Source organism: Musca vetustissima, unplaced genomic scaffold (genome assembly GCF_032173495.1).
Source record: "Musca vetustissima isolate MV318-11 ecotype Yass unplaced genomic scaffold, APGP_CSIRO_Mvet_v1 utg19172, whole genome shotgun sequence".
In the NCBI taxonomy this organism is placed as follows: Eukaryota; Metazoa; Arthropoda; class Insecta; order Diptera; family Muscidae; genus Musca; species Musca vetustissima.
This window is the reverse complement of record NW_026879216.1, coordinates 200,713-269,989: the sequence shown is the minus strand read 5'-3', so window position 1 is coordinate 269,989 and position 69,277 is coordinate 200,713. Positions and strand designations below refer to the sequence as shown.

At 35.5% G+C, this 69,277-nt stretch overlaps 1 protein-coding gene across 1 annotated transcript; it reads left to right on the top strand.

Moving 5' to 3' along the window:
• Positions 1 to 9,062: 9,062 nt before the first annotated feature.
• Positions 9,063 to 49,629, top strand: LOC133324021 (homeobox protein caupolican-like; the record flags this gene model as incomplete). The annotated part of the gene is made up of 3 exons (XM_061532911.1): positions 9,063 to 9,172; positions 49,079 to 49,515; positions 49,565 to 49,629. Coding segments are annotated over 3 exons (612 nt in total), but the record flags the coding sequence as incomplete, so codon positions are not given.
• Between the last annotated feature and the right edge of the window lie 19,648 nt (positions 49,630 to 69,277).

The following is a 69,277-nucleotide window of genomic DNA, read 5'->3' as shown; positions in this document are numbered from 1 at the left end:
ATGAAACGTCTTTTTTCTAGTGTTGGAAGATTAATTAACAATAAGCGACTTTTATAAGGTGGAAGTAATTCCGATGGGTTCCAATTTAGGACACGCAAGGCAAAAATTAAGAACTGAACTTGAACTGACTCAATTTTATCACAGTGACATTTATAAAACGGACTCCAAAGAATGCAACCATATTCTAGGACTGGGCGGACAATACTAACAAATAATCTTTTAGTAACATAAGGGTCATCAAACTCTTTAGACCAGCGTTTAATGAATCCTAATAAAGACTTGGCTTTATTAACACAATAATCGATATGAAGATGAAACCTTAGTTTAGGATCTAAGATGACGCCAAGATCAGAGAAAGAATCAACATTGTCCAGTTTGTATGACCCTATAAAGTAATCGGATTGTATTGGATGTGATCTGAATAAGGAAAATTTCTTACATTTTTTTAAATTAATTAATTCCATTTGCACTGCACCAGTTAAAGAGTGAGTGTAAATCGTACTGTAAATAAACTGAATTACGTGTATTTATATGCGAAAACAGCTTGACATCATCTGCATACATTAGTATTTTGGAATAAAGAATGGAATTCGGAAGATCATTTAGATAAAGAACAAACAATAACGGACCCAAATGACTTCCTTGCGGAACTCCAGAGGAAACAACAATATCTTTAGAAAAGGAATCACTGAACAAGACTTTTTGGGTACGATCCTCTAAATATGATGAAATTCAGCTTAAAACAATTGACGGGAACCCCATAACATTAAGTTTATGGAGCAATAGCTTATGAACTACAGTATCGAAAGCTTTACTGAAGTCTGTATAAATAACATCAGTCTGTTGTTTATTTGCGAAGCCATTATGAACATGACAAACAAATTCAAGAAGATTGGAAATTCAAGAAGATTGGGAAAATAATACTTTTTATAAAATGTGATATTCTTCGTGAAACTAATAGTTCTAAAACGTAAATTTTTTGGTAAATAGTGTATGAAATATATTTTCGATGAATTCGTTAATTTGTACCAATTTGATGCAATTCTCATAAGGCAAAACAACATAAATATAAATGTCATGTTGAATTTTCGGTAAGTTTAATTTGGAATTTTCCATTCCACAATAACATTGTCCTCATATAAAGGTCCCAACCGATTTATGGAATTTTCAATGCACACAACATGAAGCTCGACCTGGTCAAATTTAAGGACGTTTTTTATTTTTATGTTATATACATATCATATACATATGTATGTAGTAGTGTATAAACCGTTCGACAAGATTACAAGAAAATATTTTTTTTTTTCGAATTAAAACATTTACGGGACGCAAAAACTAAACATGCACACACAACACTTCGCTTCAGTCAGCTCCACAATACTCGTAAGTGAAAAACTTAAAACGCGATTGTAAAATGTTCATTAAAAAATAGTTTATTGCAATTATAGCGCGATTAAAAACTCACAAAATACCAAATGGAAAATTATATGAACAATGGCAGCGTATCAGAAGCAACAAAAAATCGTTTGCCAAATGGAATTGTAAGTAGCTGGGCAGTCAGTAACCCTCTAAAGTCATTAAATACAAAAAGGTGTAAGAAATACCTCATTTTGTTGTGCGGCACTTCTGACAAACGAATAGCAAAACTTATTTGCGTTAGTGGCGAAGACATACATACATACACACATTTAGACCAAACAAAAATAATTCTAGACATTTAGAAATTCCAATGGAATGAATTTCGTTGTGGCATGACATTCTTGGATAATTTCTTCATTTGCCAGCAAAGAATTGCTGCTCAGGGGATGAAAATACGCATTTAATGTTAACTGAATTCGTCTTGTTAACCTGTAAAGAAGCGAAAAAGTTTCTACCATTCAACAAATATAATAATAGTTATGTATGTATGTATGTATGAATGTCGTTATTTCACATTTCAAGTGGCAGTTTGCCTTTGCACTTTTAATTGTTTATTTACATTTGCTGGCGCGTAATTATTTGCATCGCATTAACCGTAGAATTTTATTACATGCCGCCTTTACTACTTCGGTTAAAAAAAAAGTGAAAAAGCTTCAAGTCGTTATGTTCGATTGTGTGAAACATGTTGTTCGATGTTCAAGTTAGAACAACTATATTACTCTTCCCAAAGTAGACGTCTTATCCACCTTTTTATTTTATTCTAATGTGAATATGATTTATTATTGCATGGCAAACATGAGTAGGAATTTTGATTTTAGCATATATATACATATATTTTTTTGGTTTCATTGAATGAATGATGTGGTCTGAGTAGTTACATCCCGAGCTGACCAATTATGTTGCAGTGCAAGTCGGAGTCGAACAATTAAAATAGATGGTGGGTATATATCCCTATCTCAAACCTAAATGATAACTCCTCACTGGAATATCGGAATTTAATCAACAAATAAAGTTCAATTTTTTATAATCGAGATTATTGTATTAAGATTTAGATATAGCTCCCATATATATTTTCGTCCGATTTAAGGTAAATGGTGCACCAAATTCCCTACATATTCATGAATTTGCACGAAATTTGGCATATCAACAGAATTGATTCTAGTATAATGTGCGCTATAGCACAGCGTACGTATAGCTTCCATATATATTTCCGTCCGATTTAAGGTACAGGGTTGCCCATGTTCGACGGACCCATGTTTTTTTGTTTTTTTTAAATCTAAGAAAAAAAATAAAAAATTGGCGGTTGGCAATGTTAATCATTTAATTTTTTCCAAGTAGATTTGTTTACATCAGTTTTTGAATATGATATCTCTCAAATGGCCATCTCTGGCGTTGATGACGTATTGTGCCCTTTTTGCTGCATTTTCCATCGTTTTTGCCAACATTTCGGCCGGAATATCGGCTATTTCTTCACGAATGTTGCCCTTGTGCCCTTCTACGGTCCTTGGCTTGTTAACGTAAAACTTTGACTTCAAATATCCCCGCAAGAAGAAGTCAGGTGGCGTCAAATCGGGCGAACGCGGTGGCCAGTCCAATCACCACTTTTCGACATCAAACGGCCCGGAAACAAATTCTTCAGAAAATCGATTGTTATGCGACTTGTGTGCGGTGGAGCGCCGTGTTGTTGAAACCAGAACTGCCTCATACGCTTTCGACGAATAATTGGCATCACAAAATTGGTTATCGCGCGTTATCGCGACAAATTGGTCACCATGTCGCGATAACGCTCCTGATTGATGGTAACATCATGGCCATTTTAATTTTGGAAGAAAAACGGCCCAATGATCGTTTTCGCACTAACGCCGCACCAAACTGTGACTTTCTCGTCATGAAGAGGCACTTCTTGAATCTCCTGAGAATTTTCAGTGGCGTAAAAACGACAATTTTGCTTATTTATGGTCCCATTCAATGTGAAATGGGCTTCATCGGACATGATAATTTTGTTCCAAAATTGCTCGTCATCTTCGGCCATTTCGATGACTCTTTGGGCCCATTCCAATCGACGAGGCTTGTCTGCAGGCAACATTCTTTGCATCAATTGAATTTTGTACGGGAACAAATGCAAATCAATGCGAATAATCCGTTGTAAAGTGGACTGAGCCATGCCCAACTGCTGAGAACGGCGTTTTTGGAATGTTCTTGGGGACCTCTCAACACTGGCTCTTACGGCAGCGATATTCTCGGCCGATCGCCTTGGTCGATTTTTATATGGCCTCTTCGGATTAGAAAGATCCTTACCAGTCGAAAATTTTTCGTATAAACGCTTAATGGTGTTGCCTTCGCGTTGCCAGATGGGTCCGTCGAATATGGACAACCCTGTAAATGGTGCACCAAAGTCCCTAAATATATTTCAATATGCACGAAGTTTCGCACTGCGCACTGAATTGTGCTTAGAACGATGTGTGCTAAGTTTTATGAAGATCCGTTCAGATTTAGATATAGCTCTTATATATTTTCGTCCGAATTTACATAAATGTACCAAACTCCTAATGTTTGTCCGATTAACACGAAATTTTGCACAACGTATCAAATATTCACTTCCGACCCTTGATCAGGGTAAAATTGCCATGACCATCGATGAATGACATGGCATCGATGAAGGTGCTGTAATTTGTCTGCAGGCAGATCAAGTCCGAAGATATGCTATATCGGTTCACGTTTAGGCATAGCCCCCTTTTTTAACCGAATTCACTGAAATTCGGCACATTGTGTTCTTATTATGTACCAAATTTCTCCACTAAAAATTTAAAATATTGGTCCACTTTTCCTGGTAGACCCCATATAACGGCTAAAAAGTATGGAATTCTAGGACGATATAGTCTCTTTGGTCATTTGTTGTAATCATTCTACCTTCGGAGGATATTGAGATAATAATGTAGAACGTCAGGTTGGAGAATAAGATATATCGGACCGCATTAAGGTCTAGACCCTATATAAAAATACCTACAGGTCTAATAATTATGGTGAAGGAAGATATTGTGATACATACTTTGCCCTGTAAATTGCAGTATTTTGTGGATTTCATACACCTTCTCCACTCCAAATATTCACAAAATTATGAAATGTTGACTTTGACATCATGTTATTTGTAAACCGCGACCCACAATGATAAAAAAATGTTACTGGTGCAATGCTCTATGTCCCCAGATTTTCCTCTCTACCTGAAATGAACTTTTGTATCGATTCAAATGAAGATTTCACGAACGATTGAATTGAGTTATTATTTTTATGAATGTATGTTTATAATACACTACAACTTCTATACTAAAATAACATTTATTTCATATCATTCAGTTTATACAACATATTTTAATTCCAAACAAATACAAACAAAAAAATTCACTTACCGTTTGCACGCTAGACATCCATTCGTTCATGTTTAAACGAAATAAAATCAATTTACAACAACAACAATTTGAACACGACCAGCGGCTATAGTTATTGAAGATCAAAACCTATGATTTTTTTATAAATTCACTAATTTCCATCATTTAAAAAGTAATCAACTTTACGGCAACCGATTTGCAAATCACATTCAATAATAAATACAAAAAAAAAAAAAAACAAAGTAGTAATAAATATGCATGCAGACGAATTGCAAGCGCCGACGCTTCATGTCAGTGTTATGTATATACATATCTACCTATATTTCAACTAATTGCAATTTTATGCAAATTTAAAAAAGTCTACCTTTAATCTTGATGGAGATAGGCGGTGGAATGAAGGGTAATGCAATGTAGTGACTGAAAACTAGCATCAAGACAATTAAATAATTACACGTGTCTTTATTCGTGATGATTTCTTTGGCCAGGTAAATTGTATTTGTAATTGTACAAACAGTGTATTTACATATTTCTTCCCAAGATATATTTTGGCATGCAAATATGGTTAATCATTATATTCTGGTTTTCGTTTTTCTTTTTTTAGGAATCGGTGTTGCCGGCAGATATATAAAAGCTTATGGTTTGCGAAGGTCTTCGGAATTACACACTGATTTTATATTAGCTTTATATAAAAACCAGTGAGCGGAGCAGTATAGTCGGACGGGGCCGACCATACGATACCCTACACAACTACCACGGAACTCAAATTTTCTGCGGATGTTTATTCCAAGACTGGGCAATATTTCGTGATATTTGCACCCTCTTGCCCGATTAGAGGTAAACAGCACCTCTTCCTCACACTGACATATCTTCCGAATATTACGAGTATTCAGTACAGCTATTGTCCAGATTCCCTTCACCGTGGGTTGTGTTGTGATGTTCGGCTTTCATTTGAGGTCTATAGATCGACTCGAAAATAACACAAAAAATTAAGTTTTCGGTCCACTTCATTCCAAAATTATTATCTAATCATCACCGAAAATTATAGGCGTTGTCCTTGACCATAACTGGAACCTCATGGAACACTTCAAAGCGATCAGCGCTATAATTCCGCTCTCCAGAGTGATAATGGGTTACTAAATAATATACGAATACGGAGATACCTGTAAATATTTAGGTGCAACTCCCACATCCGAGCACATACAACAATATAATTGGTCTTAATTTAAAGGTCAACCACTCCTCCTGGATATAATATCAACTTCTCGGGTATATGTCCTTCAGGGGTAAATATATGCGCCATAGAATACAAATTTTGTAATTTTTCACACAAAAGTCAGGGTCCATTTGACCCGCTAAATATTGACCGATCTTTCTCCAAACAGGCATGCTTATTCTTTGGCCCGATCCGCTTCTCCATGCAAAATTTCACGATGTTCGGACCATTGTTGCGGCCTCTGAAGCGACCAGAAAAACCGACAAAAATTTAGTATTTCGTCCATTTCATCCCTAAATATTAACCGATCTTTCCCAAAAACAATAGGGGTCTTGATTGGCCAGAACCCATCCTACATGCAAAATTTCGTGAAGATTGGTCCATAACTGTGGCCTGTATCGTGTTTACAAATTATAATGGACAGACGGACGGACACACATGTCTAGATCGACTCAGCTAGTCGAGATATGACGATCGGTATACCTAAAGGTGGGTCTAGGACCAATATTTCGCGGCGTTACAAACTTTTGGGGCTGCACTAAGCTATAATACCCTGACAACATAGTTGTGTAGGGTATAAATATGTTTTCATCAAAGAGGTTTCGGATTTGATGTTGATAAAATTTTATGAAATATTGAAAATGTTGGCCCTCTGTGGGAGAGGTACCAAGATGAGTGGACCATTGGGTCCCATCTTCAAACTTGATCTAGGCTTGGTAAAGATAATAGGTTGTGTAAAATTTTGTTCAAATCAGACATTCAATTCGCCATATATTGGATTTACTAATATTAACAAATTTTGACCATTTGTGGGGGAGGTACCAGAAGGAGTGGACCAATGGGTTCCATCTTCGGACGTAATATAAACTAATTAAAGATAATAGGTTGTGCAAAGTTCGGTTCACATCGAACATTTCATTCGCATGATATTGGATTAACAAATATTGAAATTGTTGACCATTTGTGGGGGAGGTACTAGATGTAGTGGACCAATGGGTCCCATAGGTTGTACAATTTCAGTTTCATTAAAATCGGATAGGCCGTTTGCATGTTTTTATAAAATTAAATTTTAGCACAATTTTCACAATTTTGTGGGGGAGGTACCAGAAGGAGTGGACCAATGGGTCCCATATTCAAACTTAATCTAGGCTTGTTAAAGGTAATAGTTGTGCAAAGTTTGGTTCAAAAGGGACATTCCACTAGCTTGATATTAGTATTATAAATATGGAAAATTTTTACCCTCTGTGTGGGGGTAGGTACTAGAAAGAGTGAACCAATGGGTTCCATCTTGGTAAAGATAATAGGTGGTACAAAGTTTCGTTAAAATCGGATAGTCCGTTTGAATGTTATTATAAAATTAATTTTAAGAACAATTTTGGCCATTTTGTGGGGAGGTACTTGAAGGAGTGGACCGATATTTCCCATCTTCGAACTTAAACTAAGTTTGGAAGAAATATTAATTGAATGAAATCGGCTGCAGACGGACAACGGACGGACATGTGTAAATCGACTTCTGAAACGGATTTGGTCCAAAGAAAAATGGGGTCTAAAACCAATATTTCGATGAGGCACATTTTCACCGTATCGAAGTGTATATACCCTCATTAGCAATAAGCCTGGGGATATAACTAAATACAATTTTTTATACACAATAAGGTCACAAAAAGATATAACTTCATTACTCATAAAGTATTGCGTATAAATTAAATGTTTTGCAAATCATAAACATAAGAGCGGGGGCTATGCATTTGATTTCTACGTTTTTACTCGAAGTAGGGTAGAAAAACGTCTTTCAGCTGATGCTGTGGTTACCGGTATGGTTTTTTAGATTTGTAACAATGTATTCTACAATCGCATCAAGTGCATTGGATTGTCAGGCATCTTTCGCTTTCCACATAGTAATCCACAGATTCACTTTCAATTTTTTTTTTCATAAAAATATGGTTTCTTGAAAATCTTTACAAATAAAATTTTGTAATTTTCGATAGTGTTTTACAATTTTTTTTTTTCAATTTACAGAAATGGTCTTGTCATATTTACAATAAGTTCGTCCATACATGGGACAAATAATGTAGTTCTATAAAAATATTCGGAGTTGGAACTCATTACATTTGACCTGTACTTTTGCGTACCAAACATTCTTGGCACTGAATCTTCTACTTCTTAGAAATAAATCCGAAATAAATCTTACCCTTTTCGCCTATTTCTTCCAACTATTCTACTATCTCTTGTATAGCTTCGTGAAATATTTGTACGCAATCATGGTGTTCAAAACCCACCGTGTGTAACCATATTCTACAATATTCTACATAAAGTAGTAGACCTTTTTGGATTTTCTAAAGAATGAGCAAATTTCCCCGAATTGTAGAAAATATACATCGAATTTCTTGAATATTCGAAGCTGTATTTAAAATTAATTTTAAAATGTGAAAAGTATACCGCAGAAATAAATTTGGATTTAATAAGAATCTGCATTCTATTATAATTTCGTGACATATTAGATGCGTAGCCATAGCCTTGACCTCTCAAAAATGTTGCATCCGCACCCAATCTGATTCTTTTCCTGTTAATCCTTCTAATTCCACGTAGCAAAGGAAACACTCGTACTCGTCACACGTACGTCCCTGCCTTTTCTACCCAATAAGAACACAAAATACTATACTAGAGCCGATTACGTTAAAAATCTGCTCCCTAAAATATCAAATACTGGAGGTGAAATTCCGAACATCCTAGGAGAGAGCTTTATGGTAATTACGCCATCGAGTTTTTTTCCGATCCAAATACAGCCTTAAAAATTTCGTGATTAAGTAAAATTGTTTCCATGGTAAGTTTATTTATTTTGTTTATTAACAGTTCAATTTACATTGGAAAATATTAAATCATTATCGTAGTGTCCAACCACAATCGTAGACAGACAAGGACAGTGCTACTAATAAGTTTATGAAAATGTGTTCTATAACAACACAGACAATTTACCGTACATATTTTTGTAGTTATGTAAATAATTTGGTATTATAATTCTTATTTTCCCTGTTTCTTTATAGAATACCCCGTATGCCTTAAAAGATACTGCAAGCAGTACAGCGGCTTGGACATCAACGGCGTTACAACCCTCCAGTTATTATGCCTACGATCCAACGTTTGGTGCGTGCGGGTAAGTGAAAATGTAAGTTTAAATGGTGCAAAAAATTGTCAAGTGCAACAAAGCGAGAATGAGTGTAAATTTTCTGGGAGATGGGTGGATATATAGTTAAAAGTTTAATTGAGATTACCACTGTAAAGTAAAGTAAACAATTTTTTAATGAGAGGACAATACATCAGGGGAGGGACCAGCTATTTATAAATACAGCTGGACATCATGTATAGATTTCTCATTTACTCTCTCTGAGAGATTTTTATATTTTTGGATATAATACTTAAAATAGCTGTACAGGAACATTACTATACTATAACAAGTGAAAAAGCATTAAGTTCAGCCGGGCCGAACTTTGGATACCCTCCACCATAGGTATACTGACAGATACTTGAAATGAAAATATAGGGAACATACCAAAAAGTAAACCTATACCGATAATTCTACAAACCGGTTTATGTAAACCATTGTGTACACCAAATACAAATTTCAGCAATCCTCAAACTTCTTCAATTTCGATCACGAAGTTAGCATACATACTGTAGGAATAAGGGAATATTTGGCGTTATAGTTATATGAGGGCTATGCCTAATTAATGACCGACATATGTTATATGTTTCGAACCCAATATATTTGTTTTGTGTGTCCGTCCGTCTGTCCATTATAAATTGTAAACACGATACAGGCCACAGTTATGGACCAATCTTCACGAAATTTTGCATGTAGGATGGGTTCTGGCCAATGAAGACCCCTATTGTTTTTGATAAAGGTCGGTTAAAATTTAGGGGATGAAATAGACCAAATACTTTATTTTTGTAGATTTTTCTGGCCGCTCCAGAGGCCGCAATTATGGCCCGAACTTAGCGAATTTTCATATGGAGAAGGGTGTCGGACCAAAGAATAAGCATGCCTGTTTTTATAAAGATCGGTTAATATTAAGCGGGTCAAATGAACCCTGATTTTTGTGTGAAAAATTACAAAATTTGTATTCTATGGTGTATATATTTACTCCTGAAGGACATAGACCCGAGAAGTTAATAGTATATCCAAGAAGAGTGGTTGACCTTTAAATTGATATCAATCATATTGTCGTAGGTACTCGGATGCGGGAGTTACACTTAAATATTTACAGGTGTTTACGTATTCATATATTATTTAGTAATCTATTACCACACTTTAGGGCGGGTATATAGCCTGATCGCTTTGAAATGTTCCATGAGGTTCCAGTTATAGTCAAGGACAACGCCTAAAATGTTAGGGGATGATCAGATAATAATTTTTCGGATGAAGTGGACCTAAAACTTAATTATTTGTACTTTTCGAGTCTAAAGCCGAACATCACAACATAATCTACGGTGAAGGGAATCTGGACAAGTAATTAGGCGGGCTGTACTGATTATTAGTAACATTTTCTGACCTCTAGCCAGTCAAAAGTGTGCACATATCGCGAAATATTGCCCAATCTCAGAATATAGAACCACAGAAAGTTAGATTTTCATGGAAGTTATGTAGGGTATCATATGGTCGGCCCCGACCGAATATACTGCTCCGCTCACAGGTTTTATGATGATTTCCAGCGAAATCGGTTGAAAAACGCGCTCAAGAATTCCAAAATATCGAAAATTGAGGGATTCTTATATGGGGGCTACCCGAAAAAATGGGCCTATATTTATTATTTTTAGTGAAGAAATTTGGTACCCAATAAGAACCCATTGTACCAAATTGAACTTGACCTGCCTGCAGACAAAGGACTCTATGCAAAATTTTTGGCTATATATCTAAATTCCTTCAGAAGATATAAATACTTTATAGGGTCGGAAATGAATATTTCGATGAGTTACAAACGGAAGGACAAAATTAATATACCCTCCATACGATCTGGCAGTCGACGTGAAATTTCTTTCCCCTGTTCTTCAATGAAGAGCCATCATTCGATCTGACTAAAATGTGTCGATTTAGGATTCCATTGCACTACACTTTTGTGCGACGTATTTCGCCCTGTATCGATCCACATATACATAGGTTTAAGTTTTCAGGCTGCGATGGCCGCTTCAAATTTTATTTGGATATAAATTGAATAATCTAGTCTTCAAGGCCCCAGCTCCCTGGACTTTCTGTAGTGTTGTTACTTTTATCCAATGCTGTTCCCCAAATTGCAGAATCAAATGGTAGAATTGCTCTAATTTCGCTTTTATAGATCCAATGTATTATCCTTCGAATCCATTTTAATGCACATCGCTATTTGGTAAAAAGCAATGCATTTGTAGATGACTCACAAATATTTAAGGTTATTTTTCCTAGTTTAAAATTTCTGATAAAAAGTACGTATGTATCTCCATTTTGTCCGGAAGGCTCCTCGGCATCTCTTAATTACATTTTGTCCGGATTTACAGCCTCCCTGCCTAGTATAGTCCGCATAACAGACTGATTATAATCCCTAATTGGTTGTGGTGCCGACATTTTTTGAAAAATCCCTCGATATCAATGCAAACAGCTCATGTGTACATTTATTATCAAAAATATTCTCAATATGGTGCACTGCCTAGTGTAGAATCTGATCCATATTAGTATATGCCAAATTAGAAATGTTATGGATTTTTTAAATTAAAATATTGTTCAAACTGGTTTAATTACGGCACACCTGTCATTTGGCAAGAGTAAATCCGAATTATATGATAAATTAAAAAAATAATATAATGCAAATTCGTATTTAATTATACACAATACTTTTGAAAAAAAAAGCCGCCGAATCATTTTTCAAAATTATTATTAACTTGTTAGGCAATAATTAAATTGAAGACAATAAAAAAGTCTTGTTATTCTTCACTTGTGATCTTGTTGGGTGTCACCTGTGACATATCATAAAGTATACAAAATATTGTTATTAACTTAGAAAGAGTCCGAAAAAAACGTAACGATTTATGTGCCATTGTATTGTACCGCCAAAGGAAAGCCGAATACATAAATTAAAATAAATCATAAATTACACCTTTTTGGGGGAGAACCGAACCGTATTTAAAGTTTTGCAAATCAAATTCATTGATGACGTATGGCATGATTTTTTTACTCTTCAATTCAGTTTTTTTTGTCTTTTCGACTCATATGCAAATAATTTTAAAAATCGATTTATGTAAATTTTTATTTATTGTACTTAATACACACATACTGCCAGACACTGAAATAAAATGCAAAATAATACAAACATTAAACACTCACACGCACGCGGCTGTCTGCATTGAAAATCAGTCAAGCCAGCCGAAAAAAAACAGAATCCAATTGCATCTGATGCGTCAATTGTTGAAAAATAAAACTTCAGGCAAAAAAAGAACAGAATACAACAACAACAACAACAGACGAGATCAACTCATTGCAATACCGACCGTCTGCCAACTTCGCATTGCCAGAGGCTAGGGTTTGGTGGGAATATTCGAAAAATCCCTTTAAAACACAATGTTAAAAGAGAATTTAACAATATTATTAAAACCAAATGTCCAATAGCGAACAAAACAATGAAGGCTTTCCATACAATGGCAATAACCTTAAAAATAAAGTGCACAGAAGCAGTGATGGTGACAACAACTGCTACCAGCCAACTGGCCAAAAGTAACATGAACTTTAGCCATGTTTATAAATTCACTTTATATTGGGGTTGCACTTACCGATGTTAAGGGTCATGATTGTGGTTGTTTGCCAACAATAAAAGATTTTTACATGTACATATGTATTTATATATTGTATGCTATTTATTTATGTATATATTGGTTAAGACACAAACTACTTTAATATGAAGATTTAATATTTGTGAAGTAGAATTTCATCCTTCAAACGAGGAGAGTTATCCAACTGCTTCCCTAATATAATGTTTGTATACATTCAGTTGATATATTTAATGTGTATGCTATTTTATTATACTTATGACCATTCAATATGATTTGGGGCACATTCGCTAGAGTTGTGTATCAAGTGACACCGTCTTTTTGAGACCAGTGTTCTTAAATAGCAAGCAACAAAGTCGGTTATCATATGAACAAAATGGTCCGAATCGACGAAACATTGCAATCATACCCTCGGAACAAAAAGCACACCAAACAGTGACTCTTCCTAGAGTTGGTGTCATCTTTTTAATTACTTGAGGATCCCAGAAGCCCAAGTAATTAAAAAGATGGTTGGACGATTGGACGATTTTATAAAACATTATACCATCTTAAAGCACGATATATTGTTGTGGCAGTACCATCACTTTTATACCATTAGTGTTATGGCATTGCAGAAATGTTCCGCATCGAAATATTCGGTTTATTCCAAGGAAACGTATGGTCTAACCATCTTTCTTTGGACTAAATTCGTATCAGACAATTTGGAGTCGATTTAAAATGTTGGTCTGCACTATGGGCCAGGCAAAAAGACAATTTCAGGTAGAGTGGACTTTGAGCTTTACACCAGTGAACTTTTATATCATTGTGGGTCACAGTTTACAAATGACATGAAGTCAAAGTCAAAATTTCATATTTTTGTGAATATAATTAGTCTGTTCCTGTACTTTTTTAATAGTAAAGCTAGTAAAATATAAACATTTCAAAATCGCTCTCAAAATACAAAATAATTTGAAAAGTTTGGGAACGCAAATCTGGTAAATATGCCAAAATTAGTTGGCAATACTTCAAAATCAACATAACCGCCAATCAGAAGTAGGCATTCCTATTTACCATATTTTCTCGACCATACTTCTCGGGTAAAAAGTTTACAAAGAGAACGCCATTTTCTTTTGTGCTATCTTAAATTTGATTCAATGTTTTACAAGTTGTGTGGCTTAAGGAACGTTTTTTGAGTAAAAAGTTGCAAAACATGTAAAATTAGTCGATTTATTTAGGTTCTGGAACGGAACTAATTTATATTTGAATCTGTAAGGAAAGTTTAAAAGCCAGACGGGGCCGACTATATGATAACCTTCACCACTTTGTGTACACACAAGAGATGCTCATACGTACAATATCCTTTGCATAGAATGTACATAGCATCATTGGAGGACCATTGAAATTGAATCGGACGAAATTAACTGCGTGAAGTTATAGATATTTGAACTAAATATCTAAATCATAACCGATTTCAACAAAACTTGGCATATGTCAATTTAGGACCTAATTCAAAAATGTGGACTTAATTCAGTACGCTGTACAGAAGTTTGTGCCAATTGGCCTAAATTTAACCTTTTGGTGTTCCATTGTCATAAAATCGGACGAAAATACATATGGGAGCTATATCTAAATCATAACCGATTTCAACAAAACTTGGCATATGTCAATTTAGGCCTAATTCAGTACTCTGTGAAACTGGTAGTTTGGTGCACCATTTACCTAAAATCGGACGAAACTATATGTGGGAGCTATACATAAATCTGATCCGATTTCAACCAAACTTGGCATATATCAATCTAGACCTAATTAAATGCTCTGTGAAAAATTTTGTCTCAATCGGACCAATATTGGGAGTTTGGTGCACCATTTACCTAAAATCGGACGAAACTATATATGGGAGCTATATCTAAATCTAAACCGATTTCAACCAAACTAAACATATATCAGTCTATATCCAATTCAGTACTCTGTGAAAAATTTGGTCTCAATCAGACCAATATTGGGGGATTGGTGCACCATTTACCTAAAATCGGACTAAACTATATATGGGAGCCAGAGATGTATGCAGAGGGGGCTCGAACCGATTTCAATCAATATTGGCATATATCAATCTAGACCTAATTCAGTATTGTGTGCAATATTTTGTCTCAATCGGATCAATATTGGGAGTTTGTTGCACCATTTACAAAAATATAGTTTTCGGTTCATTGCACTCCACAAATATCATCTCAGCATTACCCTCGGCCATAACGGGAACGGACGCACACGGACACACATGTTTAGATCGTCTCAGCTTATCAAGATATGAAAATCGGTAGGACCAATATTTTACGGTGTTACAAACTCGTGAGGCCGCACAAAACTTTAACACTAGAACGCCGAAGGCGGTCATTTTGACCGCTTTCCAATTTCAAGTACAAAAGCAACTGTGCATTTAATGACACTTTTTTTTTAAAAAAAATATGGTGAATTTTTGTACCTCATAGAATTACGTTTATTATAAAAAATTCACCAAATTTTAAAAAAAAGTGTCATTAAATGCACAGTTGCTTTTGTACTTGAAATTGGAAAGCGGTCAAAATGACCGCCTTCGGCGTTATAGTGTTAAAGCTTTTTGCGGCCTCACGAGTTTGTAACACCGTAAAATATTGGTCCTACCGATTTTCATATCTCGGGCATATTATACATATGTATCCTAAAAGATGCCACCTTTTCGAAGAAACATTGACAAGAAATTGAGCGAAATAAAATTTAATCTCAATCAAACACCGATTTATTGTTTGGTGTACAATAAACATGAATTAGTCGAAATTATATATGGAAGCTATGCTATATCTATATCTATGTACCGATTTCAATTTCAGTACGTTGTGTCAATTGGCCTAGCTAGTGGCCATTAAAATCGGACGAAAATATATATATAGAAAACGTTTGTAAATCTGATCCGATTTTCACGAAACTTTGTACATATCATTCTAGACGTAATTCAGTACGCCATACCCAAAATCGAAAGATATAGGGGGCTTTGGTGCAACATTTACATAAAATGTGATGAAAATATATATGAGTGCTATACCTAAATCTGAACCGATTTTCATGGAACTTTGCACACATTATTCTAGACTTAATTTAAAACGCTATACCAAAATTCGTGCAAATCAAAAGATCTGCAAGGACATTGGCGCACCATTTACCTAAAATCGGGTAACTTAGCACATGTCATTCTAAACTTAATTCAGTACGCTATTCGTGCAAATCTAATGATTTTCAAGGACTTTGGTTCACCATTTACTTAAAATCTAAATCTGAACCGATTTTCACTAAACTTAGCACACGTAATTCTAAACTTAATGTAATACGCTATGCCAAAATTCGTTCAAATCAAAAGATTTGCAGGGACTTAGATGCACCATTACCTAAAATCGGGCGAAACTATATATGGGAGCTATATCTAAATCTCAACCGATTTTCCCGGAATTTAGCACACATAATTGTCGACTTAATTCAGTACGCTTTACCAAAATTCGGGCAAATCTAATGATTCTCAGGGACTTTGGTGCACCATTACCTAAAATCGGGCGAAACTATATATGGGAGCTATATCTAAATCTCAACCGATTTTCCCGGAATTTAGCACACATAATTGTCGACTTAATTCAGTACGCTTTGCCAAAATTCGGGCAAATCTAATGATTTTCAGGGACTTTGGTGCACAATTACCTAAAATCGGGCGAAACTATATATGCGAGCTATATCTAAATCTGAACCGATTTTCCCGAAATTTAGCGCACATCATTGTCGACTTAATTCTGTACGCTATGCCAAAATTCGTGCAAATCTAATGATTTTCAGGGACTTTGGTGCACCATTTACCTAAAATCGGGCGAAACTATATATGGGAGCTATATCTAAATCTGAACCGATTTTTTCCAATTTCAATAGGGTTCGTCCTTGGGCCAAACCAATAGGCTGTGCCAAATTTCATCCAATTCGGATCATAAATGCGACCTGTACTTTGCTCACAAAAATACATGGACGGACGGACAAACGGACGGACATGCATGACTCAGAAAGTGATTCTATGCATATTCTCAAAAGGAACCATGGGTCTATCTCGATATTTCTTGTTACAAACATATGCACAAAGACATAATACCCTGTACCACAGTGTGGTGAAGAGTATAAAAGTGGTAAATTTTGGTGCGCGTTCTTCCACCAAATTGCCTGTAATTTAGTATTTTGGGTGCGAAATCTTCCTACCAAAAACTATCAATCTTGACATGGGACTCTGGTACCTCCCGCACAAAATTCATTAATCCAATATCTAGCGCATGGAATGTTCGATTTAATCCATATTTTCAAAACTAAACAAAGTTTGAAGATGAAGAAAGTGGTCAAAATATGTGGTTGAAAATTAATTGTGTAAATATACTGTCCGATTTGAACCAAATCGAATATTTGGATCAACCCCTATATTATTCTTGAGAGGGGACTCATCGGTCCACTCCTTCTGGTACATCTCCCACGAAGTGTCAAAATCAAATTTGAAGATGAATGTCCGATTCGATCCAAAAATTGCAAATAGAAATCTTTCATATAAAACTATCCCTTATATAAAGCAATTTCGTAGGGTATATATCTGTCGGCAACACTTTTATTTGTTACAGTAGGTTTAAATATGTAATATTTTAAAATAGCAATAATGTGCTTATCATTGCTTGCTCTGTGGTTTCGATAATTTCTCCTTAGAAAGCATTTGTATACTATCCCGAAAAAATTTATTTCACTTTACTATTATTTCTAGAGTTACAGCTTCTTAAAAAATAATCACCGATTGTTGTAAAGTTAAGAAGATAATCTTCAAACAAATGCAACCTTTTGCTTTCACATACAAATCCGAAAAGTGCGGAAAAAGTTTTGATTTAAATGTTAACTGATGCTGCAAACAAAAGAAAATGGAAATTGTTAATTGAATTTAATTAAGAAACATTTTTCATAAAACATTTAAATAGAAGAACAAAATGGAACGAACGGACGAGCGAAGTATAGACAAAGTAACCATTTGTCATTTGCTAGGGAAAATGTAAGTCAAAGTTGTTAAAAAGCTAACTCCATACAGACAAAGTTGAGAGGGGCGTCCAAGACAAAAAGTCAAAAGTTTAAAGAACTTTACCGTCTGTCACAGAACCCAAACATAAGGCTACTACTATACCATAGCATTTTGTGGTACTTGGAGACGTTTACAGCTTGGCGGTGAAAAACGTTTCGATGGTAGGTGGTAGTGGTGGCCACAAAGTGAAGTTGAGTGTGAAGGCGAATGACAACAACAATGACAACTTTTAGATTATGTTGTTGTTGTGTTGCCAAACAATTTAAAACAACTTTAAAATGGGCACTTTTGCTTTCTGACTTTTTACGTCATTTTGTTTTGCAGTTGTGTTGATGTGGATGTTTAAGGTTATTGTAGTCATGTGCCTGTGTATGTGTGTTTGAAAATATCCTTTGGTTGCTTAATTTCCACCCCCACCCCACAATTGTGCACAAATTTGTTGTTTCTTCTGAAGAAATTTTTGTAATGTCTGGCAAAGTTTCTTTTGTTACTTGCTCGTACTTTTAGTTTGCACTTTCTTTTACGAGAGATTTTATTTGCAATTGTTGGCAGTTACAACCACTTAAAATGTTCTACTGTATGTATAAATAAATGTTATATGATTTACATGGGGTTTATTTAATATTTGGTCAAACAATATAAAAATAAGGTATTTACAAAACTGAAATTGTATAAAATAATATCCAAGTATTACATAATTGTATTAACATAGTTGCATTAACTATTAATGGACAAACTGTTCCTGTAATAAAAGTATTTTTAGGATATTTCGTAATCTTGAAAGTCGAACAAAATTTTTGCAGAAAATTATCAATATAGTAGGTCCATGTTTTGAAGCCATCATATAAAGTTGGGTAGCCACCTGAAGTATTTTCATGGTACTAGGTCCATGTTTTGACCTAGCCATAATATAAAGTTGAGTAGCCACCTGAAGTATTTTCATGGTCCTAGGATTATTTTCCAATGAAGTGTCAGAAATTTGTTATATAGAGTTCATGGTGGAGAAAAACATTATCACGTAATTTTTTTCATATCGAACCGATGTTCATGTAAATTAACTTTTTGGCGTTTATTAGGGTTTTGGTGGCTGACAATTAACAATGAAGGTTTATATTACGAGATTGCCAGCATATAAGAGGTCATAAATGGAGGGTATAAAAAGTTCGACGCAGAAGTAGAATTTAACGAAGGTTTTACCCAAATTTTGGAACGATCGTTGCACAATTTTGCAATATCTCGCATTTCAGACAGAAGCGACACATAAAATATTTAGATATAGTTAAATAATATTTAGGGACCAAACCCTTAGTTTATATATACACATTGAACCCACGAAAGTTTACATGGAGAAGAACCTATGAGCAAAGAATTATAAATTTTTGCGTATTTAATTTTTGTGTATTTGATTTTAGAATGGTGGAAGTAGAAAATGCAAAATTTAAAGTGAAATCTTTCTACGTTTCAATATTCCTTGTTTATGTATTCAGTATATCAAGCCAACACACTGATACCCATACCTTAATACGAGTGAGTGTCTGACGTATATTGCAATGTAAAAAGACATACACCATGCATTGTAATAAATGCAACGTTCTTTGAGCAAACACCACTTAAGAACTGAATATTTAAAAATTCGTTTAAAATTTGTTACTCAAAATATTAAACCTTTGTTTATAAATATAGCAGAAAGTATTTACACATTCGCACAAGTTATCTATCCAAATTTGTTAATAGTATTCCATTCATAAACGAGTTTTGTCATTCCCTCTATAACTACTCGAAATAATCCTCATATATTCTTAATCAGGATAAAAAAAATCTTATATGATGTTGAGCTGCCCGTCTGTCTGTTGTAATCACCATATCCTGCAATGGAATCGAGATTGTACACATGTGTATTTTGTCTGCAGTCATGTTTGCAAGTGAACAATATGGGTTCACGTTTATGCATACCTCGAAGATGTAGATATATCGGAGAGGACCTTCTGGTCAAAATTTTAATGAAATTTTAAATATCTTACGAACGGACTAACCGATTTGAACCAAACTTTGCACAACCTTTTATTTTTACCAAGCCTAAATCAAGTCCGAAAATGGGAATAATTCCCCAACATTTTCAATATTTTTGAATTTAACTCTTTGAGGCCCGATTTTCCCCCTAATCATAGAACAATTTTCTATTTGGCTACATCCTTCTATTCGGGATATGCAGTACATTCTTTCTGAAAAATGGCTTTTATTTTTCAGAAAGAATGTACTGTGAAGAAACCCAATAGAAAAACCAGTAAGGAAAGTAGTAAAGTCGGACTGGGCCGACTATATGATACCTTCCACTACTTTGGGTATATTCTACATATGTATTCTAACAGACGTCGCGTGTTTGTTATATATCTATACCTGAACCGATTTCAGAGAAACTTGCCAGAGACTAATTTATATTACTTCAGTACGTTGTGTGAATCGGCCGAAGCTTAGCAACATCATTCTAGACTCAATTCAGTACCCTATACCAAAATTCGTGCAAATCGAAAGATATGTAGGGACTTTGGTGCACCAATTACATAAAATCGGAGGAAGCTACATCCAAATCTGGACCGATTTTCATGAAACTTAGCACACGTTATTCTAGACTTAATTCTGTAGCTATGACAAATTTCGTGCAAATCGAACGATTTTCAGAGACTTTAGTGCATCAATTTCTTAATATATATATATATATATATATATATATGGGAGCTATATCTAAATCTGAATCGATTTTCATGAAACTTTGCACACAACATTCTAGACTTAATTCAGTACGCTATGTTAAATTTCGTTCAAATCGAAAGATATATAGGGACTTTGGTGCACTATTTACTTTAAATCGGTCGAAAATATATATGGCAGCTATATCTAAATCTGAACCGATTTTCAGGAACTTAACGCACATCATTCTAGACCTGATTCATTACGCTGTGCCAAATTTCGTGGAAATCGGGAGATATATTGGGACTTTGGTGCACCATTTACATTAAATCGGACGAAAATATATATGGGACCTATATCTAAATATAAACCGATTTTTCCCAATTTCATAATAAATATGAGCTCTAAAACATTTTGTTGCCTGTGGTCAATATTGGGCCATAAAGGGTTAATATTAAGCCTATGGAGTGTCCGTTTGATACAAAATGAGCGTAATATTCCTTTCTAATATTATCGGATTAGAGGTCGATATCTCCTCTGCGGCATCTTTTCCAAATCATGGTTTCAGGAGTAAAATTTTACTCCATAAGATTAACATTTTGTTATTCTATTCTGTTCGGCTGATAATTGTGAAGTCTAAAAGGATTAGAAAACCAGACAAAAATAAAGCTCCATTTCATTCACCGAAATAGCATCTTAACATAAATATAAATTATAGGCGCCATCCATGACCATAACCAGAACTTCATGCAAAATGTCCTAGCCATCAGTGCAACATTTCCGCCCTCTAGTACTACCACACTAGAGGGGTAATTCGAAACAATACCAAAATACGTAGACCACTTTTAAATAGTAATAGTTAGTACAATTTAAAGATCAACCACTCCTCTTGGATATACTGTCAACTTCTCCTGTCTATGTTCTTCTGTAGTAAATATGTACCCCATTCAAAATTTGCCACGCTAAATATTGACCGATTTTTTTCTTTGGCCTGATCATGTTCTATATAAAAAACTTTGTGGCGTTCCAAAATCTTGAGGCTGCGCAAAGCTATAATACCCAGACAACATAGTTGTGTAGGATATCAAAACAAATACCTTATATAAAGCGAATAATAAAACCTGTGTATAATTGCTGAGACATCCGCAAAACATAGGCCTAAGGATATTTGTGTAATAAATAACTTCAGGAAGAGTTATTCCATTTCCATACGACCTTAGATATATAGGGTATTTTGAATTCCATCCATTTTGTAATTAAAAATTGTCAATTAATAAAACCGATCATTTTCCTTTTGCTATGCTTCCTCGCACGGCTTTATTTTTTTTTTTTTTTTTTGAATGGAGAAAGAGTTTAGTTATAGTCATATAAAAGTGCATGTCTAAAAGTGAATTTTAATGTCTATAACAGACTTGGAATCATGGACTTGTGAATATTGTTGCTGTTACAATGACGACAACGGCATGGCATATGATAACAGCAAATGCAGGAGCTGCAACAAAAACAATTAAATCTTTCTTTGTTTGGCAAAGGTTTTCCACACAAACACACATTCATACATGCACACATACGTATGTATTTTTGCGTAAAAATACATGTGTTTGGTTATGGTTGAATTAGTGTGAGGCAAAAGTTCTTTCATTTCACATAAACACATTTGCATAAGGCCTAGTATGAATACACAAAGAAAAACAACAACTACAACAATATAATGCAGGCTTGAAAATATGTGTGTATTCATGTACATGTGTCTCTTTTAAAAGGACTAGCACATGTACATATAAATATGTATAAGACAGGCTGTGCAAGTGTCTGGACTCATCTTGAAATCAAAGTTTGCCTATTTTGCAACATTAGTGGTGCATACGCCATGATGTATGTACATACGTACGTACCACCATCCCCAACAGACCCACACGATGGGGTATGCAATGTCCACTTTTATGTTTCGTTTTATGTAAGAGTGCCTTTGTGTGTGTGTATGTATGCATGCATATATCTACATAATAAAAGGATTCTATTCTGTGTGTGTTTTGCCGTTGTCCTCTCAGAGTTTCAGACCCAAACTCCAACGTACATACCCACGCTCATTTCAATTTATATTTACTTTATTTCCATCTCCTGTCCGATGCCAGTGAGTGTGTGTGTGTGTCTTATTGTTGTAGTTTTTTATTGAAGTGCCAGCTAAAATCGCATAAAATGAAAACACGCTGTCTACAACCTTTTCTACAAGTTTTTAGTGGAGGAAAAAGTTTATGGCCGTTAACGTTGTTGAAAAATTTCTCGACATGCTCCAGTCCTGAACCACGAATGTATTGGTGTTTTGGTCGGTGTATCTTTATGCCTTCGTCCAGCTAAAGTAGTTTGTGGTCTGTACTTTGATTAATATACGAGGGTGGTTTGGGAAAACAAAGTGTGATCGAACTTGATTGAGGTACCAGAAGGATTGGACCAATGGGTCTCATCTAGGGATAGGTAAATCGACTTTCGACTAATCGATTAATCGACTTTTTGTATTGAAAAGTCTAAAAGTCGAAGTCGACTTTTGATCTATGAGAAAATCGTAAAGTCGACTTTTCAAGATCGACTTTCGATTTTCTTCATAAATTCTTGGTTTTTTATCAGAAAGCTCAAATTGTCCAAAAATTGCACTTTCCGGAACTTTACATTATTTGTTCACAATAATTCATGTAAAACAATTACATTTTTAGTCGATTACCTGAAGGAGTAGACCAATGGTTCCCATCTTCAGACCTAATTTAGGCTTGGTAATAGGTTTTACATGATATTATAAAACCAATTTTTTTGAAATTTTGGGGGAGGTACCAGAAGGTGTCGACGATATTCCACTTCTTCGAGCTTGAACTATTTTTGGGAGAAATATGTGGTTGAAATCGGTTACTCCCTTCCAGAGTAATCGTGCGAACCAAACGGTCAGAGTGACGAACGAAAATTTGTAAATCGACTCCTAATGAAAGATGGGGTCTAATACCAATATTTCGACGAGGCACATTCTTTTCGCCATAAGGCCGAAAAATATTTCAGTTATTGTCAGAAATGTTGTTGTTGTTATTGTTGACCTGTGATATGTTAATTCTTATGGATTTTTGTTTTGGCTCTAGGTCAATTGAAAAACTCGTTGTTTATGTTTTTCTTTTTCTTTTTTGTTTATTTTTATTTTCCAATATTTCGACTGTCTTCGGCAGTCATCTTCAGGGAAATATTTTATGAGAAAAGCAACCGATTTTCATCACCGTCTATGCTAAACTGTTGACAAAAAAGAAAAACATAAACAACGAGTTTTTCAATTGACCTAGAGCCAAAACAAAAATCCACAAGAATTGTCAGAAATATAAAAATATATATTTTCGTACCGCTTTATAACATGAATTATATACGATATATAGATTCTCACATAATAAAAATATACCCTCAATTTGCAAAACGCACCTCTTCAGTATCGGACTACATATGTTTCTGATTGTAATGGCCACTTTTTTAAAGCGTACAATGCCAGACAATGGCATACAAAAGCTCATGTAAAATAAGGATTTAATACCGACTTGCAACATTTTACGACCATGGATACTTTGCTCTAGAAACTATGTAAATTAATGTACAACAACTTGGCAATCGTGGCAGAATACAACCACCAACCGCAGGACTAGGAGATAAAAACAAAAAAACAGAAAAAATACAAACAAAACAAAAAAAAATCCAAAAAGGAATGCTACTTAAGCCTGAATATATACTACGTACATACATATAGATGTTTGTTCAGGAAACTAAAACAAAATTAACAAAATGTTTTACAAAACCGTGGATTGTGGATTCCAAAACAACGTTACAATAAAACAATCCGAACAGGATTTGGTGTTTTAGTGGTTTCATTTTCGAAGTTTTACCCAAGGGAGCAGAACTTTCTTTTCGTTTGTAAAAAATATTTCAAATATTGAAATTAAGTATTCAGCTTCGGAAATTGTTTGTACTTAACTGTTTAAGATTTTGCCAGAGGAGCTTAATTGTAATATACAGGCTATGAAGGATATATTTCCTATGATATGTGTATCTAACATATAATCTTAACTTCACATGTTACTATACCATTTCGGGTTTCCTCCACCACATTGGAAGCTATGACCCACAAAGTTCTGGATAATCTTACAAAGTTAACCGAAAACGATAACTTCTATTTTTTATTGATCGGAATTAAGTTTTATTTATGTTGATGTGGGCCCAAGCCTTTGACAATTGAAGAATAACTATATTAAAAGTCATTTACGGGGAGGTCAGCTATCCACTGCAAATCATGGAAATATGGGAAATATGAACTAATATTGAAACATTCCAGTGGTGAAATATTCTTGTCTGTAAATATCTGTCAAATTATCAAAACTATTGCAAAACATTGAAATATTTAAAATCGTAAGGAATAGAAACTCGTGGAGCGATATGATCTGTTTTTAGCAAAAATCTTCACCAAAGGTGTCTTCGAATATATATATATATATTTGCTTCAGATGTTACGGGATTTATATATCAAAATAACGTAGACTTTCAACATATTAAGGACAAATAATTTTCAAGTCAATACCCTTAGTAAATATTTCGCAATAGTGAAAATAGGCTGATCTTTTACATATAACACATATTGTTGGCTTAACGTGTAAAAGGCTATAAGTCCCCCAAGAGTTTGTAACGCCGCGAAATATTGGTCCTAGACTCACCTTTAAGTATACCGATCATATCTCGACTGGCTGAGTCGATCTAGAAATGTGTGTCCGTCTGGCCGTCTGTCCATTATAATTTATAAACAGACCACAATTATGAGATATGACACTTAGGACCGGTTCTGGCCAATAAAGACCCCCATAATTTGTACCCAATTATGACCCGAATATCGTTAAATTTTACATGGAGAAGGGGATCTGGCCAAAGAATAAGCATGCCGGTTTTGATAAAGATAGGTCAGTATTTACCGGGTCAAATGGAACTTGACTTTTGTGTGGAAAATTATTGTATGGCGTATATATTTACTTCTGAAGGACATATACCGGGGGGTTGACAGTATATCACAGAGGAATGATTGACCTTTAAATTGATACCAATCTTATTGCGGTATGTGCTCGGGTGTGGGAGTTACACTTATATATTTACAGATTTCAACGTATTCAGTTATTATTTAGTAATCCACTACTACACTAGAGGACGGAATTATCGCTCTGATCGCTTTAAAATTTTCCATGAGGTCCCAGTTATAGCAAGAACAACGTCTATAATTTTCGGTGATGATTAGATAATAATCTTGAATCGATTTTTTTCGAGTCGATCTATAGGCCACAATAATAAGCCGAACATCACAATACAACCCACGGTGAAGGGAATCTGGGCAAGTAATTAGAAGGGCTGTAATGAATATTAGTAATATTCGGGAAATTTGTAAGTGTAAGGAAGACTTGCTGTTGACCTCTACTCAGGAAGATGGTGAAAATATCATGAAATACTACTCACGCCAGGAATAAACATCCGCAGAAATTTTGATTGGTTGTGTAGGACCCGTCCGACTTTACTGTTCCTCTCACTAGTTTTTTTTTTAATCGATGTGTTTTTACTTTAGCATTTCTGTAAAACGATCTTATTGCCTTTTCACGTTATGCAAGCGATATATAAAAACCAGTAAGTAAAGTAGTAAAGTCGGTCGGGGCCGACTATATGATACCCTTCACCACTTTGGGTATATTCATTAGATGGAATCAGCACATATCATTCAACACTCAATTCAGTACACGCAAATCGGAAGATATATAAGGACTTTGGTGCACCATTCACCTTAAATCGTACAAACCTATATATGGGAGCTATATCTAAATCTGAACCGATTTTCTCGAAACTTGGCACACATCATTCTGGACCTAATTCACTACTATGTGCAAATTTTGTGCAAATCGAAAGATATATAGGGACTTTGGTGTCCCATTTACCTTAAATCGGACGAAAATATATATGGGAGCTATATCTAAATCTGAACCGATTTTTCCCAATTTCAATAGGGTTCGTCCTTGGGCCAAATAAGTGACTTGTGCCAAATTTCATCCAAATTGGATTATAAATGCGACCTGTACTTTGTTATACCCTACACAACTATGTTGTCAGGGTATTATAGCTTTGTGCAGCCCCAAATGTTTGTAACGCCGCGAAATATTGGTCCTAGACCCACCTTTAAGTATACCGATCGTCATATCTCGACTAGCTGAGTCGATCTAGACATGTGTGTCCGTCCGTCCGTCCGTCCGTCCGTCCGTCTGTCCATTATAATTTGTAAACACGATACAGGCCACAGTTATGGACCAATCTTCACGAAATTTTGCATGTAGGATGGGTTCTGGCCAATGAAGACCCCTATTGTTTTTGGAAAAGATCAGTTAATATTTAGGGGATGAAATGGACCAAATACAAATTTTTGTCGGTTTTTCTGGTCGCTCCAGAGGCCGCAATTATGGCCCAAACACCGCGAATTTTTGCATGGAGAAGGGGATCGGGCCAGAGAATAAGCATGCATGTTTTGATAAAGATCGGTCAATATTTAGCGGGTCAAATGGACCCTGACTTTTGTGTGAAAAATGACAAAATTTGAATTCTATGACATATATATTTACTCCTGGTGGATGTAGACCCCAGGAGTTGATAGCATATCCAAGAGGAGTGGTTGGCGTTTAAATTGATACCAAATATAGTGATGTATCTACTCAGATGTGGGAGTTACAGTCAAATATTTACAGGTGCTTACGTATTCAGATATTATTTAGTAACCCATTACCACATTAGAGGGAGAAATATCGCGATGATGGCTTTGAAATTTTTCATGAAGTTCCAGTTATGGTCAAGAACAACGCCTACAATTTTCGGTGATGATCAGATTAAAATTTTGGGATGATATGGACCGAAAACATAATTTTTTGTGTGTTTTCGAGTAGAGTATAATCCGAAAATCACAACATCACAACACAACTCAGGTTGAAGGGAATCTGTACAAGTAATTAGAAGGACTGTACTGAATATTCGAAAAAAGTAAGGAAGATAAGTTATTAACCTCTAATCGGACAAGAGGGGGCGACTCGGAATAAACATCCTCAGAAAGTTAGAGTTCGTGGTAGTTGTGTAGGGTATCGTATGGTCGGCCCCGTGTTGAAAAACTGAAGTACTGCTTTTTTGCTCACTGGTTTACAATTTAACATCTACAGACGGACGGACGGACATGCATAAATCGACTTAAAAAGTGATTCTATGCATATTCTCAAAAGGAACCATGTGTCTATCTCGTTCCCTTTTGCCTGTTACAAACATATGCACAAAGACATAATACCCTGTACCACAGTGTGGTACAATATTTCCGGGCGAATAAAATCGTTCTCCTTCAGCCTTATGTCTTATGAGGGTATATAGACTTGGATAAGGAAAAAAATGTGCCTAATCGAAATATTGGCTTTACACCCTATGTTTCTTTGGACCAAATCCGTTTCAGTCTATTTACAAATGTCTGTCAGTCTGTCTGGCCGGCTAGTGCACACGATAACTTTCTAATTTCGAATTACGGGTTCTGAAATGCATATATACTCAGAATTATCAAGGTTTGGGCATAGCCCATTTCAGACCCGTAATTCGAAATTAGAAAGTTGTCGTGTGCACTAGCCGGCCAGACCGACAGACTGACAGACATTTATAAATAGACAGAAACGGATTTGGTCCAAAGAAACATGGGGTGTAGGGTAAACACACAACATTTTATAGTTATATGTATGGACATAGCCCCCATATAAAGGTTCTGTATAGTTTGCATATTTTTAATGTTTTAGAAATGTTTAAAATGGGCTCATTGAAATATACATGGTAAATGTTTTCACGTATCCTTAGACCTGTCTCTTTTTCGGTAATAGGGAAGTCTGTGCAGTCTTTTAGCAATATGGCGTGGATAGACTAACATTTATAATTATTGTAAAATTATATTCACAAATAGGATCCCGGCAGGACATAAGATTTGTTTTCTTCTTTTAGTAATTTAAAATTGCCACTGAGAAAAAGAAACATCATTTGAGATAATAAGCAATTCGCTGATTTGATAGTAGCATACCGATTATAAAACTATTTGTTTGGTTTGCCTCAAAACAATTTTAATTTGTTCACATTTCCTTCTCCGCTTTGTCTAGATCCACACTGGATAACTTCAACTGTATTTATACATTCCTTTTTTTCAGTAGTCAGAATCCAACTATATGCAACAATAAATGTAGTCAGTATCTGTGTTTAACAACATTTGTGTGCGGTTGCAACAACAATATTGTTGGCGTACGAGTGTGTGTGTGTGTGCGAATGTTGTAACTGGGGAAATTGTTATAGTTTTTTCTGTGGCGTTGGATATGAATATTGTTATGGAAGTGTATGAAATCAGCATTTTATTGCTTTTGTACACATAGAAGAATAAACATGGCCATATATGAATGTTTACAAATGAATATTGTGTTCTCTGTAATAAAAACCGACATGAAGTGTTGGAAAAACTGAAGTCCGTGTTTTTTTGCGATTTTTATTGCAGTTCTTTTTTTTTTTTTTTGTATTAAGTCAAAGCATTTTGAAAGCGAAATGTTACAGATTTTCGTTTTTTTCGGTTTGCAGTTTTGGACCAAAAAACAGTTGTAGGATTATTCAATGCAAGATCCTTACAAATCTGTGATGACATTGTTTTTAATGTACTTCAACAAAGCCAGATATTTGCGTTTTTATCGTTTATGATACTCTCTTGTTTTGGTTCTACTAAGTTTGGTTATCCATTTTTAATGACATAACAAGGAACAGAGATAAGTTGCGAACGTGTATTTCACAGTTCCTCAATGCCTTTCTGTAGCCTGAGGATTTCTCCCATCAACATAATAGCAATGATTGTACATAGTTGACATGTATGTATGTACAGTGTTACACATGTATTGCTTCAAGCGCATGCCAGTTACACAATGGGCTTAATACACATCTATCCAATCAAGACAAATGGTACATCTCGTACTATATCGTATATGCTCCTGTTCTAGGAATGGGTACATGTTTGAATACATAAACAAATCTGACTCATATCCTTTTGATTATTTCGTAAATAAACAGAAATGTGACTGATGACAATAATGTGTAGTCGCCAGAAGACAGCCATGGTCAATTTATTACAACAAATGAGATTCCGAAAAGGATTTTATTGCGACGGTTCTGCTGGCAATGCATAGTCCATGAAATGCTTGAAGGTTTACCGGAATTCCATATTGACTGAAGAAGTCCATTTCCAATTCGGAGGGTACGCCTTAAATTTCTTGGAAATCCACTTCAACCAGAGATTATAGGAGGAAAAGTGAGGTGATCACAATTGGCTTTCGAGATCTGGATTGTGATTTAACAGCTTGTGATTTTATTCTTCTTGGCAACCTGAAAGTAAGGTCCAGGGTCGATTCAAGTCCTTAAATATGAAATTCGGGAAGATATCGAGGACATAGGGCAGTCCTGAAAAATATTCGCGAGCTTGCATATTCCAAATGAAGAAAATGTAATTTTTTGTTATTGGAGGATTTAATAGGGATCAGGTTTATTAACACTAGTTTATTAAATTTCAAGATAAAAAAGCTTTTTAAAATTTACCACATAGAAAATTGTTAATCATAGTAGCTGTGGTATATATGTAAATGTTTTAAAAAATAAGTAAAAAAATGTCCACAACAAAATTTTAGGTTCATTTTGACATTTTAGAAAATTGTCAATGCCCAGGTTAACATTAGAGGTTCTTCTTCGCAGAAAATTCTCAATATATTGACCAATATTGTGAATTATCTGGACCTATATAGATCGATTTTCCTATCAATATAATTTCCGAGTTTCCATGTAATTTGAAATTCCAGGTTCTTGGGGTTTAAAAAACTTTGTCGAATAGTCCAATTGACAATTTTGGTCCATATTATTCCCATTTTCAAAACCATTCGAAATAATACATTAGACCAGTACAAAAATCTCAAATAAATCTATCCCCATAGAATTTGAAGTAAAAATACACACACAACAATACCTCAAACACTGCACATGTGTACACATACAGAGCTTACACTTGTCTAGCTCATGTAAGTGGTGTAAATATTGGTATATCACCACAATGCTACTACAGAAGGACACCAAAACGACACCATGCAACAGCAAACCAACCGGAAGAATGTCATAGCAAAGTGGATGTGTACACAGAGAGACTTCACAGACATAACACTGCACAGCCACACGAATGCAATGGTTTACACTAAAATAAATTGAATAAAATCACAGTTATGCTAAAGCTCCACACTATACGGACACAAACACATACCCATGCAGTATTACACCAGACCAACTGATACATTACCAGATACGGTTTGTTGATGATGAAGGAGATGACATTGTCGTCGCTGTAGTCCTTCTCAACCGTTGTCGGACGGTATGGAAATGCGCCAAAATTAAGTTGAAACATAATTTATTTAATCCTTTTGTTGCGCTTTGTCCTCTGTAAAGTATACGTACTTTAAATTGTATGTATATACTGTGTGTGCGTATGTGTGTTAGACTCCCGACATCGTCATAGCCAAATACAACAGTACTGATAATGGCAACGTTGGGGATGTTCACTAAAGTGGTATTACAGGACAACATGGCATTTGGGGAATTGTTGTGCAACAATCGCTTGCCGCCACTGCACAAGTGTCAGCCAAAACTTAAGTAGCAGATATGTCATTGGTAACGGCAGATTTTGTAAAATTTAATAACAAAATTTTAAATTTAATGGAATTGCAACTGTAGAATGGACTTTTTTTTATAATTTATATGTTAACATGCCGAAGAGATCATTTATACTCTTTCGAGTCGAGCTTAATGATCTGAGTTTTGCAATGAAAAGGAAAGCCATGTGAAGAACCTACGTACCCACCATTATGCGACGCGTTTCGTCGTTGGTTAAGCGGCTCATCAAGCATATTGGGCTATGTGGCTTTACAAAGGTCGTATGTTGATAACTTGTATTTATTCCGCCCTGATGCGAAACTTGCATATGCGAATTAAATTCAAATTTGGCAAAGTTCGACATTTGTCTTCATTCTAGGAACAGTCCTCTTCAAAGCAGATTTTTGTTGTAGCGATAGATAATTAAACCACACACCTATAATTGCTTTCATGGTATACGCATGTTTTTACGCAACCGTTTTGGAAGTGTGTTGATGTCTCAGAACGTTAAGTGGTCTGGTAACATTTGTGTTGCTCCGAGGACCGAAGTTCGAGCCCTAGCCGTGCTCAGCTGAAATTAATTTTTGTTATTTGAATTTTGCCTTATAAGGGCAGTGATCATTTGAATTTAATTTGAATGTAATTTTAAGTGATTATTGATACTCTTTCGAGTCGAGGTTAATGATCTAAGTTTTGCAAAAAAAAAAAAGAAAAATATATATATAATATATTCATCCACTCTTTATGTAAGTCATACATCAAATAACAAAAATTTATCCGATTGCGATGAAATTTTTTCATAACGTACCAGATTGGGCACCTCACATAAAACAACATTTAATTTTATATTATATGGTAAAAATTACAGTTAATTTGGTAGTCTAGGCTAATATATTTGAAATCTAGAGAAATCGAAGCCGAACGCCGTTTTTACTGGAGTTTAATAGGCATAGTGAATATCATATGACAAATGTGCCTACCATATGGCATTTTACAGAAATTTCCAATATTTTTAGGTAATATATTAGGTTGGAGAAGAAGAAATTGTATATGAGCTATTGGACGTTATTTAACATGCTTCGGAATGTCCGGTTTGGGCCAAATATGCACCTTGGCTGTGTGACCGATTGTATTATTGTATGATTTGTTGCAATTTTAAAGGTAACTTCATAATGCCTCTCTCATAAAAGTCCTGCCCTCTATTTGCAAAAAACTCTAGTAGTCGATTTTCACAATCTGAATTTCTTCATTAAAGAAAATTTTGCGATGCAAGAAAAATATGATAATCGCTTGGTGCCAAGTTCGGACTGTATGGCGGATGCATTAAAACTTCCCAACCAAGTTCCCGAAGTTTCTGTCGAGTCACTGTTGATGTGTGTAGCCTAGCGTTGTCCTCGTGGAACACGACACCTCTCCAATTCTGCCTGTTTCAAGTCAGTTGTTGACAGTAGAGATCAGAATTTAGCGTTTGGCCATATGAAAGCAACTCATAATAAATAATCCCCTTCCAGTCCCACCAAATGCATAGCAGAACCTTCCTGGCCGTTAGTACTGGTTTGGCCACCGTTTGAGGTGCTTCTCCACACATTGGCCACACATAGGGTTATCGGCCATTTCATCCCAGTCACCATCCGTATATACAACAATATTCGAATTGGTGTGGCACCCAAACATCAATCCAGCTTTGTGTAGATGGTATAAAACAGTTTTATGGTCGAATTTTAGCTCCTGCTTACATGCCGTATAACATAACATATACACGTATGAACATAACATATATAAATCCCACATCCGAGTATATACAACAAATTGATACCAATTATATCAATTTGAAAGGTCAACAACTCCTCTAGTATATACTAAAACCCTCTAATCGTGCAATTTTTTACACAGTTCCTCTAAAAAATATTCTGGTGCTCAAAAATTTTAAATAAATCATATCTCAACTGATATATATATTTTTTATACCTTACGTAATTATGTTATCAGGGTATTATAGATTTGTGTAGCCCCAAGAAATATTGGTTCTAGACCCACCATTAAGTATACCGATCGTCCTATTTAGCCATGTCCGTCGGGCTGTCCATAGTCTGTCCATTATAATTTGTAAACACGATACATAAAGATCGGTTAATATTTAGGGGAGGCAGTGGACCAAATACTTAATTTTTGTTGGTTCTTTGGTGGCTGCGGAGGGCGATACCAATTATTTTGTCGTATATACTCGGATGTGGGAGTTACCCTTAAATATTTACAGGTGCTTTCGTATTCAGATATTATTTAGTACCCATTATCACATTTGGGGGCGGAAATATGCCGCTGGTCGCTTTGAAATGTTCCATAAGGTCCCAGTTATGGTCAAGGACAAAACCTATAAATTTCGGTGATGATCAGATAATAATTTAAGGATGAAGTGTTTCGAATCAACAATATATCTATTTTTTTTTTTGTCGTGAATCAAGTTTTTCTTTGTAAATGGTGCACCAATGATCCTAAGTTTGTTCGATTAACATGTAATTTGTAACAGCGTATCGAAATGGTCTGTCATATATTTTTGTGGAAATTGGTTCAGATTTAGATATAGTTCCCATATATTATTTACGATTTCTTGTAAATGGTGCGCTAAACACCAACAGTTTTGTGCGATTGAGACGAAATTTTTTCACAACGAACCGAAATAACTCGAGTAGTGCTGAAATTATTTTTTTTCGAATTTCAGTGTCTCTAGATTGTCGGTCACTGAATCCAAAAATTTGATTTGTATCATTTTTTCTTATCAGGATAATCGACAGGATCATTTTTTGGGCTGTGACTATATGACTATATATAAAGGTGTTTTTAGATGTTTTATTGATCGTCTTATGAGTGCGACCATATGGTCACCTAACACAGCTCGGGTTAAGGCCAGAATCGTGTTTATTATGTTTTGTTTAAATCGGTTCGGATCTATATATATATATATAATTGTTCGTATGATTTTACGCTCATTGTGTACCACTATATAAAGGTTGTTTTAGATGTTTTATTGATCGTCTTATGAGTGTGACCATATGGTCACGCTAACACAGCTCGGGTTAAGGCCAGAATCGTGTTTATTACGTTTTGTTTAAATCGGTTCGGATCTATATATATCTCACATATATAATTGTTCGTATGATTTTACGCTCATTGTGCACCACTAACCCAACGTTTGTCTTTAGAGGTCCTCTGTGTATACCAAAAGTGGCGGAGGATGTCATAAAATCGGTCCTCTCAGATCTTCAAACTCTACATTTAAACTTGACACTTTATTTCATAACATAGATAAAGGCAATGGAACCTACCTACAATTTTTAACACATTTCGATTCGTAGGGTTTATGGTGATGCTACACGTACGATATTTTGTCTTACTTTAAATAAGAATATAATTCGGTTTTATAGAAGTTTTAAAGTATAGCTATATATACTTTTTTATAGAATATGTGTCCTAATGTAAGACTAACTCTTATTTCAATTGCTGCGTTGCAAATACGTGAGACTATGCACTTAAGCAGCGTTATTCGCATTCTTACGAAAAAAAAATAATCTATGTACATCCATATGTACTTTTGTGTGGATGCAACAAACGAACAGAGTTTATGGGGCTCATTTAAAAATGATGGTGCTGTGCGGCATGGCATCGGATGGAATGGCGATGTGCCAGTATTTCTGGCATTTGCATTTCAATTTAAATTCACTTGTGTTTCAACATTTCATAGCTGTGCCGTGAATTGTTGCTGATGATGCCACCAACCAAACATTCAACCAGCCAGCCAACCAACCAACCGAACGGCCTGTCATTCATTTTAAACCAACCAAGTGGGTGGCTCATCAATGAAATAAATCATGGTGTATTTGTGTGAGTCTATGGTTTTGGGCCTTGCTTCTGGGAATGTTGGTGTGTTGGTTGGTGGTGCGTAAATATTTTCCACCAACTCGTATTTTATATTGAAATATGTGCGAGCTCTTTTGCGTATTCGCTCCCCATTTCATTCGTTAATGCTGAAATACAATTTCGCATCTCCGCATCACTCAAATCGAAACTACAACAACAACACCAACCTCAGCAACAATATGCAGACAATGGTGAAACTTTAGCAATCATTCACCGTCTGTTTGGTGGTTCTCATTTAAATCACAGCTATTCCCAAGCATTAACTTGTATTCATTCAACTCTCCGCACCCCAACTGGCATCCATAAAATTGTACCATGCCCACACACATACATCCATATATATTTCACTTGCTGGAGTTAAGCCATCAATTTGAGTAATGTCAATTAGATTGATTTGATCAGCGAAAATATGTGATTTATCAGTTTTTCTCCCCTTGCGAAACGTCATGAAATCCATAAGAGTCTATTAAATGTTTTACACCTCCAATACGTTTCCGTTTCCTTGTCGTTTGCCATTTTTTTGCTTGTTTTATTTTAAGGATTTCGTTGTTGGTGTTGTTGTTGGCTTTTTTCATCGTATGCATAAGTAATATCTTTTCATTCCGTCTTCATTTTCTATTCGATTCCCTTTTGCCAGCTGCCTCAATTGGTGGTTTTGGGCCTTGAATAAATGAATGATGTGTCGCTTCAAAACAGATTGCAGCGTTTATCTTCATCTTTGCGTTTTCTTTTTATCATCAATCAGATTTTTTGTTATTCCTCCCACTTTGTATGGGTATTAGTGCCGAAGGATATCTTTCCTGTGTAATAGAGTTTGTTGAAATGAAGTATTTTCTGTTGTTGTTGTTGTTGTCGCAAACAATGAAAAGGATATTTGTTGTTAATACCCCTTTGGAGGCATGTAAATATGTAGAAATAAGCAAATATTTCTCCCAATGGTATGCCATGTGTTTGTAAGCAGATTTATATGCAGTTCATTTATTTGGAGTTAAACTTTGTAATAAAATTTAAAGCAAAACTTTAAGAGAATTTGATAAGATTATGAACTAGTTTTGAAGGTCTGTAATTTGAATTTGCACTTCAATGGGTTTCAGATTTTTACAAAAAAAAAAATAAATAAAAGAAAAATATAAAGAACTTTCCTAACATATATAGATTGAAAAGAAGTCTGCCTCAATCTTTGAAGCTGCCTTTTGTGATCTTAAGGTAAAAACGTATGAAGGGGGTTTGGTTTAAATCGATCTATACTTATATAGTTCCCAGTTATAATTCCGTCAGATTTCATGTAAATGATACATTCTACGTCGCTTTGATCAAATTATAGACTAAGGTTCAATTCCATTCCGAATCGATTTGGGTTCTGCGCGAGGAAGACACATTTATTTTTTTGGTTATGAACCGTTTTTGGTCATAAATTATTATTATGCACTGGAAGGATGGACAAACGACAAAATATATAATAATAATTCCTACTCTGAAGGACAAATTCATCATAAGTCAAGTTTTTGAGTTATGAAGTTAAAAAATGTCGCTATTCGTATATCGTCATTTTTCTAATATCTTGCTATGAACACACTGATAAACGAATATGCCCTTCTGGGTTCTTAATGTACTAATACCCATAATGAATTTTTCCGTATTTTCGGGATTTTATGCACGTTTTTAACCGAATTGGCTCCAATTTGATATTGCGGATTTTCATTAGGTAGAAAAAGTTCCCACAAAAAAAAAATATGAATGCCGATTCACGTTAGATATAGATCCCAAATAATCCTACCACAACATTTTCGGCAATTTGAAAGTTTTAAGCACATTTTTGCACCAAAATAACTGTAAATTTATAGTGCGGAGTTTTGGAGGTTAACATACATACAATGCAAGAAATCCTTACAAAATCTTTAATGGATGATTGGCTCTAATTGGGTATCAAATCTTCCAACCAAAAAACTTCAATGACATAGTAAACGCATTTAAAAGACCCGAACGATTGGAGATTTTATACCCTACACAACTATGTTGTCAGGGTATTATAGCTTTGTGCAGCCCCAAAAGTTTGTAACGCCGCGAAATATTTGTCCCAGACCCACCTTTAAGTATACCGATCGTCATATCTCGACTAGCTGAGTCGATCTAGACATGTGTGTCCGTCCGTACGTCTGTCCATTATAATTTGTAAACACGATACAGGCCACAGTTATGGACCAATCTTCACGAAATTTTGCATGTAGGATGGGTTCTGGCCAATGAAGACCCCTATTGTTTTTGGAAAGGATCGGTTAATATTTAGGGGATGAAATGGACCAAAAACTTAATTTTTGTCGGTTTTTCTGGTCGCTCCAGAGGCCGCAATTATGGCCCAAACACCGCGAATGGTTGACCTTTAAATTGATACCAATTATGTTGTCGTAGGTACTCGGATGCGGGAATTACACTTAAATATTTACAGGTGCTTACGTATCCATATATTATTTAGTAAGCTATTACCACACTGGAGGGCGGAAATATAGCGCTGATCGCTTTGAAATGTTTCATGAGGTTCCAGTTATGGTCAAGGACAACGCCTAAAATGTTAGGTGATGATCAGATAATAATTTTTCGGATGAAGTGGACCAAAAATATAATTATTTGTACTTGTCGAGTCGAAAGCCGAACATCACAACACAACCCACGGTGAAGGGAATTTGGACAAGTAATTAGAGGGGCTGTGCTGATAATTAGTAACATTTGCTGACCTCTAGCCAGTCAAAAGTGTGCAAATATCGCGAAATATTGTCAAATCTCAGAATATAGAGCCACAGAAAGTTAGATATTCATGGAAGTTGTGTAGGGTATCGTATGGTCGGCCCCGTCCGACTATACTGCTCCGCTAACTGGTTTTTATTTAAATTAATTAATTTATTTCTATAGAAAACTCCTAGTTTATAATATATTAGGTTGGAGAAAAAGAAATCCATTATTTTTTCGGCAAATGGCTGTTCTGATTGATTTCTCAAAAAGTATCGATCGAACAATTTGCGAAAACGACCGTGGTCATAGAGCGGTGAAGCACCTCAAACGGTGGCCAAACCAGGACTAACGGTTAGGAAGGTTCTGCTATGCGTTTAGTGGGACTGGAAGGGGACATTTCGCAGACGTAATGATATAGACCCATTTTAAAAACGGATGGTGACTGGAGATAAGAAATGGATCACATACGATAACCCTGTGTGGAAACGATCGTGGTCAATGAGCGGTGAAGCACCTCAAACGGTGGCCAAACCAGGACTAACAGTTATGCGTTTGGTGGGACTGGAAAGGGATTATTTATTATGAGTAGCTTCCATATGGACCAACACTAAATTTGGGTCTCTACTGTCAATCACTGGACCGTTTGAAGACAGCTATTGATTGAAAACGGACAGAATTGACCAACAGGAGAAATGTCGTGTTCCATCAGGACAACGCTAGGCCACACACAGTAAAGTACTGCAGTGTACTAAATTTAGTACAATTTCGTAGCATGTGAATGAATAAAGCTAAAAACTTGAAATTTGGAATGCGAATAAAGGTTGAGATGTTGGGTCTATTTAAGGATATGGTTTTGAAAGCGTGTACTCATGTACACGAAATGTACTATATGGTACTATATTTGGAACAAATTTAATTTAAAGATACAAATCGAGCTGGAATTCTGGAATTTGAAAAAAAAAACGTTACCGTCGGAGTGTAGGATTGGGATATTAACGTAGTTTTTAAAATTTTTTACTTATGTGTACGAAAATAACTAAATCGTACTATAATTGGATTTCGGTGAACCGATAGAGTGGGAACAATGAAATTCGGAGTCAAGGTCACATTTGGAGTCAAGGGGTCAGGATTCAGTTTAAGAAATTAATACTTAATGGTACTAAATTTGGTAAAATTTGAATTTTAGGTAATCCATTAGAAATTTGTATCACTGTTGAGATGTAAGATTAAGATATGTAAAAGTTTTAGAAATTCGTACTACTGTGTACTAAATTTGGTACAATTTGAATTGTGAGTGGTTATCATCACTATGGGGGTCTAGGTTTGTGGTAAGAAGGAGGTTTTAGAAAATCGTACTACTGTGTACTAAATATGGTACAATTTGAATTGTGGGTGAACCGATAGAGTTGGAATCCTGAAAATTGGATTTAGGATCAGTGTGGGGGGTAGGATTGGGGTATGTAGAATGTTTTGGAAATTGGTACTACTGTGTACTAAATTTGGTACTATTTGAATTGTGGGTGAACCGATAGAGCTGGAATCATGAAACTTGGATTCAGGATCACTGTGCGCGTGTAGGTTTGGTTAAGTAGGAAGTTTTAGAAATTCGTTCTACTGTGTACTATATTTAGTACAATTGGAATTGTGGGCGAACCAAGAGAGTTGAAATCATGAAATTTGAATTTGAGTTTTGTGGGATGGTTGAGGAAGGTACTTATGGAAATAATGGAACTAAATATGGTAGAATTTTGTATTTGGGTGAACCTTTAGAGCTCGAATCATGAAATATGGTACTAAGTTGTACTCAAATTCAATTTATGGTCGATATTAATGTGTGGATTATTTAGTTTTTCTGGCATATGCAGTTTTCTGTGAAAATAAAGAAAATATGTTATTACATGTTTAAATATTACCCACATTCGCTAATGCGAATCTTTAAGTGCGAATCTTTAAAACACATGTTGTGTAAAACCTACTATCCTGCGTCATTCCCGTTCCATGTTGGCATTTTCCTTATTGGTTTTAAACTGTATTATGAATTCAATATATTTAATACATCAATTATTTAGAGCAATTGACTTCAAAAAATACCCGCGAAACAAATAAGAATCATCCAAAAAATGTTTATGTTATTATTTTTTTCCCAGCTGTGTTTGTAGAACTTTTCACATGCATTGGAAATGGAGCCCATCAATGAGGTTTTATGGTGAAAAATTACCTCTACTTAAGTTAGTCAGTAAAAGTGTGGCAAATAAAATTTATTATCAAAATAACGTTAATTTCATTATGCGAATGAAAACGAAATAAATATACTATATAGGAACGTATATTTTCCGTCTATACATATGTATGTCTAAAGTAGAACTGTTTGTGTCAATCTTTTTTTTTTATACGTGTGTAGGTATGTCTAAATAAATGTAATACGTAAACATTTGTCAACTGCTTGTCAAAGTCGTAAAGAGCCAAATAAATTTGTTATGGCCGTAACGCTATGTTCATGGGGGAAGGGGTCATCGTTTTCGTTGGTTAGCAGGCACTGCATAAGGCTATGGTTGGTTGTGGGCAAAACGACACTGCCAACAAAGTAAATAGGGACATTTTATAAGACTAACTAAATCAATCACATGATACAGAAGTTTAATTACATTTTTAATATACGTTCAAAGTGAACAAATCGTTGAGGAATAAACTTAGTGGAACGACAGGGTCTGAGTTATGCTGAGAAATGTTAAATACTTGGCCCAAAACTTTAAACCATTATTACACTTTTTTTTTAATATCATTATCACATGAGTGGAACTATCATAAAGGATTCAATATAACTTGTCTCACCTTTCTTATTTCAAAAAATAAAATCACTTTATTTAATATATTTGTTACTTATGTATATATAATTATAATTAACTTGCAAGAATAATACCTAATTATTTCTTTCATAGTGTAGTCGTATGACAATAAATCGAATTTTGTATATTACACCCAAGTACACATACTCAACCGAACAAAATGCCATTGGTTGAAAGTGCGAATGATTTAACACCCGCATCGGTTTGTATTCACACATACCTATAGCCTAAAAGTATATCTGGCAAATTGACAAAAAATAAATAAATCCCCACAAAAAAACTTTGCGACTTAAATCAACGGAAATCCAGGCACTACCATTAGCAACATGCGCTTCTGCGTGACATATCGATATCAATCATTAAATCTATACAAAAAAGCGCCTTTAAGGAAAATTCATACCAATATATTTACAAATACAGTGACATGGTTCACTTTTGTCGCCCAACTGAACCTAGCCTATTTTTTTACACAGAAAAACGGAATAACTTAAATTTGTATTAGCTTGATGTCTGTTTGGCTGAAGCAGGTTTTGTAGTCCTCCGCCTAACCCTGTTTTGTTCCACATATACCAGCAGTAAACCAGTCACTCAATCAAGAAATAAATAAATAGGTTTCGGTAAGTGCATGTGTGAATGTTTGTATTTTATGGTTCAGGACATAGCCGCCATAATCATTAAATAAAACAGTTTGACAAATTCCAATGAAAGGTCTATTCTCCTTAAGTTTATGGATAATAAATGAATGTGTTGGATTTAAATAAATTGAGATTTTCACTTAGCGTTGGTTTCGACCTTTAAAGGACAATCAACGGGGTACTGCAATTAACTAACTCACCACTATTGCTGGGAAAACACCATGCAATGTATTGTGTCTTAGAATTGATAGTCTCCATCTTCGAACTTAACGTTAAGAAGGATGTGGCCGATGGTGTAAAATGAAACCAGTGAGCGGAGCAGTATATTCGGACGGGGCCGACCATATGATACCCTACACAACTTCCACGAAAATCTAACTTTCTTTGGTTACATATTTTCTGAGCATGGAAAATATTATATATAATATTCAGTAAACCCCTTCTAATTACTTGTCCAGATTCCCTTCACCGTAGGTTGTGTTATCATGTTCGGCTTTCAATTGTGACCTATATATTGACTCAAAAAAAAAAACTAAAAAAAATAAGTTTTCGGTCCACCCCATCCCAATATTATTATCTGATCATCACCGAAAATTATAGGCGTTATCCTTGACCATGCCTGGATCCTCATGAAAAATTTCAAAGCGATCCGCGCTGTATTTCCGCCTCTAGTGTGTTAATGTGTTACTAAATAATATCTGAGTACGTAAGCACCAGTAAATATTTAAATGTAACTCCCACATCCGAGTACATACGACAATATAAATGGTATCAATTTAAAGGCCAACCACTCCTCTTGGATATAAAATCAACTTCTCGGGTCTATGTCCATCAGGGACAAATATATACGCTATAGAATACAAATTTTGTCATTTTTCACACAAAAGTCAGGGTCCATTTGACCCGCTAAATATTGACCGATCTTTATCAAAACATGCATGCTTATTCTTTCCATTCAAAATTTCAAGATGTTCGAGCCATTATTGCGGCCTCTGGAGCGACCAGAAAAACCGACAAAAATTTAGTATTAATATTAACCGATCTTTTCCAAAGATCGGTTAATACATGCAAAATTTCGTGAAGATTGGTCCATAACTGTAGCCTGTATCGTGTTTACAAATTATAATGGACAGACGGACGGACGGACACACATGTCTAGATCGACTCAGCTAGTCGAGATATGACGATCGTTATACTTAAAGGTGGGTCTAGGACCAATATTTCGCGGCGTTACAAACTTTTGGGGATGCACAAAGCTATAATACCCTGACAACATAGTTGTGTAGGGTATAAAAACTCGAAACTCATTATCTTTATTCGTACTAACATCAATGGTTCTAAATTACATATAGTACTTTCCGTGCACTTTTTTTTTTGCAAAAAGCAAAGGTTTCTTAAATTAATTAGACCGCTTCATCGTTTGGTGTGATTTTAACTAACATGACATATGCTTTGCACAAACAAACGTAACAAATCGTCGTTATTCTTGTTATTCGAATAAAATTGTATTTCGCTATGGGCGTAAGTGGAAATGTTTGCGTTTATGACGTCATATTGCAAGATTGTTTTCCGTTATCGTTTTGCTTGCATGCTGCTCTCTTGCTTCTGCCACTGGCACTTCGGTCAGGATGATTTATTTTATTTGTTTTTATATGACACCATTGAGGTGGCAGTTGAAAACTGGAGCTGGAATTGCTCTTGGCATGGGATTAATAATGGAAACGAAGTTTTTGTTGTATTGTGTTTTGTTCTCACTCACTTTGACGGTGATTCATTCATTACCGTTTTCTACACATGTGAAAAAAACATACGTGAAAAATGATTGTCATTTTTTATTTTAACAAGAAATTCCGTCAACTTATGGGAGAATTTTCGTAATGTATTGAATTGTATTTAAGGTGTGAACTAACATGAATTTTGTTTTCGCCCTGAATTTGTTGGAATATTTAATTAAATAATTTGGCAAATAGCTTAAGAGCCGAGAGTTAGGTTTTAATTTTGGAAAACATACAAAGGGTAGAATAAGTCTGAGACCATTTGAAGAAATATAGCTTTTAATGATGCGACATATCGGATCTATGTACTTTCACGGGTTGCCACAAGTTACAGTGAAAATCTCAAATATATTTGTTCAATAAGTTGTAAGGGGAACATAAAAAATCAGTAAGAATACCACTTTGTATACATGCAATAAATTCTTTAAAATAAGTAAATAAGAAGAACAATTTTGCTGGATCGAAATATGCGCCGCACCACATGGTGTGCACTAGATATTTTAATTATTCGAGATTGTCAAAGCGATTTGGGGAAATCTATCATAGAAAACTCTATTATATCTGTCCATTTAGCTGTTGGATGGTAAAACAATTTGTATGGGAAACTTAACACATTTTTAAGTCATTCATATTTCTTATTTCTTCTGAACGGTTAAGTGCCTTTCCGTAAGAGCAATGCAGCGTCAATTCACTCCTGGTGCGTAAGCTTTGACTTGACAAATTTATTCAACTCAAATTGTCAGCAATAAAATATGAACGCCGCACTATTGGAGCAAACATGCCCATTTGACAAATATAATCATAGCCTGCTTTGTTTTTAAGCCTCATTTTGGGTAAATCGTTTCGACTTGAGTTTTAATTATTCCCGCTGTTGCATGCCACTTATGTGAGCATATAAGTCCAATTGTGACAACATAAATAAATAAAACGAAACCAAGTTAACGCAGGCAGTCGTGCATCAGACATCTAAATGTGCCCCCAGACTGACCACCAAAAATACAATAACAACAAAGTGACATAAAAGTGCAAAAAAAAGAAAAAACGGAAAAAGAAACGTACGCAAAAACAAAATAAGCGCAACAGCGCAGAAAAAATCCATCACAATGACCAACACCTGCTGAGTCAAAAATAGTGACCATTATAATACGTTTTGGCCAGAAACTGAAACCATATAAAAATCGCAAATCCATGGTAGTCTACTGTGGAAGTGTGTGACTGCAATTGTGGCATTCTGATATTGTTGTATATACTACGTATATTGCGAACTTAAGCCGTAAAGCTTTCGTGGCTTACTCAGTCGCCAATGTCCCAGAAAATATTCGTAACAGTTCGAAAGCATAGCACAAATATCAATTGCTTGGCGCAGTGTCTTAATAAAGTTATGAATCAACATCAAAACCCTAAAAAAGATGAATATATTGCCAACAAAATACCTATAGGGCTGTAAAATATCACTTTTAGACAGCATCATTGAGTCCTTCAGGAAAAAAAAACAAACAAAAAATACAACAAGGTTAAATTGTTGTCTTGCTAATGTGTCTTATACAAAACAGTCAGTGGGTTCCCTGGATACAATAGACGTCATGTGGTCCAAAGATATTTACAATATCTGCAGAGTGTTTAAATTATTTAGTAGATATAAAAAAAACTCTCACAGCATAATTATGTAGGACATAAAAATAACAAAATGGCGATAAGCTGCAAGGCAATTATCTATCAACTAAGAAACTTAAAGTGCTAAGGATTGCTCCAAATTTAGTTATAGTCACCACATTTATTTAATTTTGTTCGATCTCATATAAATGGCGCATCAAAGAAACAATTTTTTTTCAATATCAAATATAGGACCGACGTAGACAAATTTCTGAAAATAATAATTTCCGGGAAATTCAAAATGTAGACAATTCGATGAGAAAATAGGGTAAAAATCTCAAACCTAACTCAATCAACTCGTAAACCGATTTTTGGTAGGAAGATTTGACACTCAATCAAAATCTGACAAATGAAATTAGAGACAATTGGTTTAAAAAACGTAAACCGATATCGACAATTTTTGGTAGGAAGATTTAACACCCCATTTACTTAACTAGCTGGGTTGTGACAGAATATTTGTTCTATATGCCGAGCCTAAAAAATATTTCCATGTGCGTCGGTCTTGTGCGCAATTTTTCCAATTTGAAAGACCATATTCTAAAACCATATTCGAATTCGTGTCACCTCCAGCAGTTGGTTCTCTTTTATATGCCTTTTGGGTGGGGGAATCCTCATCCATTCTCACAACATGACCTAGCCAACGTAGTCGCTGCAGCTCGATACGTCTGACTATGTCGATGCCCGAGGATATATTTTACAACTCAATGTTCATTCGACGGCGATATTTACCGCACATCGGCCCATAGATCTTTCGGAGAATTTTGCACTCAAACACTCCAAGAGCTGCCTCATCTGCTTGCATAAGTACCCATGCTTCAGATCCATATAACAACACGGGTAATATCAGCGTTTTGTAGAGTTTGAGTTTGGTCTGGCGGCAGGTGACCTTGTTTCTAAATTACTTACATAGACCATAGTAGCATATGTTGACCAACACTCTCCACTGTTGGTCAAGTTCCACTGTTGGTCCGCAAATTGCAAATTGTTACCGCTCTCAATGTAATCGGCGTAGATGTGTAACATGTGTTGTTTTGTGTACAGAGTGTCACTTCTGTTCACCTTTGCCTCTCGTATGACCTTTTCCAGCATGATGTTAAAAAGGTCACACGATAAACTGTAGCCTTGTCTGAATCCTCGTTCGGTATTAAATGGCTCCGAGAGGTCCTTTGCGCCTTTAACTACTGATCTTCTGTCATTTAAAGCTGTCCTGAATAGCCGAATTAATTTTGCAGGAATGTCAAACGCAGACATAGTGTTAAACAACTCTGAACGAATAGGGCTGGTCAATGGTAGATTTGTCAGGTCTGAAGCCGCATTGGTATGGTCCAATAAAGTCATTGGCCATTGCTTTCAGTCGTTCACAGAACACGATGGGAGGGAGAGATATTCCTCTATAGTTGGTATATATCGTCCTGTCTCCTTTGAGTGTACGGGACACGGGATGCTGATGCTGTTCCAATCATTGGGCATGCATTCATCTTGCCAAATTGTACTAATCATCTGGTGCATGCTCCTGCACCTGACCACCAGTCTTGTATAATTCGGCTGGTAACCCATCCGCATCTGCTGCTTTATTATTCTTCTGCCGATTGATTGCTATTCTGACCTCATCTTGGCTAGGTGGTATACACTCTATGCCATCATATCTTATTGGTTCTGGGATATCATCATCACAGCCACTATTCTCTACAGGAGGATGTGCCTGCACCAAAACCTTCGGTTTGGTGTTTTACTCGTTGGTAAAATTTCCGGACTTCATTCTCGATTTGCTCACGCTCACGCGTTTCTTGTTCTTTCTTCTTTTCTCTGAAAATACGTTTCTCCTTTTCTCTCGATATACGCTATACGCTGCGTTTTTCACGTTAGTAGCATTATGACACTCCTGATCGTACCACGCGTTCCTTGATGATGGTCTTTGGTACCCAAATGTTGCTTTTGCTGAAGTTTGTCGCCCACTCGATTCTATTATCGGAACAAGGAGTGCTTTCGTCAAGCAGCTGGGTATGTTGAGCTGAGTAGGCTTCTTCTACCTGTTTTGTTTGAAGCTTTTCGACGTGGAGTTTTCGTGTTGTGTTAGATCGTCCCTTTGATGCTACATTAAGACAAGTGCGAACTTTGGCTGCTACAAAGTAGTGGTCCGAATCGATATTCACTTCTCGGATCGATCGAACGTCTAAAAAACTGGATGAATGCCTTCCGTCTATCACAACATGATCAATTTGATTTATAGTTGTTCGATCGGGAGAAATCCAGGTATTCTTGTGTATATCGAGATGCTTTTTGTGATAAGAACCACATGGCGAAAACTCAACAAGGTTGAAATAGATGATGTGGATGCAATATACATCAATTATTCAAAAGACAAATCACAACAGAAATTTAGACAACTTTAGACACTGTGTTTTGCTTCATGCAATACCATCCACCTACTTGTGTGTTAATGGCTTGCAACAGCAACAGAATCTAACCAAATCAACCGTTTATTGTAGATAGAAAAGAATGTTTCAGTGTGTTAGCCAACTTTGAAAAAAATATATTTTTATACCCTACACAACTATGTTGTCAGGGTATTATAGCTTTGTGCAGCCCCAAATGTTTGTAACGCCGCGAAATATTGGTCCTAGACCCACCTTTAAGTATACCGATCGTCATATCTCGACTAGCTGAGTCGATCTACACATGTGTGTCCGTCCGTCCGTCCGTCCGTCCGTCCGTCTGTCCATTATAATTTGTAAACACGATACAGGCCACAGTTATGGACCAATCTTCACGAAATTTTGCATGTAGGATGGGTTCTGGCCAATGAAGACCCCTATTGTTTTTGGAAAAGATCGGTTAATATTTAGGGGATGAAATGGACCAAATACTAAATTTTTGTCGGTTTTTCTGGTCGCTCCAGAGGCCGCAATTATGGCCCAAACACCGCGAATTTTTGCATGGAGAAGGGTATCGGGCCAGAGAATAAGCATGCATGTTTTGATAAAGATCGGTCAATATTTAGCTGGTCAAATGGACCCTGACTTTTGTGTGAAAAATGACAAAATTTGTATTCTATGGCATATATATTTACTCCTGAAGGACATAGACCCGAAAAATTGATAGTATATCCAAGAGGAGTGGTTGACCTTTAAATTGATACCAATTATATTGTTTTATGTGCTCGGATGTGGGAGTTACACCTAAATATTTACAGGTATCCGTATATTATTTAGTAACCCATTATCACTCTGGAGAGCGGAACTATAGCGCTGATCGCTTTGAAATGTTCCATGAGGTTCCAGTTATGGTCAAGGACAACGCCTATAATTTTCGGTGATGATCAGATAATAATTTTGGAATGAAGTGGACCGAAAACTTAATTTTTATACCCTACACAACTATGTTGTCAGGGTATTATAGCTTTGTGCAGCCCCAAATATTTGTAACACCGCGAAATATTGGTCCTAGACCCACCTTTAAGTATACCGATCGTCATATCTCGACTAGCTGAGTCGATCTAGACATGTGTGTCCGTCCGTCCGTCCGTCTGTCCATTATAATTTGTAAACACGATACAGGCCACAGTTTTGTCAGTTTTTCTAGTCGCTCCAGAGGCCGCAATTATGGCCCAAACACGGTGAAGTTAAGATTTAATTCAAGGGGTGCAATGAACAGAAAACTTTAATTTTGTTAGATTTTCTAGTCGCTCTAGAGGCAATTATACCAGAACATCACATATTTCACAAGATGAAGGGGATCTGACCAACTACTTAGAGCGGCTGTTTAGATGATGATCGGTCAATATTCCGAGGGTCAAATGAACAAAAACCTAAAGTGACCATTTTTTATTTTATGGCGTAAAAATTCACTTCAAGAAAAAACATTTTGGAAAATATGCCAGGGTTAGAAAGTGAAGTTGTTCATCTATAATCTGCAAAAAGGGTGCAAATATCACGAAATATTGCCCAGGCTCAGAATATAGAAACGCAGAAAGTTTGCTTTTCGTGGTAGTTGTGTAGGGTATCATATGGTCGGCCCCGTCCGACTATACTGCTCCGCTCACTGGTTTATGTATATATTTGTTTTGTTTTTCACTCATCTCCCTATTTTTGTTGTTATTATTTATTTTCGCTGCCGTCCTCTGGAAACTGAATCACTCACTATGTTGCACCGTTGCATTACTGTCTACTCCTGCAGTTATGGCGCCAGTTATGATTTAGCATCACGTCGTAAGAACGCCACGCGGGAATCAACTGCCACATTAAAAGCCTGGCTGAACGAACACATGAAGAATCCTTATCCGACCAAAGGCGAGAAGATCATGCTGGCAATAATCACTAAAATGACTCTGACGCAGGTCTCAACATGGTTTGCCAACGCTCGCAGACGTCTCAAGAAAGAGAACAAAATGACATGGGAACCAAAAAATCGTACCGAAGATGAAGATGCAATGGTCTCCGATGAGGAAAAGGATCACGAGGATGACAGTGCCAACAACAGGCTACGAACATCGACATCAGCCATAACGGCATCGTCAATGTCGACAGCGGCAGGTTCAGTGCAGCAGACATCGCTTATGCCCACGATAAAACAACGTATGGATGGTTATGATGGACGTTTAAGTGCAACAGGTGGTAATGGTGCTCTTGGCCTAAGTAACCACAATCACCACAGCAATGGTAGTGTTGGTGGTGCCAACAGCAGCAGCAGCAATAATCCAGCGGCGAGTAATGCAGACAACAATATGACTGGTGGTGGTGGTGCAGCAGGCACATCGACTGGTGTGGGTGTTGTGGCAAATCTTAGTGGGAATCATCATGGCATTGGAGGCCTCAACACACAAACAAAAGGTAATTATGAACTTGTGTATTATGTATATATTTATTGTTACTATATTGTTGATATATAATATTAATGAAATGTGAAATTACATTTTTGGGGGTTTAAATGAAAGCAAACATTAAATCAAATACCAACAAAAATCAATTAAAAAATTGTCAGTCAATGTTGTCCAGAAATATATACATATGCCCAGCTAATGTATATTTAGTATACACTTATACTGACTTTAATATATTGAACAGTTTGCGGAGCACTAGTGTCCAGATGGAGGGATGTAACCGATCGTTGTAATAAATCTATGGTTAGTATAAACATTAAGGTTATACACAGATTGGATTTGGATTTTTAAAAATACCTAATTCGTGGAATCCTAACAAATTTTTTCGGGGACTATGCAAAGGCACTGTGCAACAGGCAAAAGGAATCGTGATAGACCCATGGTTCCTTTTGAGAATATGCATAGAATCACTTTCTGAGTCGATTTATGCATGTACATCTGTCCGTCCGTCCCTCTGTTGATGTTAAATTATAAACAAAGTACAGGTCGCATTTATGATCTGATTTGGATGAAATTTGGCACAGCTCACTTATTCGGCCGAAGGACTAACCCTATTGAAATTGGGAAAAATCGTCCGATTTAAGGTAAATGGTGTACCAAAGTCCCTATATATCATGCGATGTGCACGAAATTTCTTATAGCATACCAAATTAGGTCTAGAATTATGTGTGCTAGGTTAGGTTAGGGATGTACGCCTGTTGTATCAACCGTCCACTCGGAAACTAAACAAGTAAAAAAGCGTTAAATTCGGACATGGCCGAACTTTGGATACACTCCACCATAGAAATACTGACAAATTTTTGAAATGAAAACATAGGGAACATACATATAACTACAATTCTTCCAATCGATTGTTGTAAACCAAATAGAAAATTCAGCAGTTTCAATTCCTAAAATCTCTAAACCCTTAAATGTTGACATATATTATTAACGCATGGTACGGTGAAACATGTGTATAAAATCCTGAAAATACTCCAATTTAGAGGGCAATATTATATATGAGGCATACTAAAGCGGGGCCAATATTGACAACATTGTGTAGGAATTAGCAACTACTTGATGTTTTCATTATATAAGGGGTTAGGCCTAATTAAAGGCCGATGTAGCTCAAGTTCCAAGCTAATATTTTAGTTTTGAATCCCAATACCGTGCATGACGCTAAATATTAAATAGGTAAAATTTTTTATATAGGACCTGGTCCTAAATGCGGGTCGATACAGTTCATTCTCAAACCTCACGTTTTAGTTTTTATGTCGATATCCTCCGAGAGAAAAATTATTACAACATATGGCTACATCGACTAAATCGTTTTAGAATTCCATAATATGAGAGGTATGAACTGAAAATTTCGTCTACCGAATATCCCCCTAATACTGTGGAATACAGCTATAAGGGATAACCTCAATACACGGAAAAAATTTACCTATATTTATAATTTTTTGTGGAGAGATTTGCTACCCAATAAGAACTCAAATTACTAAATTACAGCCAATTCGGTGAAAAAATCCGGTCAAAACCCCTCAAAAACTGGAAATTGGGAGGTACCCTTATATGGGGGCTACCAGAAAAAGTAGACCTATATTTATAATTTTTAGTGGAGACATTTGGTACCCGATAAGAACCAGCGAATTCGGTTGAAAACCGCGCTCAAGAACCCTAAAATACCGAAAATTGGGGGTACCCTTATATGGGGGCTACCCGAAAAAATTTATATTGAAAACCGCGCTCAAGAACCCTAAAATAAATGGGGGTACTTATATGGGGGCTACCCGAAAAAATTTATATTTATAATTTTTAGTATAGAGATTTGCTACTCAATAAGAACTCAAAGTACCGAATTTCAACGAATTCGGTCGAAAAATGTGATCAAACCCCCCAAAATACCGCAAAATTGGGGGTACCCTTATAGGGGGGCTATCCCAAAATATTAACCTATATTTATAATTTTTTGTGGAGACATTTATGAAGATTGACAGACCTGGCAGAGGTAGGGAGCCACTAGTCCAGGATTCCCTACTAGGAAATTCAACTTTGATGTCATTAAAGTCCCTATGGGGGAATATAATCACTGATATGACGTGTGCTAAGTTTCGTGAAAATCGGTTCAGATTTATATATTGCTGCCATATATTGTTTCGGTCGATTTTAGGTAAATGGTGCACCAAAGTCCCTGATTTGGACGAATTTTGGCATAGCGTACTAAATTAAGTCTAGAATGATGTGTGCTAAGGTTCGTGAAAATCGATTCAGATTTAGATATAGCTCCCATATATAGTTTCGTCCGATTTTATGTAAATGGTGGACCCAAGTCCCTGAAAATCATTCGATTTGCACGAAATTTGGTATAGCGTATGGAATTAAGTATAGAATGATGTGTGCATTTTAAGTAAATTATACACTAAAAATCCATATCTAGGCCGATTGACACAACTACTCGAGTAAATATAAATTAATATCTTGCAGGTTTGCTTGAAATCGGTTCTGATATAGATATATCGTAGCGTCCATATATCAATGGGTGTCTGATTGAGATTAAATTTTAAACAGTGCAGCATACCGAATAGCGTGTGTCAAGTTTGCTTTAAATCGATTTACACAAATCTGTCCCACTGTGCGCAAACGACTCTAAACTTACCCAAATGAAATTATATATATATACAGTGGCTCCATCGCATAATCGGACAAAAGGAGTATTTACTAAAACCAGAAGATTTTTGGAAGCAGGTAATTTGATGATAGATCATCTTAAAGTACATTTCTATTGATAGTTCTCATTATATTAAGGTTCTGTTTACTGACGAAAGCAAATTTAATTTGCACGGATCAGATGGAAAGGTGTATGTGTGGCGTAAGCCAAATGCTGAATTAAATCATAAGAATACAAAAGCCACTGTTAAGCACGGAGGAGGTTCTGTTATGGTTTGGGGCTGCATGTCGAGTGCGGGAGTAGGCAATTTGCATTTTATTGATGGTAAAATGAACAAATTTTTCTACATCAACATTTTAAAACAAAATGTAAAGCAAAGTGCAGACAAATTGGGTATCGCGAACAACTTTGCCTTTTATCAAGACAACGATCCCAAGCACACATCAGGTGTTGCAAAGCTTTGGTTGATCCATAACTGCCCAAAACTTATACAAACACCTGTACAGAGCCCATACCTTAACGTAATTGAGCATCTGTGGGAAGAATTAGCTAGGAGAGTTTATGAAAAAAAATTAACTCCTTAGTACAGCTTAAGGAGGCTTTACTGGAATCGTGGAACTCTATAGGGCCGGAGGTATGCCAGAATTTGGTCAAATCAATACCGAAGCGTTTACAAGCCGTTCTGAACAAAAAGGATATGCAACTAAATAATAATTTCTCGATTTTTTGCATTATTTAATATTGATACTTTGCTTTGTCCGATTTTGCGTTGAACACAATAAATTGATTTAATTTTGTTTTTCTGACGAAATTTACTGTTATCACTAGAAAAGTTATTGTTTTTTGTATTGTTCAGAAATATAAGTAAGTAATGTGCAAATATACACATTTAGACAATTTTTTTGAAATGTATATTATTATATATATATTCGATGGAGCCACTGTATACACCCAATGTGGTGAAGGGCATCATATAGTTGACCCAGTCGGACTTTACTACTTTCCTTACGGGTTTAAAATATTTTTTTCGGAGACTACACAAATGCGTAAACTTTTACCGTACTCGTCCATTTGAAAACGCATTTACACATAATTCTCAAAATAAAGTATTCAGTTTTTACTCACATATAACTTTTGATAGCCATTTGTCAGCCATGTGACAAATTCATAAATTTGGTCATAATTGATAAATGGAAAAATGACATCGACCACCCTCTTCCTCAAATGAACATTGGGTTTCCCCATTGATACCCAACAACGTGCAACAAACTAATTAATTGTGGACAATTTGATGATGTGTCTTTTTAAGGGCTGACCAGATAGGGTTGTGAATGATACCTCTTCTTTCCCTGATCCAGATCCACCCCTGATTCTTATTGTTGATGCCTGACTAGATTGACTAACTGACTGGGTTGTGTGTGTGTGTGTGATGGCATTATACGCTTAATTAATTTCAACCTCAATTGAGGGTTAATTCTATTTTTCGTTACTCGTATTTGCACCAACAAACAAACAAATAGAAAAATATCTGAAGTGTAATATGATATGAATTCATAGAACTGTAAATCTCCTTCATCTTTTTTGCTATATTCCCTTTCTTTGCATTTTACAGTGCACAGTGGGTTAAAAGGGAATTGGGGTATCAAATGTTCTAACTAAACTGTAACATTTTAGGGTAGAACGGTATTTCCCAAATTTCGGAACTTTGGGGACTTTGAAGTCGCGTTCAACGAAATTTACAGCAATTTTTGAAAAAAATTTCTACAAATGATGATCAGTATTGGCCCATGTATCGGATTAGCCTCCATATAACTATATCCCAATTATTTGGGCACGTTTTTCAACCGAATAAGTTCTAATTTTTGATCCACATTGGCTATGAAATCATCCTAAATGTCCCAATTAATTTCCAGTATTTTAAGATTTTTAGTCGCATTTTCAACCAATCTGATATTCCGGGTCCTAAGGGAAATATCTCTGCAGAAAATTTTGCACCACATTTTGCTATAGCCTCGACATAAAGATTCTGCTCGATATTTGGCAGATCGTGGCCGCAATTTCCTATCAATGTTACTATAATTTGACATTCCGGACTCTTGTAATAAAAACATTTTTATAGAAAATTTTCTATAGGTGCATGTTTTTACCTAGACTCTATGTACATGTCCCGCCCAATTTAACAAATTTAAAAGGTTTAAACAACTTTTTTTCTGATGAATAAAATATTGTGCAGAATGATTTTAAAATAAGTGCATGTTTTGGCATTGTTCCCATATAGACGTCCTGACCCATTTTCCGCATTTTTAAAGTTTAAAACATATTTACCCACCGATGTGTCCCGAATGTGGCATTATGGGTTCTCGAAGGGTAAAAACATATTTACAGAATATTTATGCCCTACACAACTATGTTGTCAGGGTAAACATTCGTCCTAGACCACCTTTAATCATACCGACCGTCATATCTCGACTAGCTGAGTCGTTCTAGGCCGGACGCACATGCCTAGATCGACTCATCTGTCCATTATAATTTGTAAACACGATATAGGCCACAGTTATAGACCAATCTCTTGCATATAGGATGGGCTCTGGATATAGAAGACCCCTATTTTTGTCTGTTTTTCTGGTCGCTATTTTGAATGTTTAACGAATTTTCCCAACGAAGTGACTGTAATTTAGAATTCTTGAAATATGAAAAAAAATGCAGAATGCTTTAAAGCAGGTCCATGTTTTGACATAGTTCGATGCATGCTTCAACATGCCTTTTGTCCCATTTTCGGTACTTTGAGCCGCATTTTCCAACCGAAATCACTTTAATTTGGCATTCCGGATTTCTCTTAAAATCAAAACATTCAATATAGGTCCATGTTTTGCTTAATTTTTGATATGGTTAAAATCCATAACCTCCTAGCCACTTTTTCCAAATATATATAACAAAATATATCCTCTTACGACTTTTTCTATATTCGATCCCTCAAGAAAGTTATGAAAGCATGTTCGATATCCTTCAAACCACTGTGCATTCAATGATGTGACTAAAATAAATTTTATGATGATGAAGTGGTAAAATGAAATGTTATGTTGAAGGGGACAACACAAAAACAACAAAGAAATCACATACAACCCCTTTTCAGAAAAGTGTGCGTATTTGTGTTTGTTCATGTGCACATTGTTCACTTGTATTAATGTTTAGAAAATATTTTCAATTCACGTCGATGACGACAACAACAATTGTCATCGAGCTCTTTATTACGTTAGTGTACATTTTATGCAACACCTCATACGCCTTTTTTGTTTGTTTGCTACTGCCACAAATGCCAGCCACTTCAACGATTGTCAAGGCCAGCCACGGAATGTCACTTCAATGCCATATCATATGGTATGTGGGTGGTGACAAAGTGGTGAATATGAGGATGTGACCGGCACGTTTCCAACAGTTGAAGTGAAAAATGATGGAAAATATTCAGTTCAGTTATTTTCATGCGGGGGGTAGCTGTAGAAGTTTGTGGAATATTAGTTGAGGGATTATAAATAAGGACACATTTATGGAAATACACAATTTTTAGAAATAGGATGGAAAAATGTATCGTTTGTCTCCCATATTGCCTGAAAGACAAATTCAGTATTTGGCAAAAATTGTATTTGCCTTTGGTGTGAAAACATTTTAGGCAATATGGGTTCGATTTAGAAATGTTATTTCATCCGTACGCCTCACGAACCGAAATATCCCTCTCAAAATTAAATCAAGTCTCATAACGGAGAATATTTTTCATCCTTTCTGATAATAAAAATAAAACAATAGCAGAATTTGAATTTTTAAAAGCCCACTCCAGATCCGAAGATGAAACCTTTCCTCGTGGAGCCTGCCACATTCGTGGCCTTCCCCATCTACGGGAGCTGGGTCATTTTCATTCATCCGCACAACATGGCCTAGCCACCGTAGTCGCTGCAGCTCAATACGACTGACTATGTCGATGTCCGCGTATAAATTGTAAAGCTCGTGGTTCATTAGACGCCGATATTCACCGTCGACGCAGATCGGCCCGTAGATCTTTCGGAGACTTTTTCTCTCAAACACCCCAAGAGCTGCCTCATGTGCTTGCGCAAGTACCCATGCTTATGATCCATATAATAGCACGGGTAGTATCAGCGTCTTGTAAAGTGTGAGTTTGGTCTGGCGGGAGGTGGCCTTGTTTCTAATCTGCTTACTTAGACCATAGTAGCATCTGTTGGCCATCACAATCCTTCTCCGAATTTCAAAACTGGTGTCATTCGTTTTATTTATGGCGGTAACAAGGTATATTAAGTCTTTAACTACCTCGAAACTGTAGTTCTCAAGTTCCACAGTTGGTCCGAGTCTACTGGACGTCTTGAGCGTTGATAACATCAGCTTGGTCTTCTCGCCGTTTACTGCCAGACCCACGTACGTTTCTCCTCTCTCCTTTTCTCCCGATAGTTCTCCATCACGTTACGTGTTGCTACTGTCTGCAGGGTTGCCCTATACGCTGCGTTTTTCACCTCATTAGCATTACGACACTCCTGATCGTACCATGGGTTTCTTGGTGGTGGTTTTTTGATACCCAATTGTTGCTTTTGCTGCAATTTTGTAGGGAGTGGGCAATTCTTTGCCATTGTGCTTCTATACTATTATCGGGACAAGAAGTGCTTTCTTCAAGCATATGGGTAAGTTGAGCGGAGTAGGCCTCGGCTACCTGTTGTGTTTGCAGCTTTTCGACGTCGAGTTTCCGTGTTGTATTAGATCGCACCTTTGCTGCAACATTAAGACGGGTGCGTATCTTGGCTGCCACAAGGTAATGGTCCGAGTCGACATTCGCTCCTCGGATCGATCGGACGTCTAAAACACTGGATGAATGCCTTCCGTCTATCACAACATGATCAATTTGATTTCTCGTTACATGATCAGGAGAGATCCAGGTGGCCTTGTGTAATTTTATCAAATTTTGATAGATTCCAAAATTTCTCTGTTACGTTTGACAAAAAGGTCAACACTTCGTAATATTATAAATCTAATACGAAGCAAAAACGTGTCGGATTTGGTGCATAAACATTGCTTAAATTGCGAACCAAAATTTCCAATACTGCCCCACATAAATATAGTTTCGCCTTCTTGCAAAGAACCGTTATATTCAACATCTATTTAATTCCCATTCAATGGGTCTGCTTGTGGCCATATCCAATCAACCCCTTTTTCCGTTTACTTCTACACAATATTTTTTTTTCTTTTTTTTTTGTAGTAAAAACCGCCAATTTTATTCTCCATGCGTTTTATAGTGGCTGAATCGAGGTTTTCTCATTGTGTCGCATGACTGTAAACGTTTTATTTTCGGTTAAGCAATGAAACTAAAAAATACTTAAAAGCACATTCTCATCCATCCCGGGCCACCACATCTTCTAATTTATACATCAACATTTGTATGCTGTTTGGAACGCCCTTATTTTCATGTTTGCCCTACCGCTTCAGTGTTCTCGTTTGATTTCAACAGGGGTCGTTTTTGTTGCGTTCCAACCGGCTAACGCTACTTAAGTGGTCCGGAAGTTTTTGCCTCTTTTGTTGTGGTATAGTTCGCACTAAGCGTTTAGTTAGCTCGAACTCATAAACATATGCAGCTCACGTTGCCCGGCATAAATCTAATGCGTTCTGCTCAACGCCTCTTTTTTCCCACATCATCAGAAGTTGTTGCTTCATTGTTGCCTTTCGCTGCGGCTGCCAACTCCACTGTCGTTACCCGATGTCCAACGTGAGTCTATGGCCATGAGATGAGTGCGAGTTATTTGTGTCCTCGTCGTCTAGCCGCTTGTTGAGATGTGATTTTATTTCGACGGGGGTTCACTGACTGCTGCTGTTGCTGCTTTATTTGGTTTCAGTTTAAAAAGGGAAACCACTGCACTTTGTTTGGCCAAGTATTTCGTGGCTTTAGATTCAAATCTTTAATGATATTTTGCCGACAGAGAGTACCCAATGTTAGTTATACAACAGGGAGGGGTGTTGGCGGTATGGTAAGGGGTTTCTTCTTTGCACGCTCTAACGCCTTACTTAATCTCTCTGGGGACATTTTAAGTTATTGAAAGCTTTTTTGGGGAGGGTTGGTTTGGTTTGAAGGTGGTTAAGAGTGGGTGCCCTTCAATGGCTCATTCAGTCGAAGTGCTTCTTTGTTTGGAGTATGTTCTTTGTCTGATGCGGAGTGAAAGTGAATTTTAATTCAATTATATTCAAAGTATTGTTGTTGTTTTGAAAATATCTTGACCTATCACAATTACTGTTCACTAATAGTCTGGGTAAGTTTCAGGGGGAGGTGTTTTAAAATATCTAAATTGGGATTTTTTACAAAAAATGTTCTACGGAGTTTAAAGAGTTAGATTTTGGAAATACTTATATATATTTAGGAATAGCAGTTTTTGAGGACTTATTAACAAATTATAGTAGAAAGACGTGAAGAATGATTTGGCCTCGGTGAATGTAAAACTTATTATACAGTGAAACTGTTTATCAATGTAGTTGGCATGTATCAAAGGTGTACAAAAAATACCTAATATAAACTCAGTGGGTAAGAAACTCTTTTTTACCAAACTAGACAAAATAGGTTAATGATTTGGTGATTTATTTTGAAATTGTCAACCGAATATCTCCACCAATGTTGCTGTAATTATGGGTTAGAGTCAACGTTTTTCAACCGAATCCGCTTTAATTTGGTATATGAGGTAGAAAATCTTCATATTAAAAAAATGACAGGATTGTTCATATTTTTATAGCAGCACCCATATAACGAAACCTTTTGTGGAGTTTGGGCAGAAAAATGGTTAATATTAAGAATTCTCATTGGGTAGAAAATCTCCCAACTCAAAATTATGAATAATGGCTCATGTTCTGATTAGTCCCATATATCTATTGGTATTTTATGTCCTCGCTGCGTAGAAATTCGTTCAACTAAAATTTTTGATCCACTTTTTTAGTAGCCCCATACAACAAAATCTTCCAAATTTTAAGATTCTGTGGACACGTTTTACCAAAAATTAGAAAAATTGATCCATGTTTCAGGGTAGCTACCATATAAAGGTACCCAATTATTTTGTTGAAATGAAACACTTTTTTTCAACCAAACTGGCTTCAAAATTGCTTTACTAAAATAAATCAATATTGGCCCATGTTTCGGTTTAGCCCCTATAGACCGGTACATCATCATCTTCTGTATTTAAAACCGAGTTTGATATTTTGGGTTCTCTTCCCTCTTGGCGTATTGAAAATTTTGTCTCTGGCTTCATGTTATTCCATCTTATCTATCATACAAATTTCTGTATTGATTCCTAAACTAAATTTCGTCGCAATTGTAAAATAATTGTGATTGTAGATATTTACAGAAATATATTTATACCCTACACAACCATATTGTCAGGGTATTATAGCTTTGTGCAGCCCCAAGAGTACGTAAATTGGTCCTAGATCCACCTTTAAGTACACCGATCGTCATATCTCATCTAGCTGAGTCGATCTAGACATCAGTCTGTCCATTATAAACACGCTACATGCCACATTTATGGACCAATCCTCACGAAATTTTACATGTAGGTTGGAATCTGACCAAAGAAGATCCCTATTGATTTGAAGGATGTTATGAACCAACAAATTTTATTTTTGTTTGTTTTTCTGGTCGCTCTAGGGGCCACAATCATGACCCGAAATTTTTCACAGAGAAAGGGATCTGGCCATAGAATTAGAATGACTTTTTTGATGAAGATCGATCAATACGAATATTTATTGGGTTAAATGGAGCCAGACTTTTATGTGAAAAATGATAATATTTGCATTCTATGGAGTATATTTTTTTCCTGTAGGACACAGTTTTCTTTTCATATTACCATCAAATGCATAGTTGTTGACTTCATCTTAATGATTCTTCCAAAGATAAATATCGTCGAATGTCACGTGGATCCTTTAATAAAAATTTAGCCAGACGTCAATGCTGTTCAGAGGAGAAGATAGTGTTTTCGGAATGATACACTTATACCAAAGTAACATAACAATGATATGGGGACGATATACGAATATATGCAAACCAGCATAGTGTATGCATTAGGGTTATGACTTTTTGACTTTTTTCTCAAAAATAGTAGGAATGAATGAAATTTTGCCCATTAATGACAAGAATAATTTTAATTCCATTTAATAAATAAAAAAAGATAAAGCCAAATCCACATAAAAATTATATTTTATTTTTAATCGATTGTATTTTTTCGTAAGGAGACTTTAATCATACGTAGAACCTCATTAAAAAATTGATACAAAGATACAAGGCTGTAAAAGAGTCATAACCCTAATATACATCCTTATTTTTGTTTATTGGTGTATGAGGTGATATTATCAAAGGGCAAGGAAATACTAAAGCAACATAAATATTACTATGCATACATACGTTTCAATGACAGCAGTATAAACAAACAACAACAACAATATCAACAGCCATTAAAACAAATACCCACAGCCACTAAGGCCGCAGTGTAGCATGTGTAAGTCGAGTTGTCAAATATAATTCATCATTTTGCTGCACATCAAGTAAGTGACAGTGATGCTGGCCAAAGAACAGTGGTTTCGAACAACTATTTCTACAAAATATGAGGAGCTTACAAAAGAAGCTCCTCAGATTTTTATTGTAACCTATTGTAAGAAATTTATACCGATATAAACCAAGCTTTACAAACGTTTCTTTCTTATGGTTTTGGCAGCACGTGTACAGAATCGTGTCAAGGGGAAAGATGTAGCATCTTTCAAGGACAGTTGACAAGAAATTGGACAAATTAAAAATGTGATCTATAAACCAATTCTTGGACCTTGGCTCAAGAAGTGTGTCCTCGAAAGTAGTTATTCCATTCTGACTTCGATCCTTTCAATAATGTTTCGCATTATATTATTTTTGATTTCATCCAAATCACAGTGATATATCAAGCATATATCACAAGAAACGTCAACATCTATTTAGAGGCCAAATATGTACGGTCTTATGCACCGGCAGTATTTCCATTAGCTTCAAATGCCACCAACTGACAACTAGCTATTTACAACAGCCGGAATAACAACCACCATTTCTTGGCAACGAAAAAATCCCGAATCGAGTGTAGAGACTACAAAAATACAAATATTCCTGTTAACAACTTCATGGATGAGGCACAAGGCACTTCATTTACTTTCATAGTCTGCATATATGTAGTAGAGCTCTTCCTGTTCTATGGCTATGGCTAAGGGGTCGTTTTAATATTGCCAACATTTTCATTAGTCAAACGTTTCAGTAACCATTATCTCACCCATACCATAAACAGCCAACGCTGCTGAATACTATGGTGGCTGTGATATGTTGGGATGATGTTGACAGGTCACTGTCAAGTTTTGTTTTAACAGGGAAAGATTTCCTGAGATCTTTGTCAATGTTTTGTTTTATTTTTCGATACATATGTGTACTATGTAAGCAATGCCTTTCATTTCATACTTGTGAGGAGTTGGGATGAGGATGTGTTGAATTTTTATGAGTAATTGAGATTTAAGTATTTTGACTTTGAGGTAATTTGTTATTTAACATTGTCAAACTATAATGACTCCCGTAGATTAGAGCTTTCGTAAAGATATTTTCTTTTAAGAAGTGATTGATGACTTAGATGCCATTGAATGGTGTTTGTGTGATATTAAATATATCATTTCTATAAATGTGAAAAGTTTTTAGTACACCTGATGTGTTATACTGTGTCTCTAGGGGATGTATCTAGTATAAGGATTTTGTAACATATTTATGTTGTCTATATCGTTCCCTAAAAAAATATGATATCTTAATTTTGTTCCCTTGTTCGTATATACTATGTTTATACCCTCCAGCATAATATGGAGAGTATTTTAAGTTTTTATTTCCCTTCCGACCTATAAAGTATGTATATGCTTAATCAGTGTAAATTTCTAAAATTCTAGCCCTGTCCTTCGATTGTTCGAGGAAATGAAGATAGGGTGCTGACATTTAGCATAGATTTGTTTTTTTTCTGCAGGCATGTCAAGTTCGATAATGGGCTATACCCGTCCACCTTTCAGCATAACAACCATATAACAGTATCCTTCAATTTCCGGTATTTTTTGGGGTTTGGGTGCATTTTTTACCGAATGCGAATAATTTGGTACTTTGTTATTGGGTACCAAATCACCCCACTAGAAATTATGAATATTGGTATTCGGTATTTTGTGCACGGTTTTTAAACCGAAATGGTTGGTGGTAATTTGATATTTTGAATTCCCGTTTAGTTCGAAATTTTGTTTTTTAAAAATTTTCCGTATCGGTACTTCCCAGATATCCGGATCTTTGACATTTTTAACAAGTTTCTCTATCGAATTTGGTATGATGGATTCTAATAAGGTACAAAATTATCAGCAATATTGGTCCAACTAGTTTGGGAATTCCCATGTAACTGTAACCCAAAATTTTCGCTACTTTGAAGTTTTTGAGGGCGTTTTACAACCGAATACGCTGTTATTTTGCATTTTGGATGCCATCATGTTAACAAAAATTTCTATAGGAAAAACGAAAAAAAATGCTATAGGTCAAAGATCGGAGATATAAAGTGATCAAATAAAAAAAAATGTTTTTCTAATTTTTTTTAACCGGGTATTCAAATAATAAAACCGTTTCCAATACCTTGTATGTATATCATTAGAGTGTTATTTTTTTTTTTAACTGAACTATTATCTATTTTATTATATACGGTTTTATAAAATAATTCTGACGAAAATGCAACTCCACATAATAAAGAATGTATACTGCATTGATAGGTTTTTAGAGACAAGAACAGGTAAAATTGAGAATTGACCGAAAAACGTTAGAATATGGATTTCTTGTCTTATGGGCAACATTTTTGTAGAATATTGCGATGATGAAAAATTGCATCATGCAATAATTGAAGTCCTGTTCAATATTCACTGGACTGGATATTCACTGGAACATCGGAATCCGAAAATTTCAACGGTGTTAGAAAGAGTACACGCCTGGCTCTCGTATGAACTAGGATTATTGACTTCGCTCTAAAATTAACAAAATGGTGGACCTTTGAAAAACTATTTTTGGAAAATCGCCGATTTTTTACCAAAAACCAAGTTAAAAAATAAGGAAGATCTTCACCGATTGGCTTTATCCTAGTTCATACGAGAGCTATACACTCCCACAGAAAAGTTGCAAAATTTTGAACCGATTGGATTATTAGATTTTGAGTTATCGTGCCCGCCATTCGCAAAAAAATTTTTAGAGAAAAACGCGTTTAAAGTTTGAGAAGCCCTTCAGCCGTCACTTGATGCTGACACAATAAATCGGATATATCTTCAAGAGTTCTTGAGATTTTTACTTGAAATTTTGTAGGGAAATTCTTTAATCAGTGTAGGTTCGAATTATATCAACAAAAATTTTGACCCCGAGCATGGGGGGGTCCCCTTAAGAAATTTACAATTTTAAAGATAACATGTTATCCAAACAGAAACTACATACAATAGCTACAAATGAAGATATAAAATTATTCACTAGGGTCGCCACTTATTACGATTTTTTCCTTCTGGGGTTTTCATATACTCGCCAAGGTCTCTTTCCCCAAAATTCTCAAAATACCGACTTGGGTGAATATTAATAAGTTTTAGTGCGGAGATGAGAATGAGAAATAAAAATTCCAGCCAATTCTGTTGGAAAACCTGTGCCGTTATATGAGAGCTGCCCTGAAAATATGGTCAATATTAATAATTTTTGGTACGGAGATATGTTTTTCAATGAGAACCCAAAATACACACAGCCAATTCCGTTGGAAACCCGGTCTAAAATCCCCCCAAAATTCCAGAAACTTGGGTCAATATTAATAAGTTTTGGTACGGAGATGTACTATACCCAAAATACCAAATTACAGCCAATTCTTTTTGAAAGTGTGTCCAAAATTCCTAATATTGGGGGTTACCGTTAAGCATAGAATCACTATTTGTGTCGATTTATGCATGTCCGTCCGTATATTGATGTAAAATTTATCATACGCATGAGGTAAATTTCGATACAGATCACTTATGTTGGCTAATAATTCCTATTGAAAATCGGTTTATATTTAGATATAGCTCCAATATATAGTTTGCTCCGATTTCTTCTAAATAGTGTACCAAACTAACGATTTTGATGGCATTGAAGCATAATTTAGAAAGCTTACCGAATTGGGGGTATCGTTACTAACCTAATAATGCTTGCAATCCATTTGAAATTAAAAATCAATATACAAATATTTTATTTTTCAAAAACCGTCGAAATTTGTTGAAATGTAATAAGGCAATTATCGGGACTTTACACCATCCTACAATTCATTTTGTTAATGTTTTATGGCTTTTATATATGACCTTTGTGTAAAAATCATTAAATAAGTTTCGTCTGAGAACTAAAAATCGTTTTCCCTACCATAACCCACTAAAAACATATAATAATCCCGTAATGATAAGACTGATGGGATTTCAATTATGACATTTATCAAACGAACTGAACAAAAAAAAAAGATGAAATGAAAATTAAATCCTTAATACTCAAACATTTTACTCCATTAACAACATAGCAACAACTTAAATAAATGTCAGACAGACATTAAAAATACATTGTCCGGAATTGGGACAGGCAACCCTGATATATATGTAAGTATATAACAATGTGTTGAATATTGGCACGCGATGTGATATGAAATACCAATACCAACTTCAATACAAATCAATATCACTGACGATAGCAGGAACACAATCAAATCGTTGTGTGAGCACTATATCAAAACAATAATAAATGTCCACAGAGCCAAGAGATGCTAAACTAAAGCCATAAATTCTGAGGCAATGAAGTGAATGAAAGTATAATGGTTGTGATTGCGGCAGAAAGAAGATCCCCAATCAGGAGGGAAAACGTTTAACGGGACAGAGTAACGTTGTTGCTGTAGGCGGTGTTCCTACCAAATGCTTTATGACCATAAGGTTAGAAGAGGTCACTGGAAGTTGCCTCCTTTGCTTTTTTGGCAATCAGCACAGTAGACACTACTAACGTTTAACTTGGTAACTTGCAGGAGTAGATAGGGTATAATATATATAAAACTTGGCCAAGAGTCCTGCCATTTCCCCAATTGAGAATACAAAGATTCAGTTTTTTTTTTCTGGTGTGAAAGTTAAGTGCTTTGTAATTGATATCATAAAATATTTATGATTTAAAAAGAAAACTGCTGTGTACGGAATGAGTATGAGCATACTCGTTGAGCAGATGAGAGTAAAAGTACTTTGTTATTTTAAAGTCAAGTGTACAGTGGAAAAAAGTTTCAATTGCAGGGGAAATGTTGACGACAATTATGCCTTTGTTGTGTTTTATAATTGTCATTAAATATTTAAGGGGGATGTTGAAAGTTTAAATGGGAAAAATACAAAGTTTTAAGTGCACCGAGAAGAGAAAAAATATATATTTTTAGTATACGTTCAGTAGAAATATATATATATATATATATAGATATATATATATATATATATATATAGAAGTAGAGGAAATATTTGCCATATAATATTGACGTTAGCAATTGTTTAATATAGGTCACCGAAAATTTGTGTATGTTAAAATTTGACAATTTTAATACAATTCTGTAGATTTTTATACCCTTCATTATACGGTGGAGTATATATTAAATATGGCATTCCATTTTCAACTCCTATTTAATGTGGAACATATAAAGTATATATGGGCAATATTGCCAATTTTTTAATATTTCATTTTCAAAAAATCAGCGTTTTTGTTTATGTGGCACATCAATGATTTTTGGTACACATATAGAGAAAAATGTTCTGACTCCGAAACTGTTCGCGATCAAATTTTTGGTTGTTGCGCGTAAATGTTATAGAGGTTTTAATTTTGGGCATAAGAAAAAAAATCTTAAAATTACGCCGTTTATTATATTGTCCAAAAACGTTGATATATATCTTCTTCCGTAAAATAAGAATGTGAATATATTATAATAATCACGATAAAGTTGCACATCTTCGCGAAATATGAGAAAAATAAAAAAATAGCAGATTACATCAATATTTTCATTATATTAATTACATACACACACCTTAAAATTAATTTAAAAATATCTACATAATCTAAACACGATGATGAATCAAATGATATCAAAATCAAACACGAGTCCGTGTAGCGGTTTGTAAATCACAGCGACAACAAAACAATATATTGAGGAAAAATATTTGTTTTTGGTTCGAAAAAATAATGTCATCATATTTATTTTTTTTAATTTTACTGAACGAAATTTCAGAAAAAAATGTTGGGGTTATTCGGCTATTTTGCCCGAATTTCGCCGAAAAATTTACATATATAATAAAAATCACTTTTTGTGTATAAGTATACGCCTTGCGGATTATATCAAGACCCTTCCGATAAATCTTGGGGTTCTATAAATAGGAATAAATCTTAAAATAAAATAATATTATGAAATATACATTTTAAATTGCGTCTAACCCGCGAAATCTTCAAAATCATTTGATGCACATGCGGTTTCCAGGAAGTACTAATGTTTATCTTCCAATCCATATATATATTTTTCGAAATTTCATTTGACGGCTAAGATGTGCCACACGCTGCATTGAACTACCCAAAAAATCGTAAAACGCGAATAATTTTCGAAAACTCCATATGCCATTAACGCGCATCCGATTTCGGTGTGCACCCTAAAAAAATACATCGATATATACCGATTTCAATGTGGTCCATTAAGAACCATGGATGTGCCAGCTCACACTATTTTTGAGATAAATTGGGTACATCTCTCTTTCGGCTGAAGTTTTTAAAGTTCTCTTTTCGAAAAAGATCAAAATACGTATGAGTTCATTTATTGAAGCGGAAATGATCCACAGAAAACGCAAATAAATCCGCAATATTTTCAAAAACATTTTTGCCAAATTTCGTGTTTTTGGAAGGCCAATTCCCGCCGTTCTAGTAGATGGATATCACCCGAAACGTAAAAAACCTTATTGATCGCGGGTACACATATCATTCAGTTGACAGATCTAAAAAATTGGCCCGAAAAATAGGTTTTTTAGAAATTTGATCGCACAAAGTTTTCACCATCGGATGAGTATTACTCTGAAGCTGTACATACTACATACACAAAATACATATCAAATTACGCAGATTCGCGACTACAATAATCTTTTTGTCGATTTTTAGAAATACCTGTTTGTGTATTAAAGCTAGAAGTAAAATTAAAAAAAAAAAAACACTCAAAATCGAGCTTCAAAATGTCAGCATCATTTTAAGGTAGATGCAGTTAAAATTTTGAAAAATGATACGTAAGTGTCGTAGTCCCCATTTTTTTGCCTTCTAGTTTTATTTTGACACGAAGTCCGTGAAATAAGTGGCTTAGTCACAAATCGATAGAGAACATAAAAAACTGGTTCGCCTCAACCTGTTTTTACACATTTTTTTACATTAAAGTAGACACATCTTCCACCAAAATAAAGTTTGGAGGTCAATATCATGAACAGTTTGCAACGACAGATCAATTAACCCAAAATTATTCACTTTTTTGATATACTTAAGTAATTCCGGAGTTATAAAGGGGTGAACCTCCGCTTCAGCTATATTAAAAAATCGGCAATATTGTCCATATATATATGATCGGAAATATATTCTTTTTTGATTAATGCATGTCCCTGTTGAAATCACAGTATTTAAGGGGACCCCCCATTCTCGGGGTCAATTCTCTTGAAGATATAGCCGATTTATTGTGTCAGCATCAAGTGACGTCTAAAGGGCTTCTCAAACTTTAAACAATAACATAACAAAAAATTTTTTGTAAATTATTTTTCTTCTATTTTAAATCTTCAAATATATATGTGAAAGTTACAAACCTTAACAAGCATTGGTATTGATTTACCCGAACACCACAAAATTGTACATGGAGAACGTGATCGGACTAAAGAATAAGCATGGCTGTTTTGATAACGTTTGGTCAATATTTAGCGGGTCAAATGAACCTTGACTTTTGTGTGAAAAATTACAAAATTTGTATTGTATGGCGTATATATATGCCCCTGAAGGACATAGAACCGATAAGTTGATAGTATATCCAAGAGGAGTGGTTGACCTTTAAATTGGTACCAATTAATTATATGGTCGTATGTGCTCAGATGTGGGAGTTTCACTTATTTACGTACCGAGATATTATTTAGTAACCCATTACGACACTAGGGGCGGAAATATAGCGCTGATCGCTTTGAAATGTTCCATGAGGTTCCAGTTATGGTCAAGGACAACGCCTATAATTTTCGGTGATGATCAGATAATAATTTTGGGATGAAGTGGACTGAATTTGTTTTTTTTTCGATCGACTCGATGTTTGGCACTTATAAGCAGAACATCACAACACAATCGACGGTGTGGGAAATATGGACAAGTAATTAGAATGGCTGTACTGAATATTGTTAATATTCGGAAGAGAGGGTGCAACTATCACGAAATATTACACAGGCTCGGAAAAAAAATTCGCAGAAAGATAGAGTTCTGTGGTAGTTGTGTAGGGTATTGTATGGTCGGCCCTGTCCGACTATACTGCTCCGCTCACTGTTTTTTTTAATTGCCTTTTTTCTTTTACAAACAAATTGACAAATAAGACCTATTGTATTTATCCTAGTTTATTTCGTATAGTACAGAACAATTCATAACGTACAGAAACAATTCATAACCATTTTATGTATCTACGAGGGTTTGAATAGTCAGGTTTCAGCTTTTGCGTGTGCTGGATTTTATATGGAATTTGATGTAGATCTAAATCCA